The sequence below is a fragment of the Hemiscyllium ocellatum genome, chromosome 33 (genome assembly GCF_020745735.1).
Source record: "Hemiscyllium ocellatum isolate sHemOce1 chromosome 33, sHemOce1.pat.X.cur, whole genome shotgun sequence".
In the NCBI taxonomy this organism is placed as follows: Eukaryota; Metazoa; Chordata; class Chondrichthyes; order Orectolobiformes; family Hemiscylliidae; genus Hemiscyllium; species Hemiscyllium ocellatum.
This window is the reverse complement of record NC_083433.1, coordinates 2,454,029-2,526,117: the sequence shown is the minus strand read 5'-3', so window position 1 is coordinate 2,526,117 and position 72,089 is coordinate 2,454,029. Positions and strand designations below refer to the sequence as shown.

The 72,089-nt window shown below is 45.6% G+C and overlaps 1 protein-coding gene across 1 annotated transcript; it reads left to right on the top strand.

Annotated features, from left to right (window-relative positions):
* The first annotated feature begins 51,784 nt into the window (after positions 1-51,784).
* LOC132831172 (fibroin heavy chain-like) lies at positions 51,785-67,080 on the top strand. The gene is made up of 8 exons (XM_060849183.1): positions 51,785-51,845; positions 58,564-58,989; positions 59,219-59,341; positions 59,415-59,938; positions 62,345-62,680; positions 62,781-62,788; positions 62,871-63,355; positions 66,841-67,080. Exons 1-8 carry the CDS (start codon positions 51,788-51,790, stop codon positions 66,873-66,875), a joined length of 1,995 nt encoding a protein of 664 aa, XP_060705166.1. The 5' UTR covers positions 51,785-51,787; the 3' UTR covers positions 66,876-67,080.
* The last annotated feature ends 5,009 nt before the right edge of the window (positions 67,081-72,089 follow it).

The window sequence follows — 72,089 nt, the reverse complement described above, 5'->3', positions numbered from 1 at the left end:
TGAAAAGAGTGGTTTGACCACCCTGGCCCAATGGTGAGTACAGGAGGGCATGCTGGGAGCAATACAAGCAGACCTAAAAATGAGGTATTAACCTGGTAAAGGTTAACCTGGTAAAGCCGCCAAACAAGATTACCTACATACCAAACAGCACAATCAGCAAGTAACATACAGATCTAAGTGATCCCACAACTAATGGATGAGATCTAAGCTCTGCAGTCCTGCTACGTCCAATCATGAATGATGATGGACAATAAAACAACTCACTGGAGAAGGAGGCTCCACAAATATCCCCACCCTCAATAATGGAAGAGCCCAGCACATCAGGGCAAAAGAGAAGGCTGAAGCTTTCACAGCAATCTGCAGCCAAAGGTGCCGAGTGAATGATCCATCAGTGCCGTGGGGAGGTACGGTGGCTCAGTAGTTAGCACTGCTGCCTCACACCACCAGGGTCCCAGGTTTGATTCCAGCCTTGGGCGACAGTCTGTGTGGAGTTTGGACATTCTCCCCCTGCGTAGGTTTTCTCTGGGTGCTCCAGTTTCCTCCCACATTCCAAAGATATGCTGGTCAGGTGAATTGGCTAGACTAAATTGTCCATAGTTGTGAGTGCATTAGTCGGGTGGTTGGGTTAGTCTTCGGAGGATCAGTGTGGAGTTGTTGGGCCGAACGACCTGTTTCCACATTGTGGGGAATCTAATCTAATCTAATCTCGGCCTCCTGCAGTGGTCCTCAGTGTTACAGATGTCAGTCTTCAGCCAATTCGAATATCTCCAAGTAAATCAAGAAACAGTTGGAGATACTGGATACTGCAAAGGCTATGGGCCCTGACAACATTCTGGCAATAGTACTGGAGACCTGTGCTCCAGAACTTGCCACTCCTCTAGCCAAGCTGTTCCAGGACTGTTACAACACTGGCATTTACACAACAATGTGGAAAATTGCCCAGGTATGTCCTGTACGTAAAAAGCAGGGCAAATTCAATCCAGTCAATTACCACCCATCAGTCTTCTCTCCATCTTCACGGCAGCTCAGTGGTTAGCACTGCTGCCTCACAGCGCCAGAGACCTGGGTTCAATTCCTGACTCAGGTGACTGACTGTGTGGAGTTTGCATGTTCTCCCCGTGTCTGTGTGGGTTTCCTCCGGGTGCTCCGGTTTCCTCCCACAGTCCAAAGATGTGCAGGTCAGGTGAATTGGCCATGCTAAATTATCCGTAGTGTTAGGTAAAGGAGTAAATGTAGGGGTATGGGTGGGTTACGCTTCGGTGGGTCGGTGAGGACTTGTTGGGCCGAAGGGCCTGTTTCCACACTGTAAGTAATCTAATCTAATCTAATCTAAAAAAAAGTGATGGAAGGTGGCATCAACAGTGCTATCAAGAAGCACCTGCTCAGCAATAACGTGCTCAGTGATGCCCAGTTTGGGTTCTGCCAGGACCACTCAGCTCCTGACCTCATTACAGCCTTGGGTCAAACATGGACAAAGAGCTGTATTCCAGAGGGGAGGGGAGAGGGACAGCCTTGACATCAAGGCTGCATTCGACCAAGTGTGGCATCAAAGAGCCTGAGCAAAAACTGGGATCATGGGTATCAGTGGGCAAACTCTCCACTGTTTGGAATAATACCTAACACATAAAAAGATGGTGGTGGCTGTTGGATATCAGTCATCTCAGCTTTAGGTCATCCCTGCAGGAGTTCCTCAGGATAGTGTCCAACCGTCTTCGGTTGCTTCATCAATGAACTTCCCTCCACCATAAGGTCAGAAGTGGGGATGTTTGCTGATGATAATGCACAATGTTCAGCACCATTTGCAACTCTTCAAATACTGAATTAATAAGATCTGGACAATATCCAGGCTTGGGCTGACAAGTGACAAGTAGCATACACTCCACACAAATGCCAGGCAATAACCATCAGCAATAAGAGAGAATCTAACCACTGTCCCTTGACATTCAATGATGTTATCATTGATCAGAAACTCAATTGGACTCACCAGATAAACACAGTGGCTACAAGAGTGGGTCAGAGGCTAGAAATACTGTGGCAAGTAACTCACCTCCTGACACCCCAAAGCCTGTCCACCATCTCTGAGGCACAAGTCAGGAGTGTGAAGGAATACTCCCCACTTTCCCAGATGGGTGCAGCACCAACAACACTGAAGAAGCTTGACACCATCTAGGACATAGCAGCCCACTTGATTGGCACGACATCCACAAACATCCCTCCACCAACAATGCTCAGCAGCAGCAGTGTGTACCATCTAGAAGATACAATGTAGAAATTCACCAACAATGTTTAGACAGGACCTTCCAAACCCATGATCATTTCCTTCTAGAAGGACAAGGGCAGCAGATACAAGGGAACGCCACCCCCTGTAAGTTTCTCTCTGAGCCACTTACCATTTTACTTGAAATATATTGACATTTCTTCACTGTTGCTGGGTCAAAATCCTGGAACTCCCTCCCTAAGGGCATTGTGGGTCTACCTACACCACATAGGCTGCAGTGGTTCAAGAAGGCAGCTCCCAATCACCTTCTCAGGGGACAACTAGGGATGGGCAATAAATACTGGACCCAGCCAGTTATGCCCATGGCCCATGAATGAATTTTTAAAACAATCTGGGGTTGGGGTTTGGGGATTAATCAGGGTCATGGATGGAGATGAAGGGGTAGCTGCTGAAAGCCATGCCCCTGCTCTTGCCTCTGAACTCTCCAAGCCCCCCCCCCTCGCCCCCAAGTCACCAGGCTGCAATCCCCTGCCTTCCTGCTGCCCTGATCCTGGATTGAGCTGTCCTGCCAGTTACCAGCCTCTCCGAAACAGTTGCTTGCCTCCAATTGGCCAGCTGCTTCAGGCAGCCCCAGGGAATGACTGGCTGGGAGTCACATGGGGGCACCACATCTGATTGGCCCTCAGTCTCCTCTCTGGTGGGGTGGGGCAAGTCTTGCTCCTGAAAGAGACCCCCCTCCCCCCAACATTCAAATTGAAAAGGAGAAAATGAGAGCCAAGTCTCAGCAATGATACAACTTTGAGATCCATGCACCATCCCACTTCTAACCTTGTCGGATCTTTCATAGAATTCTAGGAACAGGCCATTTGGCTTAACTAGTCCACGCTGCGTTGAAATTTCACACCAGTCCCTTTCTCACCCTGATTTCTCTCTCATTTACTATGCCTCCTCCCTTTGCTCACTCTCCTACACCAGCTCAGAGGTACATTCTCGAGTCTCAGGAGTGGAACTTGAACCTGTTACCTCTTGTCTTGGAGGTCACAGTGCTACCCACTGAGTCACAACTCCCAGCTGGCTTGCAGACAGAGGCATGGTACTTTTCGTTTGGACAAAACCAGCTGACTACATAATGAGCTGTGCCTTGAGAGATTGAACAGGAATGATCTGTGAGACAGGGCAGTGCGTGCGACTGAACATCAGACAAGTGCCAGCAATCCATGTTAGCACACAGAGGTGTGACTGTGGGCTGTTACTGAGTAGATACCACAGCAGTTTAGAGGGAGTAAGGGGACAGGGTTACACTAGATCACCGTGGGGTGTGTTTCAGATAAATCCAAACACCTTTATAGATGGAAAACATGCCCCAACAGGAATGTCAGGCACTGTGATCAAAGAGAACAGCTCATTCTCTCCAGTCAGCCATCAATGCATCTGGCTAAATTGTGTCAGCAATCATTTCCATTTGATTAAAATAACTTTCCTCTTCCTGCTTTCACCACAGCCACGTGGAATGTCATTTTTGAATGTTTTCTTCCCATGTACGTGTGTGGAGCTGGTGGAGACATTCCTGTGAAATGTTGGAAGTTAATATTCAGAAAATGTCAAGGGAAATGTTCATGTAGGTAAACACCATGGAAGTCCCCCAAAGAGCCTCTGGTATCCTGGGCAAATCCAAGCGGCTCACCAGAGACAGAGCTCCATTGTCCAACATGCACCAACTAATGTTAGACAAGAGCAGCAATTTGACAGCACCTTCCAAAACCCACAACCATTTCCATCTAGAAGAACATGGGCAGCAGATAAATGGGAACACCACCCCCTGCAAGGTTCCCTCCATTATGACTTGGAAATATATCGCTGTTCCTTCAGTGTCGCTGTGTCAAATTCCTGCATTTTCCTCCCTAAAGGCATTGTCGGTCTATTTACAGCAAGTGGACCCAGCCAGTTCAAGAAGGCAGCTCAGCCCCACCTTCTCAAGGGGCAACTAGGGACTAGCAATGTGTTAACTTCTTGCCAGTGTCACTCTCAACCCAAACAATGATTCCTCTCTGACCCCCTCTCTCTCTGGATCAGTCAGTTCCTCAATATTTCAGCTTCCCTGGTGGAAACAGCTTCAAAGATTAAACTAATGCCACATCGCAAATGGGTGATGTCATCATTGTAGATTATCAATTTTTTGCCAGTAGTTTAGCAACATTCTTAAGTGATTTCCATGATGAGGTAATTGTACAAGTGACCCTTGTGGAGGAACAGTCCTAACATCTAACTGCTCTTCACTGAGTAATCTCCTTCTTCTGAGGCAGTCCATCAGGGTCAGGGTTGACTTGTTTCCAGTCCACAGTGTGGGTCCTGAGATGACGGAGCAGTCCAACAATGGATCCACAGACCCTGTGTCAGGTGGTCTATGTGCTGTTTGAGGAGGTGGGCAGGAAGCTCTGGTTTTCATCCTCTCCTTTCAGTATTTGCTGTAGGGCCTGGCCTAGGCCTGTCAGAGATGCTCAAGGCAGTTGGAACTTCTGTAGATGTTCCTTCTGCAGTTAATCATCTTGGGTTAGAGATTTCCACCAATTGGTGGGGTCATTGCATTTTCCACAGACGTTTTAAGGACATCCTTGAAGTATTTTTTCTGGCCTCCTGGTAACCGTTTTATGGTGCCAGAGCTCAGAGTAGAGTGCTTGTTTTGGAAGGTATATAGATGTTGTGGACCAGAAATCCAAGATGGTGGCGACTCAGCAAGTCTGAGTCTATAGTGCTCCTCCCAAGACCTAGACAAAGTGGGCCACTCTCCCCCACCACACTTACCAAATCAACTAAAAATAGTTTTTATTTAATGTAATTAGTGGCTTAGTATTTAATTTATACAGTTCAGTCCCCTGTAAAAATGACTAGGGGGAAAGGAGCCCGCAGCTCTCAGCAGGCAGGAGCCCCTCCCCCACCCTCCCCAGCTGCAGCAGAGGCATCCGCAACCGCCCCGGGGGACTTACCTACGGCGGTGAGCCTCATGGAAATAATCTCCAAACTCGATGCGAAGATGTTGTGGTTCTGTTCACCGAGCTGGGAATCTGTGTTGTGGACATTTCGTTCCCTGTCTAGGTGACATCCTCAGTGCTTGGGAGCCTCCTGTGAAGCGCTTCTGTGATGTTTCCTCCGGCATTTATGGTGTTTTGTCTCTGCCGCTTCCGGTTGTCAGTTCCAGCTGTCCGCTGCAGTGGCCGGTATATTGGGTCCAGGTCGATGTACTTATTGATTGAATCTGTGGATGAGTGCCATGCCTCTAGGAATTCCCTGGCTGTTCTCTGTTTGGCTTGTCCTATAATAGTAGTGTTGTTTTGTATTAATATATTTAATTATTATTTGCTGAGACTGTAATTTTATAGTCATATATGTTCATATATGGTATTAACATTACCAAATATATCCAGGTGTTAGGTGGGGGATAGGGTACTCACTGTTAGTTCTAGTTCAGTAGTATACTTGAATTTTCTTTATCCTATCGTGGGGTGCCTGGGTCAAGGGTGGAGCACTGTTTGGGAGAGGTTATGATGGGTTTTTTGGAAAGGAAGTGATGCCCCCTGGGAATAAGGGGGGAGATCTCCATTTAAATACATTTTATACTTTTTTTCACTATTTAGAAATAGGTTTTTTTTAATTATATTGATCTGAATGTACTAAAGAGCTTTTATTTTTGTGAATTTTATATGCTACATGCTCAAGATGTTTTGGATAAATACGGGTTTTGTTGCGATCTGATGTTAACACATTCCGAGCATGTATATCACTGCTCAATTTATGTGTTATCTGCTGGATTTGTTTTTCTCTTGAATAGTGTAAGAATTTTAATGATACACTCTGGTTAGTTGTAAGTTAGTTAGTTGAGTTTTGTCTTTTTTTCTCTTGGTATTTCTGTTTTCTTGTTTGATAGATTTTGGTTATTATTTATTTAAAATTTAACTGTATATCAATGTTTATACATGGGTCTTTTTTTTAGTTTTCTTTTGTAAACTTGTGGAAAAAAAGATGTTGTGGACCAATCAATGCAGCTGATTGACAGTAGCCAGTGCTTCAGTGCTGAGGATGTTGGCCTGAGACAGGACACTGATATTGAAGATTCTATCCTGCTGATGAATTTGTAGGACTTTGCAGAGACATGGTTGGTGATCTCTCTGTAGAGATATGAGATATCTACTGTGCATTGTCCATGTCTCTGACACAACCAGAAGTGCAGATTGTACTATTGCCTTGTACATCAGGAGTTTTGTGCGAGTGTGAGGTCTCTGTCATCAAGCCTAATGACCAACGGGATAACACGGCGGGGGGGGGGGGCTGGGTGGAATTTCATCATCAATGAGAGCAAGTCCCAACATCTAAGAAGGTGAGGAGGTACTTGCTCTCAGACAGTGTTGGTTCTGAGAGCAGTATGTATACAATCCAAAGATGTGCAAGTTAGGTGAATTGTCCATGCTACATTGCCCATAGTGTTAGGTGCATTAGTCATGGGTAAATATAGGGTCGGGGAATGCGTCAGGATGGGTTATTCTTTGGAGGGTCGGTGTGGACTTGTTGGGCCAAATGGCCTGTTTCCATATTGTAGGGAATCTAATCTAAAACTGAGCTCCATAGCAGGAGCTCTGATTGAAGCTCTCACTGATACATGCACCAGCAGGTAAACTGTTTGCATCTCATGCACAGGAACACATTGATCCTTCTGCACTGCTCTTTTTTGGAGTCTCCCTCCATTTGAATAAAAGTCTGCCTTTTGACTATTTCCACCAAAAGTACATTACCTCACATTTTCATACAATAATTTCCAAAGGCTAAGCTTTTACCCACTCACCCAATCTACATATAGCCCCTGGACAGAAAGCAGGATTAATGTTTCAAGTCCTCAAGATTGGTTCAGCAGCACCATTATGGTCTTATGGGGAAAAGCTGAGCGACATGAGGCTGTTTTCATTACAGAGAAGAAGGTTGAGAATTGACTTAATTAAGACATAAAAGATAACCTTACATTCGATAGGGTGGACAGTGAGAGCCTTTTTGATGGTGATAGCTAACATGAGGGGACATAACTTTAAATTGAAGAGTGATAGGCATAGGATAGATGTCAGAGGTAGGTTCTTTACTCAGACAGTAGTAGGGGCAAGGAACGGCCTGCCTACAACAGTAGTAGACTCGCCAACTTTAAGGGCATTTAAATGGTCAGTGGATAGACGCAGTGATGAGAATGGAATAGTGTAGGTTAGATGGGCTTCAGATTGGTTTCTCAGGTCAGCGCAACATCAAGGACCAAAGGAACTGTACTGCACTGCAATGTTCTATGTTCCAGTGAAGGCTGAGTTTCTTCAGTAGTTTCTGTTTTTGTTTCAGATTTCCAGCATTAATAGTTCTTTGTTTTGTTTATCTATATTTTCTTTCAGATTCTTTATGTCCTCTACAACATGCTGTCCCACCTAGCTTGTATTGTCAGCAAATCTGGATACATTGTACTCTGCCTTAGCTTCCAAGTCATTAACGTAGACAGTAAATAATTATCATAGTTATAGAGATGTACAGCACAGAAACAACCCTTTGGTCTAACCCGTCCATGCTGATAAGATATCCCAACCCAATCTAGTCCCACCCACCAGCATCCGGCCCATATCCCTCAAAACCCTTCCTATTCATATACCATTCAAATGCCTCTTAAATGTTGCAATTGTACTAGCCTCCACCACTTCCTCTGGCAGCTCATTCATACACATACCACCCTCTGAGTGAAAAAGTTGTCCCTTAGGTCTCTTTTATATTTTTCCCCTCTCACCCTAAACCTATACCCTCTAGTTCTAGACTCCCCCACCCCAGGGAAAAAGACTGTCTATTTATCCTGTCCATGCCCCTCATAATTTTGTAAACCTCTATAAGGTCACCCCTCAGCCTCAGATGCTCCAGGGAAAACAGCCCTAGCCTATTCAACCACTCCCTATAACTCAAATTCTCTAACCCTGGCAACATTGTTGTAAATCGTTTCTGAACCCTTTCAAGTTTCACAACATCTTTTTGATAGGAAGGAGACCAGAATTGTACGCAATATTCCAACAGTGGCCTAACCAATGTCCTGTACAGCTGCAACATGACCTCTCAATTCCTGCATTCAATACTCTGACCAATAAAGGAAAGCATACCAAACGCCTTCTTCACTATCCTATCTACCTGCGACTCCACTTTCAAGGAACTATGAACCTGCACCCCAAGGGACCTTTGTTCAGCAACACTCCCTAGGACCTTACCATTAAATGTATATGTCCTGCTAAGATTTGCTTTCTCAAAATGCAGCACCTCACGTTTATCTAAAGTAAACTTCATCTGCCACTTTTCAGCCCATTGGCCCATCTGGTCCAGATCCTGTTGTAAGCTGAGATAAACCTCTTCGCTGTCCAATACACCTCCAATTTTGGTGTCATCTGTATACTTACTAAGTGTACCTCTTATGTTCGCATCCAAATCATTTATGTAAATGACAAAAAGTAGAGGGCCCAGCACCGATCCTTGTGGCACTCCACTGGTCACAGGCCTCCAGACTGAAAAACAACCCTCCACCACCACCCTCTGTCTTCTACCTTTGAGCCAGTTCTGTATCCAAATGGCTAGTTCTCCCTGTATTCCCTGAGATCTAACATTGCTGATCAGTGTCCCATGGGGAACCTTGTCGAACGCCTTACTGAAGTCCATAGAGATCACATCTACTGCTCTGCCCTCATCAATCTTCTTTGTTACTTCTTCAAAAAACTCAATCAAGTTTGTGAGACATGATTTCCCACGCACAAACCCAAGTTGACTATCCCGAATCAGTCCTTGCCTTTCCAAATACATGTACATCCTGTCCCTCAGGATTCCCTCCAACAACTTGCCCACCACTGAGGTCAGGCTCACCGGTCTATAGTTCCCTGGCTTGTCTTTACCGCCCTTCTTAAACAGTGGCACCACGTTTGCCAATCTCCAGTCTTCCAGCACCTCACCTGTGACTATCGATGATACAAATATCTCAGCAAGAGGCCCAGCAATCACTTCTCTCACTTCCCACAGAGTTCTCGGGTACACCTGATCAGGTCCTGGGGATTTATCCACTTTACCTGTTTTAAGACATCCAGCACTTCCTCCTCTGTAATCTGGGCATTTTGCAAGATGTCACCATCTATTTCCCTGCAGTATATATCTTCTATATCCTTTTCCACAGTAAATACTGATGCAAAATATTCATTTAGTATCTCCCCCATTTTCTGTGGCTCCACACAAAGGCTGCCTTGCTGATCTTTGAGGGGCCCTATTCTCTCCCTAGTTACCCTTTTGTCCTTAATATATTTGTAAAACCCCTTTGGATTCTCCTTAATTCTACTTGCCAAAGCTACCTCATGTCCCCGTCTTGTCCTCCTGATTTCCCTGTTAAGTATACTCCTTCTGCCTTTATACTCTTCTAAGGATTCACTCGATCTATCCTGTCTATTCCAGACATATGCTTCCTTCTTTTTCTTTTTCTTCAATTTCTCTAGTCATCCAGCATTCCCTATACGTACCAGCCTTCCCTTTCACCCTGACAGGAATATACTTTCTCTGGTTTCTTGTTATCTCATTTCTGAAGGCTTCCCATTTTCCAGCTGTCCCTTTATCTGCGAACATTTGATCCAATTAGCTTTTGAAAGTTCTTGCCTAATACCGTCAAAATTGGCCTTTCTCCAATTTAGAACTTCAACTTTTTGATCTGGTCTATCCTTTCCATCACTATTTTAAAATGAATAGAATTATGGTCGCTGGCCCCAAAGAGCTCCCCCACTGACACCTCAGTCACCTGCTCTGCCTTATTTCCCAAGAGTAGGTCAAGTTTTGCATCTTCTCTCGTAGGTACATCCACACACTGAATCAGAAAATTGTCTTGAACACATTTAAGAAATTCCTCTCCATTTAAACCCTTAACACTATGGCAGTCCCAGTCTATGTTTGGAAAGTTAAAATCCCCTACCATAACCACCCTATTATTCTTACAAATTGAGATCACCTTACGAATTTGTTTCTCAATTTCCTTCTGACTATTTGGGAGTCTATAATACAGTCCCAATAAGGTGATTGTCCCTTTCTTATTTCTCAGTTCTACCCAAATAACGTCCCTGGATGTATTTCCGGGAATATCTTCCCTCAGCACAGCTGTAATGCTATCCCTTATCAAAAATGCCACTCCCCCTCCTCTCTTGCCTCCCTTTCTATCCTTCCTGTAGCATTTGTATCCTGGAACATTAAGCTGCCAGTCCTGCCCATGTTTCTGTAATTGCTATGATATCCCAGTCCCATGTTCCTGACCATGCCCTGAGTTCATCTGCCTTCCCTGTTAGGCCCCTTGCATTGAAATAAATGCAGTTTAATTTATTAGTCCTACCTTGTCCCTGCCTGCCCTGACTGTTTGACTCACTTTTGTTCTCAGCTGTACCTGTCTCAGATCGATCTCTTTCCTCTCTCCCTGTATTCCTTGAGATCTAACCTTGCTAACCAGTCTCCCATGGAGAATCTTGCTGTACACCTTACTGAAGTCCATATAGATCACATCTACCGCTCTGCCCTCATCAATCCTATTTTTTACTTCTTCAAAATACTCAATCAAGTTTGAGAGACATGATTTCCCATGCATAAAGCCATGTTGACTACTCCTAATCAGTCCTTGCCTTTCAAAATACATGCACATCCTGTCCCTCAGGATTCACTCCAACAACTTGCCCACTACCGACATCAGGCTTCTCAGTCTATAGTTTCCTGTCTTGTCTTTACTGCCCTTCTTAAACAGTGGCACCACGTTTGCCAACCTCCAGTCTTTCGGCACCTCACCTGTGATTATTGATGATACAAATATTTCAGTAAGAGGCCCTGCAATCACCTCCCTAGCTACCCACAGAGTTCCCATGTACACCTGATCAGGTCCTGGGGATTTAGATTAGATTAGATTAGATTACTTACAGTGTGGAAACAGGCCCTTCGGCCCAACATGTCCACACCGACCCGAAGCGCAACCCACCCATGCCCCTATATTTACCCCTTACCTAACACTACGGGTAATTTAGCATGGCCAATTCACCTGACCTGCACATCTTTGGACAGTGGGAGGAAACCGGAGCACCCGGAGGAAACCCATGCAGACACGGGGAGAACGTGCAAACTCCACACAGTCAGTCGCCTGAGACGGGAACTGAACCCGGGTCTCTGGCACTGTGAGGCAGCAGTGCTAACCACTGTGCCACTGTGCCGCCCACTAATTTATCCACCTTTATGCATTTCAAGACATCCAGCACTTCCTCCTCTGTAATATGGATATTTTTCAAGATGTCACCATCTATTTCCATACATTTTATATCTTCTATGTCCTTTTTCACAGTAAGTACTGATGCAAAATACTCGTTTAGTATCTGCCACATCTCCTGCGGCTCCACACAAAGGCCACCTTGCTAATCTTTGAGGGGCCCTATTCTCTCCCTAGTTACCCTTTTGTCCTTAATGTATTTGCGAAAACCCTTTGGAATATCCTTAACCCTATTTGCCAAAGCTATCTTTTGTCCCCTTTTTGCCCTCCTGATTCTTCTCCTATTTTCTTTATACTCTTCTAAGGATTCACTCGATCTATCCTGTCTATACCTGACATATGCTTCCTTCTTTTTCTTAACCAAACACTCAATTTCTTTTGTCATCCAGCATTCTTTATACCTACTAGCCTTTCCTTTCACTCTAACAGGAATATACTTTCTCTGAATTCTCATTGACTCATTTCTGAAGGCTTCACATTTTCCAGCTGTCCCTTTACCACCGAACATCTGTGCCCAATCAGCTTTTGAACGTTCTTGCCTAGTACCGTCAAAATTGGCCTTCTTCCAATTTAGAACTTCAACTTTTAGATCTGGTCTATCCTTTTCCATCACTATTTTAAAACTAATAGAATTATGGTCGCTGGCCCCGAAGTGCTCCCGCACTGACACCTCTGTCACCTGTCCTGCCTTATTTCCCAAGAATACAAGGTTAAAAATCACACAACACCAGGTTATGTCCAACAGGTTTAATTGGAAACATGAGCTTTTGTAGCGCTGCTCCTTCATCAGGTAGTTCTGACAACCACCTGATGAAGGAGCGTCGCTCCGAAAGCTAGTGCTTCCAATTAAACCTGTTGGACTATAACCTGGTGTTGTGTGATTTTTAACTTTGTACACCCCAGTCCAACACCGACATCTCCAAGTCATGATTTCCCAAGAGTAGGTCAAGTTTTGCACCTTCTCCAGTAGGTACATCCACATACTGAATCAGAAAATATTCTTGTACACACTTAACAAATTCCTCTCCATTTAAACCTTAACACTATGGCAGTCCCAGTCTATGTTTGGAAAGTTAAAATCCCTACCATAACCACCCTATTATTCTTACAAATTAAGATCTCCTTATGAATTTGTTTCTCAATTTCCTTCTGACTATTTGGGAGTCTATAATACAATCCCAATAAGGTGATCATCCCTTTCTTATTTCTCAGTTCCACCCAATTAACTTCCTCAAATGTATTTCCAGGATATCCTCCCTAAGTACAGCTGTAATGCTATCCTTTATCAAAAATGTCACTCCCCCTCCTCTCTTACCTCCCATTCTATCCTTCCTGTAGCATTTATATCCTGGATCATTAAGCTGCCAGTCCTGTCCATGCCTGAGCTACGTTTCTGTAATTGTTATGATATCCTGGTCCCATGTTCCTAACCATGCCCTGAGTTCATCTGCCTTCCCTGTTAGGCCCCTTGCATTGAAATAAATGCAGTTTATCAGGCCCACCTTGTTCTCTGCGTTGTCCCTGCCTGTTTAACTCGCCTTTGTTCCCAGCTGTACCAGTCTCAGATTGAAATCTTTCCTCAGTATCTCCCAGGGTCCCCCACCCCCACCTTACTAATTTAAATGCCCCGAGCAGCTCTAACAAATCTCCCTGCCAGTATATTAGTCCCCTTCCAATTTATACAAATCACTTCTACCCCAAAACAGCTTCCAATGATCCAAAAATGTGAATCCTTATCCCGTACACCAGCTCCTCAGCCATGCATTCATCTGCTCTATCCTCCTATTCCTGCCCTCACTAGCTCATAGCACCGGGAATAATCCAGATATTACTACTCTCAAGGACTTCCTTTTTAAATTCCTGCCTAACTCTGTAATCTCCCTTCAGAATCTCAACCTTTTCCCATCCTATGTCATTGGTTCCAATGTGGACAATGGCCTCCAGCTGGTCCCTCTCCTCCTTGAGAACATTCTGCACCCTCTCTGAAACATCCTTGGTCCTGGCACCAAGGAAGCAACACACTACTCTGATTTTTCGCTGCTGGCTGCAGTACTCGGACTAGAGAGTCTCCTAACACAATTGATTGCTTGGAACCTGACGTACCTCTCTTTACATTAGAGTCTCAATACCAGAAACTTGGCTGTTCGTGCTACATACCCCTGAGTGTCCATCACACCTGACACTTTCCAAAACAGATAGCCACAGGAGACACCTGCACTACCTATCTACCTCTCTTGCCTTTCCTGGAGTTAACCCATCTATGTGACTATATCTGAGACTTCCCCCCTTCCTATAACTGCCACTTACCACATCCCCTTGCACTTGTAAATTCCACATTGCCTCTACCTGCCTCTTCAACCAATCCTATCGATCTGATAGGATTTGCAGCAGATATAATCCGCAGTAACATGTCAACTCTCCCTAAACTCCCACATCCGACAAGAAGAGTATATCACTCTCCTAAAGGCCATTTTTGTTTCTTTCAATCTACAGACCCAGAAAATAGCATTGTCTTATTCCTCTACAAAATACTGTTCCAGGTTAAATTAATACTTATGGCTTATATTTTAAGTTTAATCAAGAGACAGTTCAATAAAACATATAATCAAGAAAGAGCCCATTTTACTCACTACTGCAGATTTATTTTAAGGCCGTGCTTAAAATCCACTAATCTGCTTCTGTGCTGTGACCTTTCCCAAACACGTTCCAAAACATTACCCCTCTGAGCACCTATCTTGTTCAATAATCTTTTATGTGACACTTTAATGAATGCCTTCTGAAAATCTACATATGCTACATCCATCAGTTCCCCTTTATCAACTCAGCATGCTCAGCTTCAAAGAGCTCTAGAAAATTTGTCAAACATGATTTCCAGCATTTGTTGCCCATATGTAATTGTCCTGGAACTAAGTGACTTGCTATGCCATTTCAGAGTCATTACTGTCAATCAGTATGTAAGGTCAAAAGTCAGATGACACCAGGTTATGGTCCAACAGGTTTATTTGAAATCACAAACTTTCAGAGTGCTGCTCCTTCTTCAGGTGAAGTCAACTGGTGTCGTGTGACTTCTGACTTTGTCCGCCCGAGTCCAACTGCGGCACCTACACATCATGGCTATAATCAGCTTTAAGGTGGTGAAGACAGTAAATTTCCTTTTCCTAAAGCGAAGGGTGGGATTTTGACAGGCAATCAAAGACACCGTGTGATCACCATCGCTAAAACTGGAATCGCATTTCCATGGATGCTGTGGTGGGATTTGAAGATATACCTCCAGAAGTTTTGTCTATGTTACTGAGTTCCTGACCTAATGGTCTTACCACGAGTCCACCAATTCCAGGTATGCTATGCCTGAGTACCACACTTGGATTAAGGGTTTCAGCTGTGTGTTCATGGATTTTCTAAGGGGCTCATGGATGTTTCCCACAAATTAGGACATTATTTCCCCATCAACACTTTCCTGGGAACATGTCCACTGATCCTGGGTCAGTCTGCAATAATCACTTTGGGAGAAAAAGCAGTCTTACTTTTGGTATCAGCTTATTGGAACCAAGAGCCAAAGCTAAGCCAACTAGTTATGATTTCCTTCTGGTTCATTTAACGATTTCTATTCCTTCCATTTCCAAAAATCTCCTGGATATCAGTTTAATTCAACACAGGTGTATGTGAGAATCAGGCCTGTATAGCTGCCCTGTGTCAATGAGAGGCCTCCATTAGAGATTTCAGAAAGAAACTCAAAGTCGCAGGGAGTTTTCGACTGATTTTAACACCTGACCAATTGTGTGGTTTATCACATAAATATATTTGGGAATTGTCTGCTTTGTCCCATTAAAAGTTATTTTAATGATACAGTCAGACTGGCCACCTGTGTTTGCTCAGTAATGCTTCACTGAAGCTACGTTCATGGTGAGTCACACATTATCCTCGCTGTGGCACTTGTCTGCAACACTTTGTCTCCACTGTGGCATTATACTTCAGTGGAAATCTGATAAAAGTCTTCAAAATCACCAGCGGTCTGGATAGAGTAAGAATAACAGTCAGACTCATAGTTTGATGTACTCATTTGACGTAGAAACTACATATGGATTGTACCTTCTCAAGAAGGCAGCTCATCCCCATCTTTTCAAGGGCAACTAGGGAAAGGCAATACAACAAATTACACTCTTGTCTATCTGTTCAACGTAGGCAAAAGGAATTTCTCTACACCTTGCACTTTTTTCACTGGGTTAAGTAGGGTCATGCCTTACCCACCTGTTGCCTTCAAGGATCTGTGGACACATACATTACGTTACCTCTGATCTTCTGCACTTCCTAGGGTCTCACCATTTGTCATGTATTCCCTTGTCTTGTTATCCTCCATGATGTGGAGGTACTGGTGTTGGACTGAGGTGGATAAAGTCATAAGTCACATGATACCAGTTTCTAGTCCAACAGGTTTATTTGAAATCACAAATGCTTGGAGTGCTGCTCCTTCATCAGGTGAAGTCAGGTCAATAACCTGGTGTCATTTGACTTCTGGCTTGTAAAAGACCACTCCCTCCGTGACTCCCTCGTCAGGTCCACACCCCCCACCAACCCAACCTCCACCCCCGGCACCTTCCCCTGCAACCGCAAGAAATGCAAAACTTGAGCCCACACCTCCTCCCTTACTTCTCTCCAAGGCCCCAAGGGATCCTTCCATATCTGCCACAAATTCACCTGCACCTCCACACACATCATCTATTGCATCTGCTGCAGCTGATGTGGCCTCCTCTATATTGGGGAGACGGGCCGCCTACTTGTGGAACGCTTCAGGGAACACCTCTGGGACACCGGACCAACCAACCCAACCACCCCGTGGCTCAACACTTCAACTACCCCTCCCATTCCACCAAGGACATGCAGGTCCTTGGACTCCTCCATCGCCAGACCATAACAACACGACGGGTGGAGGAAGAGTGCCTCATTTTCCGCCTGGGAACCCTCCAACCACAAGGGATGAACTCAGATTTCTCCAGTTTCCTCATTTCCCCTCCCCCCACCTTGTCTCAGTCGATTCCCTCAAACTCAGCACCGCCCTCCTAACCTGCAATCTTCTTCCTGACCTCTCCGCCCCCCCACCCCACTCCGGCCTATCACCCTCACCTTGACCTCCTTCCACCTATCAAATCTCCATCGCCCCTCCCCCAAGTCCCTCCTCCCTTTTATCTTAGCCTGCTGGACACACTTTCCTCATTCCTGATGAAGGCTTATGCCCGAAACGTTGAATTTCCTATACCTTGGATGCTGCCTGACCTGCTGCGCTTTTCCAGCAACACATTTTCAGCTCATTACCTCACACTTCTCAGGATTAAATTTCATTTCCCACTATTCAGCACAACTGACCAGCTCATCTAAATAATTTTGTAGTCTAAGGCTTTCCTCTTTGCTATTTAGCACACCACCAATTTTTGTGTCATCTGCAAACCTACTAATTAAACCTCCTCTAGATAACACACACTATGAACAGTAAAGGACCCAGTCCCAAGTCTTGCAGAACACCAATGCACATAGGCTTCTAGTCACAAAAACAACCTTCAACTATCACATCAAAAGAGGAAATGCTGGAAAATTCATGTAGAACTCTGAGCTCAAAAACTGCATGAATTTATGTAAAACTCTGTTATCTCATTTTTTAGATTAGAATCAATCTAAACATCAGATCACAGACAGAGAACACAGGGGCTAACACCTTCAACATATTGTCTAGCTATCACATTTGTTAACAGCTAACCCGAGAATGCAACTTTTAAAAAAAGGGTTTTGTGATTTACACATGAAAGAAGTGAAACTATCACTGTATTCTAACAGATGAAAGGCTTAACAGACAATCAATTTTTCAATGTGTAATTTCAGTTACATCACACTGCAAATTTTTGCTATAAATTCTGTGTTACGATCGATCCCTCCACTATCACCTGATGAAGGAGCGTCGCTCTGAAAGCTAGTGTGCTTCCAATTAAACCTGTTGGACTATAACCTGGTGTTGTGTGACTTTTAACTTTGTACACCCCAGTCCAACACCGGCATCTCCAAATCATGGAAAATCTCAGCAGGTCTGACAGCATCTGTAAGGAGAGAAGAAACTATCACACCCTTCCTGCTGTTGCTAAGTCAATTTTGGATCCAATTTGCCAAACTGTCCTGGATCCCATGGACTCTTGTTTTATTGACCAGTCTCCTATGCAAGGCCATGGCAAAAACCTTACCAAAGTCCATGTAGACTACACCTCCTACACTATCCTCATGCACACATCTAGTAGCCCCACAAAATACTAAATCAATCTATCAGACATGATTTACCGCTAAACAAAGTTATGCTTAATTAATTCATGCCTCTCCAAGTCAAGATTAATTCTGTCCCTCAGAAATTGTTTTCCCAAGAATTTCCCCACCACTTATGTTAGACTCACTGCCTATAGATCCACATCACCCTTCTTGAACAAGCTATTCCCCAATTCTCTGGCACCACTCTGTCCAGTAAGGATTTGAAAATTAATGTCATAGCCCCTGCAACTTCCTCCCTTTCTTCACATAGCAGTGGGGAATACATCTCAGTTGGACCTGGGGCGTCTGCTAAACCGCTAATAGCTCCTTCCTCCCAAATGTAATTTGGTCAAGTACATCACAGCCTTTTCCATGACTTTGAAACATACATAGTTCTCCTTTATTGTGACCATAGAGGCAAAGAACTCATTTAAATCTTCACCAACATCTTCTATCACCACACACAGGTTGTCACTTTGGTCCCTAATGCCCACCCAACCCCGCCCCCGTCACCCTCTCACCCCTAATATATTTACAAAATGCATTTAGATTTTCCTTTAGTTAACCTGCCTGTGTTTTCCATGGTCCACCCTCTATCATTTACTTTCCTAATTCCGTTTACAGTAATTCTCTGCTCCTCCTCCACACCTCTGGGATGTCCAACATTTTAAGTCCTTATTATTTACCATTAACTTCCCTTATAGTCTTTATCCAATCCTACACATTGATCAATATTCAGGATTCTCTAGATTTCATCTTTACAGGAATACATTGATCCTGAAATCTCACCGTTTCTTTTTTTTGAAAGATGTTCACTGCTCCAGTATAGATTTTCTACAAGGAGCTGCTGCCATTCCATTTTGGCCAGATGCTCTCTTTTCATCTTAAAATGGGCCTCCGTCCGGGTCAGTACCTTTATTTCTGGTCCATCTTTGTCCTTTTCTATTTTAAGTCTCACTGAATGATGCTCACTAGTACTGAAATGCTCTCCCACTGATCCTTCTCCAGCTTCGTTCCCTAATATTATGTCAAGCACCAGCCCCTCTCTTGCGAGACAAGATGCTGGCTTTAGAAGCTTTCCTGGGTGGATTTTAAGAAATTTACACTGCCCAAGACATTTACACTTTGTGTATCCCACTTAATATTGGGAAATTTGAAATCATCGACTATGATTGCCCTATAACTTTCACACTTCTCTGAGATGTGTCAACATATCAATCTCTCCCTGACTGCTTGAGGGATTTTAACACAACAATGTGATGGTTTCCTCATTGGGTAACTTGTTGTAGCGTTGTGGCATCTGCTCTGAGGGTCTTAGTGTGTAATCTGTGGTTGTGATTAAACACACATCAGTTGGAATACAACTCTCGTTTCTCCTCTGGAGCTGGATACAGCTGTCATTTGCTCTTTGGTCTCTCAGTGACAGGGGGTGGTGAGGAAAAGACAGTACCTGCTGTAACACTGAGCCAGACAAGCTGCCTGAACCTGGCTCTGTGAGCTCCGATTGTAGACGTGGAGATTAGGAGTTGGAAGTGATTGCTTCTTTTGCCAGGAAGCTGCTGATGTCTGTGAAAAGCTCAGCACGTTCAAGACAGAAGTGAAATATGTTCAGTTACACCATGACCCCACTCTGCAGCCTGCACCCTCCCTGCACTGCGCTTCTTTGATGGTGAATGGAGAATCTACCTTTCCGATACATGTGTTCCTGTTTATTTCCAGATGAAGCAGTTATTATATCGGGAACATGCTGGCAATTCATGTGGTCACTTTACATATAAAGTTAGCAGAATATTTCCCAGCCCATTAAATGGCTTGCACCCTCCCGACCATCAACCTGTTTTCATTTGGGGAAGAATCGTGTCAAAGTCTCCAGTCACTGTTGGACTTTGGAACTGAGTTAGTTGCCAAAACCTGTCCGTGTTGGCACTGTGCAGCCTGCTGCTTTGGTACAGAGCAACACTATACTGTGGAGATTGAAATGGCCTGTTCACTCAGTGCAGTATTCAGCATGAAATCTTAACCAGAGACAGAAAGGGAGAGTAAGAGTTAGCAGGACATGGTGCCAAACAGAGATGGTACAAGGATTAGGTCAGTCAGATCTAGTCCTTGCTGAAGATAGTGTCACAGAGTCTTGGTTTTTACAGCATGGTGACAGGCCCTTCAGCCCATCATTTATTGACCAGTAATTAAGCATCCATCCATTCTAATCCCATTTTCCAAAACATTGACCCATAGCCTTGTATGCAATGACAATTTGAGTGCTCATCTGAATAATACCTCTTCAATGTTCCTGTTTTAATCGCCCTCTCAGGCAGCAAGTTCCAAATACTCACCACTCTCTGAGTGAAAAAAAATCTTCCCTCAAATTCTCTATAAACCTCTTGGTGCTTCACTTCAAACTGCACCCCCTGCTTATTGACCCCTTGACTGAAGGAAAAGGTTTCTCCCTGTTTACACCATCCATACCTCTTGTAGTTTTACACCTCTGTCAGTTTCCCCCACCTTGGTCTTCTTTGATAAAATAACCCCAGCCCATTGAGTGTGTCTCCCTCGCAGAATGGTTCCAGCCGAGGCACCATCTCAGTGATGGAGATAACAACCACTTGTACTTTGAGAAATCAGAGCCTGGGCTGTGCACACATTGAATACAACAGCCCATTATGTTCAGGACACTTAAGAAATCAAAGAATGCAGGGAGAGGCTAAGAGAACTGGAGTTATTACAGTGTGATGGCCAGGCCAGGTTTGAGGGCCTGAATGGTCCACTCTAACTCTTGCCCCTTATATCATCATGTGTGCAAGCCACAGTCAAACACAGTGAAACCTTTACTATCCCAGCAGCTTCCAGGCCTGTCCGGTAAATCATTTAAAAACACTGCAAATAAAACATGGTGTTAGGGTGGATTAATGTGTAGAGACAGACATTGATCATCTCAACTTCTTCATCTGAACAGGAGGAGGCTATTCCGCCCCTAGAGTCTGCTCTGCTGTTCATTGAGATCTTGGCTGATCTATGGCCTAACTCCATGTATTTGCCTGTGGCCCATATTGTCGAATCATAGAATCCCTATAGTGCAGAAAGAGACCATTCAGCCCATCGAGTCTGCACTGTTCCTCATATCCCTTAATATCTTTGCTGAACAAAAACTTATCAATAGATTCTGATTGATTTAAGACAGATGTCAGAGGCAGGTTCTTTACTCAGAGAGTAGTAAGGGCGTGGAATGCCCTGCCTCCCAATATAGTTAATTCAGCCACATTAAACAATCCTTGGATAAGGACATGGATGATGATAGGATACGTGGTGGGGGGGGGGGCTTAGATTAGTTCACAGATCGGAGCAACATTGAGGGCGAAAGGGCCTGTTTTGTCCTACAATGTTCTATGTTCTATCAATCTCAGATTTAAAACGACCATTTGTGGAATGGTCCAGCATCCAATGCCATTTGTGGAAGAGAGTTCCAAATCTCTCGCACCTTTGTGTGGAGAGCTTAGAATTTTTGTGACTAAAAATAGAAAATGCTGGAGATACTCAGCATTCAGTCAGTCTGCAGGGAGAGAAATCAGGTCATTGTTTCAGAATGACGGATAGTCACCAGAATGGGAACATTTCTCTGAAGAAATGATCTACAACAAGTAAAGCCTTCCTCATTCTGTTGCAGAGGTTTCCCAAACTGATGAATCTTTTAACAATTTTATATTTTCCTTTCAGAATTCTGGCATTCACATAACTTTGAGCCTTAGATTTCTTTGATAGTAAGAAGCCAACAACAAATTGTCTGAATTTGAAAAGACAAGGAGAATTTGAGATAAATCAAGGCAAGTGAGAGAAAGAGAATTTAGGATCAGGGTGGACTTTAGTGTGTTTACATCTAATGAACTAAGTTTTAAAGCCACTGTTAGCAGTGAAGAAATTTGGCAGTCATTCCACACCCAGCAAGATCCCACAAACATCAGGAGATAATGAGCAGAGAAGGTTTTTTATGAGTGATGTTGATTGAAAGATATTGTCCAGACACGGGAATACCACCCCTCTGCAAGTTCTCCTCCAGGTCCCTCACTCTCCTGACTTGGAAATATATCGCCATTAAGTACAGCATTCTCTCAGCACTGACCCTCTGACACTCCCTCAGTACTGCTCTGGGAGTTGAGCCTGTCCTTCGAGTTGATGTTGAAGATAAGTACTGAACAGATTTGAAATTGAAATGATTGGAGCAGCTGTGCTGGAAATGTTTGTTGCAATTTATGAGCAAAGCACAGACAGAATAAAGAGTTGCAGAATCCCAGCGACCCACACCACAGAAAAAGGCCCTTTGGCCCTTCCAGTCTGTGCTGGTAAAAACAGCCATCAAAGGATTCTAATCCCAGTTTCCAGCACTGGTGTTGATAGCCTTGTATAACTTAGCACATTGAAATGCTTCTGTGTTTTGTGGCTTTTTACCTCTCCCATCTTCAGTCAGTGACTTCCAGATTCCCACCACACCTTTTCCTCAAATTTTCTGTAAACCTCCTGCCCTTTACCTTAAATTCATGGCACCCTGTCACTGATCCTTCCACCAAGGTGAGAAACATTCTTTGCTGTCTCCCACATCTCTGCGCCTGATACCTTTACACATATCAAACATGCCTTCTCTCAGTGTCCTCTATCCCACAGAAAACAGCCCAGACCCTTGGGCAGCTCAGTGGTTAGCAATGTTACCTCACAGCGCGAGGGACCTGGGTTTGATTCCATCCTCCAGTTACTGTCTGTGCAGAGTTTGCGCATTCTCTTGGTGTCTGTATGGGTTTCCCCCAGGTGCTCCCATCACACAGTCCAAAAATGTGCAGGTCAGGGTGGATTGGCCATGGGAAATTGCCCATAGCGTCTGGGGCTGTGCAGGCTAGATGGATATAACTATGGAGGGTGAGGTGATGTGTCCGGATGGGTTGATGTTTGGAGGCTTGGTGTAGACCTGATGGGCAACGGGACCTTCATCTGCACTGTGGAGATTCTATGATTCAGTCCATCTAATCTCTCTTCATAATGGAAAATCTCCAGCCCAGGAAACATCCTGTTAAATTTTGTCTGCATCCTCTCCAAATCTATCACATCCCTTAATCATTGCTGATATTATTCCCCTGAAGTACTGCTGAATATTGGGATTTCCCAAAAATTAGGGGTGACGTTAGGAGGTCTTATGAAGTTAGGAAAGAATTCTGCTAACAATTATGGGAAAGTGCTGTGGTTAGTCTGCACTGTTCAGTGAAGGCAGAAGGCCAGAAATATAAAGAATTAAAGGAAGCTTTGAAAAAAAAGCTCACAAATATCTCTGGAACTTCTCTGCCAAAACAACAACAGGAATTTCTGGAAAAACTCAGCAGGACTGGCAGCATCTGTAGACAGAAAGCAGAGTGAACGTTTCTATTCCTGTGACCCTTCTTCAGAACAGGACTTGAAATGTTCACTGTTTCTCTACAGATACTGCCAGACCTGCTGAGATTCTCCAGAAATTCCTGTTTCTGTTTCATATTTCCAGCAGGTGCAGTTCTTGGACAGATTCTCAGCCATTAAGACTAACTGTAGCCGATCCAGGAATGATTATTTGTTATCAGTGGTGACTGGGTTCAGTTAGTGACCAACTGCAGAATGTGTGGATGACAGCTTATTGAAATCACTGACAGATGGCAATGCATACCATTTCAGGAAAACATCAAAGTGCGGGGACAAGGCACACGTGCTCGAGTGTGAGGACCAGGGGGAATGTAGAAATAAGGAGGGTTCTGAGTGCTCAGATTAAGATCTTTGATAACTCCCTTTGAAAGCATCAGAAACTGTCAACACTGATACACTATAAACCCACACTGTCACCAAACTGAACAGTTTATACACTGAATGGAATCCTTACTACAGGTAAAAAGATCTTTCTATTATTTTATTCAGCGGATTTTAATTTCATTCAGATGGAGTGTGTTAGTACTTGGAAATGTGTCTGGGACAATTGCAGCATGGGGTTAGATACAGAGTAAAGCTTCCTCTACACTGACTCCATCAAACACTCCCAGGACTGGGACAGCACGGGGTTAGATACAGAGTAAGGCTCCCTCTACACTGTCTCCATCAAAACACCAAGGAATGGGACAGCATGGGGTTAGATACAGAATAAAACTCCCTCTACAATGTCTCCATCAAACACTCCCAGGACAGGGACAGCACGGGGTTAGATACAGAATAAAACTCCCTCTACACTGTCTCCATCAAACACTCCCAGGACAGAGATAGCACAGGGTTAGATATAGAGCTAGGCTGCCTCTATACTATGGGGGTAAGTGATGATCTAGTGGTATTATCGCTGGACTATTAATTCAGAGACTCAGAAAGTGTCCTGGGACCTGGATTTGAATCCTATCTTGGCAGTTGGTGTCATGTGAATGCAATGCAAATCTAGAATCAAGGATCTAATGATGAATCCATTGTTGATTGTCGGACAAACCCATCCAGTTCACTAATGCCCTTTAGGGAAAGCAATCTGCCATCAAACATAGAATCCCTCCAGTGTGGAAACAGGCAGTTTGGCCCAGCAAGTCCACACTGACCCTCCGAAGAGTATCCCACCCAGACCCATTCCCCTATTATTTTACATTTACCCCTGACTAATACACTTTACCTACACATCCCTGAACACTATGGGCAATTTATCATGGCCAATTCACCTAACCTGCATATCTCTGGACTGTGGGAGGAAACTGGAGGATCCGGAGGAAACCCATGCAGACACGGGGAGAATGTGCAAACTCCACACAGACAGTCGCCTGAGGGTGGAATTGAACCCAGCTCCCTGGCGCTGTGAGGTGGCAATGCTAACCACTGAGCCACCATGCCATCCTTACCTGGTCTGGCCTACATGTGATTCCAGACCCACAGGTTGACTCTAACTGCCCTCTGGGCAATAAATGGTCTAGCCAGTGACACCTGCATCTCACGCATGAATAAAGGAAAACAAACCTATCCACATCAAACACTCCCAGAACAGGGATAGTATGGAGTTAGAAACAGAGTAAAGTTCCCGCCACATTCTCCTGTTTGGGGAAGTGTAGTATTGATTTGGGCAGAGTGGTACAGTTGAGGTACACAGCTGTAAAATGTGTGAGGAAGGGGTGATGGACACAGCTTTGTCTGTGAGTCATGGTCAGATCTGGCTGAGCTGAAATTGCTGTCAGGCTGTTTTCTGGATCAGTAGCTCACACAGTACCTGCTTTTATTAACCTGAGCTATGGAACAATTAAAACCTTACACCTCACTTTCAGGCTTTGTTCTCGCATAAACTTTGAAACTTGAGTAATGAGCTTTGGCTCCAGGGTTCTGTTTGCAACACAACTTTAATGTTTCCAGAAGATGCTTCTGCCAAAAAACAATTTTCCGACATTACCCCTGGCCCTTCCATCAGTCCACCTTGATCAGGAAGTCCCTCCCTCTGCCCACCCTGAGGGTGTTCCTGACATAATGAGCTCAGACAGGGCAATAAAATGCTGCTATGGTTGTCCCCAGCTCTGACCTGTCTGTCTCACACTCTGAGCTCTTAACAAAGGTGCACTCGGATCAAGGACTGCATCGAGATGAGGACTCTGATTCTGCTCAGTCTTTGTGCACTGGCTGCTGTCTGTATGGGAGGTAGGGAGTTTACACCTTGTTACATTATCCTCTGCATCTCTACTTCATTCCTCACGGTGACGTTCCACTCTCCTCTTCCTTTTCTGTGCTCCAGGTGTCAAACTCACACTGTGAGACAGGTTCTGTCTGTGAAAGCTTCACCGGGAATATTGACCCCCGATTCATTATCTTGACAAGTCGAAAGTAAAACCCAATTTTTGCCTCTGCCTACTGGCTGGGGAGCAACACAATATTTGAGAATTTTGAGCATAAATAGCAAAGCGATAGCGCCTTAGGGAAGGGTATACCCTTTGGGAGTCAAACAGGATAGTGATAGCTTCCTGGATTTAATGCAGAAACAGGAACCTGCATTTATATAGCACATTTCATGTCCTCTGGATGCCTGGAAGTGCCTTGCAGCCAATGGATTTTAGTCCCCAATGCCAGCCACTGTCGCAATGTTGCACATTCATCAAGGAAATCTGTACAAAGCAACATCCCGAAAACAGCAATAAGATAAAGGATGAGGTAATCTGCGCATGTGTGAGATTGCTGAGCAATATCTGATCAGTGCTTCATGGAATAATAACACAAGCTGTTTTGTAATTGTTCCTTGATTTAATGTCTGATTTAATGCCATCCTTTGATAATTCAGCGCTCCCTTGATACTGAATCAGTCCAGATTCTATGTTCAATTGGCTTTCACAGCAGATCATCTGATTCAGAAACCACAATACTAGCCCCTGAGCCATGCACTGCCCACACTGACGGTTAAAGACTGGCAATTAGCTCAGAATTGCTAGTGCTTTAAGACCCCTTACTACAGAGTACATCAATCACTGAAGGAAACTAAAGGGAAACCTTATTAGACCAGAAGGTTGGAAGGAGCTAATATAATGTGGAAACATTAATATCTAGTTTATAGTGTACCAACGCCCCAAGCTTCCTAGCACCATTAACAACCGTCCTGCCATTTAAAAAGGTTTCTGTATTGAATCCAGTTACTATCTTATCATTTAGTGTATATTTGTTCTTTGTTCCTCCTTTAAACGATAGCATTCCAGCACCAAGTGGATCTTATTCCTAATGTACTGCCCAGTCTGTGTTCTTCTGCAGATAGTTACAATCCCTATTCTCACTGTCTCTGTAGAAGCTGTAAATGTTGGTATTCTGCCCTTTATGTCTCAGGACAATATGAAGTCTGATGCTAAACCACTAGGACACTGGGAGAGCAGTGGGAAGCCTGAGCCAGAATTTCTCACTTTCATTTCAGACCTGCTGAGATCAGACTCCCTTTTCTTGATTCTCTTCAGCGGTCTTTGCCAACCTGTCCCTGCTGGATCTGTCTTGTCAATTCTTTATCTCTTCTCCTGCTCTGGTTTTATTGACACCTCCCAGACGTCACTGATGTAATTGTCTTTTGGCTAACCATCACCTGTGCTCACTCTGACCGGTCAATGATAGCTAGAGAAGTTCATGCCAATGTTTCTCTGGCCACCCTCGCCTGACAAACTCCAAAATTTCCTCCAGAGATTTATCACTTGGCTTTCTTTCTGTGCCTTAGCAGCATCGCCTGAAAATATATCCTGAGGTTTCCCACTCCGTTAATTTCAACGTTTTATAAAGCTTGCCCCCATCTTTCTCTTCAACCCTCTCCAGTCCCACAAGCCATGCACATGTTCCAATTCTGACCAATTCCAATTCCTCAATCTCTCATTGGGAGCTATCCCTTCAGCTGCCAAACCCTTTCTTGTGGAATTCCTTCCCTAACCCTCTACATCTCTTTACCTCTCCCTTCTGGTTGTTACGAAAGCAAAAGAAACAACCTTTTAGAACCAATCCTCTCCCTCTCTCTGTTGAAGTGTCTATTACCAACAGGGTTGTGTTTGCTGGTTCCACACGCATTCCCCAACCTGTCAATCTCTTACCACTTTGTTGTTTTCTCTTTCAGCTCCCAAAGAATTCATCGGACCTGCTGAGAAGGAAGGTCAGTATTTCAGTCGGGAAAGTGAGGGACAGCAGGGAAACTAAGAGGGGAGAATGAGAGGCAGTGAGTTGGCTGAGAAGGAGAGAGAGAGTGAGGAGCGAAGGCTGGGATAGAGACAGTTCGATATTCTCTCATCTCTGCAGGGGTTGAGGGGCAAGGGATGGCGGGGGTGTAGGTGTTAGTGTTGGGAGGGAACTGCTTCGGGTGAGAAACCAGGACTTAGTGAAAGCTCTGGCTCCTTCTGATGTGTGAACCTGAGAAAATAATCGAGGGATAAGCAATGCTGCAATTTCCAGCCCGGATGTAATCAACAGAAAGTATTCAAATTCAATGCTTAAAACCCAGTTGATGTCATCCCAAAGCCACAGTGACCACTGCCCTATAATAATGCTAATGAGCCTTTCTTCCCTAGATTATATCTTCTCTGGTTTTGATAATCCCATATTGTGCTTGCTAACTGCGATGTAATCCTGTAATTACTTGCAGCACACAATGATGGTCAGTATTATTCTGGATCGGCTAACAGTCACTGCCAACTGTTTTTTTTATCTGAAATGTGCTTGTTGACATCATGCTGCACGTTTTATAGGAGGAGTTGATGGGTTAATAAACAGTAATTTAATGATAGAAACCCAATCAGAGTCAAAACAACATCTCAGAGCCTCAGTTAAACTATTTATTCTCCAATTCCAACTCAGCCAAACTTAGCTGCAAGAATTCAGAGAACCTGTACACAGAGAGGCCATTCAGTCCACTGGGTTGTTGACAGCTGTTTGAAAGAGCCGTCCAATTATTTTCTCTCCAACCCTCTCTTCCACCATAGCTTTGAAAATGGATTCAGATCTTCTAATCCACTCTCTCCCCTCACATTGCTGACTCTCACTGAGGTAGAGTCCCACACACACTGACTCTCACCGAGGTGTACACACACACACACACACACACACCCTCTCACTGGAGTCCAGTCCCACACACACATACTGACTCTCATTACGGTACGGTCCACACACATGGGCTCTCACTGATGTACAGTCCCACACACACACTGACTCTCACTGACGTACAGTCCCACATGCACACACTGACTCTCATGAGGTACAGTCCCGCACACATACACTGACTCTCATTAGGGTACAATCCACACACACTAACTCTCACTGGTTTCAGTCCCACACACTGTCATTCACTGGGGTATTGCTGCCTGACCTTTCATGTTTTGCTTCATCTTGTCAAATTCCTCGTTAATTGAATTTTTATAATCTCTTTAGAAACCTTTATGGACAAACAATCTGCAAACAACTTTGTGAGGAGAAAGAGACACACGTATGGTTACTACCATCATTACCCATCGTACGAAAGGTGAGCTGTCTACTGCAGAGGCAGGAGCACCTCTGGGTTAAATTCCTTGCCCCAGAATTTAAACGTTTCATCCACAGCCCAGGGGGAAGGGTATACATCTCCCTGACAGGAAGGCTACTGCATAGAACTCGCAAATTTGGAGCAGAAGGACACCATTCGGCCCCTCAAGCGTGTTCTTCCAGTCGATTCACTCACTGACTCCTGCTATGGGGGTGAATGAGGGAAGATTGAACAGGCTTGGCCTGTACTCCGTGGAGGTTGGAAGGATGAGAGGTGATCTTATTGATCTTACAGTTTAGGACGAAGGGACTCCCCTTTTAAGGAGATTGCTTCTTTCCCAGAGGATCTGAGGTATTTTCCTCTCCAGAGTGGGGCAAAAAGGGTCACAATGCAGGAAGGGTCAGTGTGGGTCAGAATTCAGAGATGGTCAGGGTGCAAAGAGGGTCATAGTATAGGAAGGGTCAGGGTGATTCATAGTTTAAGCAGGGTAAGGGGTCAAGATGGGTCAGGGTTCAGGATGGGTCAGGGTTCAGGCGTGGTCTGTTGAGTATTTTTGAGAACATGATGGACACATGCTTGATGAACAAAGGAGTCAGATAATATTGGGGGTAGATAGGAAAGTGGAGCTGAAGCCACAGTTAGACCAGCCACGATCGTATAGAACAGTGGAGGATTCTTGAGGGGCTGAATGGCCTGCTTTTAATGGTGTTCTATTCTGTTCCATGTCAGTACCTGTGTCTGTGATTCCTCCCCACGCTAATGGGTGATGGTGGGCTAATGTGATAATGTCAAAGCTCTAGATTCAAATCCTTCCACAATCACTGACAGAATTCAATGAAGTTTATAAAGTCTGGATGTGAAAGATCCGTCTCAGTATAACGGCAACTGCGAATGTCAGAGGAACCCATGTGATATGCTCATGACCTTGAGGGAAGGACATCAGTCCTTAGTTAGTTGTGAATAAATCCTAATGGTGCTTTGAAATGGCAGGCTATCAGATCAGCTGTGATCCAACTGAATGTTGGAGCAGATTCCAAGGGGCTGAATGGCCTATTTCTGCTCTGGATTTATATGTCGATATTTTATAGAATAAAATCCCTCAGAAGTCCCTTGAAATGCTCTACCGCATTAACGGCACTACTTAAATGTAGGTTGTCATTGTAAAGCTAACTTTCCTGTGTTGTATTGTTTCAGTGTCCGGGAGATCTACAAGAGTCCTGTTGAAGTTAACAGGGAATACTGTGACGGAGATGAAAACTGTGGAAAGGGTTACCCCTACGCAGTCTACGGGAAAGGATACGGCTATGGCTATGGTTACCATGGATATTACCGACCATATTATCACAGCGCCAAGTACTGAACAAATGCACATCAGATCTCCCCTCCCCTCCCCCCTTGTCAACAGGAGCCAGAGGTTAGAATGGAACAGTTACTGGAAATATGAACATAACTTTTAATTCAAATAAAACCAGGGAAGAGAAAACACAAGAGATTTGCCAAGTAGGTCCCTATTTAAAAGAAGGCAATTTACTCCCCAAAACCGCCCATTCTCAATGAACAGGTTGTTAAAATACAAATTATGATGGGGATGTGGAAGTCCCATCTCCCCATGAAATTCCTGCTGGGCTTTCGCTGTCAAACCAGAGACCAACTTGGTAATTGGACATCAGTGGTGGATTGTGAAGGTTACAAAGGGTAAAGTCTACAGTACAATATGGTGACAGACAGGCAGCCAGGCTATCACTGCATGGTTGTAAATCTTCTTGGTCTGATCGCCTTCACATGCTGTTCACTACAGAGTCACAAATTTAGCTGAGATCAAAAATCGAAGCCGACTGTGTCCCTAAAGCAATGCAACAATTCACTGTGACTTGAAATTTACATTGGGGAATGAATTTCCAATGAGAAAGTCAGTTATATGGGAACTTTGAGTCTTCCTGCCTTGCAGAAGTGTGACGGTATTCTGTGACGGTGCAAACAATGCAGTTACATGTTGGGTCAGACAGACAGAGTAACACCAATAGCTACTAAATAGAACAGCAGGCCTTGTTAGAAATGAAGGCAACTGGGGAATAATTGCTGGACAAAGCTATTTTTTGAGAATCTAGATTAACAGGACACACAGCCTTGGGTCTTGGGGCACCCTGGTGAGCTTTAACAGAGAGCAAGAGCAAATTGCATCTTGCCCACGCTAACAGCAAACATTAACAAACCACCAACAAGCAGAGATCTGCTCATTATTACCAGTAACAGTACTGTTCTAACCTGTGAAGCTCAGGAGTGTGAAGGAATATTTAACTGTCAGCCATTCTGAAAGACATGACTGATGGAAACAGAAATGTGTACATTATCATGATGTTAGGACACAGACAGATTAGTTTCTGATTGATTATTAATAATATGCATGTCTCCAAAATACTGTTCCATTTATTACTTCTTTCACAATCACTGCCTTGTCTCTTTAATGTTGTTCTCAGTGTTAAGCTCCCTTGCTGTAAGTAGTGAGATATCACTCCAATATGCATGTACTGCTGCCAATCTGTGAAGATAGCAAAAATATAAATAAAATGCATTCTCCCTCCTGTCTGATTTCTCCCAGCGTTGGTTACTGACTTGAACTGGTAAGTTCGAGGGGACAGATTGGTGAATATCAGGAATGATTAGGGTCAGCTAAGCAGGTTTTCACTGTGAGAGAATAAATTGACAGTGAGATTGTCTCATTTTGTAGAATTTTAAAGGGACTGGTTAATGGGGACAGTGACAATTTGCTTCACCTTCTCCAAAGGACAAGACCTGGAATTGAAAAGAGTAAATTCAAAAACTGATCTAATATTTCACTGGGATCTGCAATCTATGAAACTGATTTCTTTGGGAGCTGGTAATTAGCAAACAGCAGCAAGAATTATTTTGGGATAATGTAGATTGGGGATTTGAGACAGGATGTGTAACGAGGGATGCTCAGGAGGAATAGATGGGTTTAGCCTGATGGATCCCAAAGCTTTCCTTCAATGGAATGGTGGGGGGTGGGGGGGGGTGTGCTGTTGATGGGGTGATTTGTTGGGGGGACAGTTGGTGACAGTTGGCGGGACATGTGAAGGATGGTGACATCTTGAAAAATGTCCATATCACAGAGGAGGAGGTACTGGATGTCTTAAAATGCATTAAGGTGAATAAATCTCCAGGACCTGATCAGGTGTACCCTAGAACTCTGTGGGGAGCTAGGCAAGTGATTGCTGGGCCCCTTGCTGAGATATTTGTATCATCGATAGTCACAGGTGAGGTGCTGGAAGACTGGAAGTTGGCTAACGTGGTGCCACTAATTAAGAAAAGTCAGGGAACTATAGACCGGTGAGCCTGACATCAGTGTGGGCAAGTTGTTGGAGGGAATCCTTAGGGACAGGATTTACATGTATTTGGAAAGGCAAGGACTGATTAAGGATAGTCAACATGGGTTTGTGTATAGGCATCGGTAGCAAACCTGAGAACACTACTCAAAACGTCCTGCTCTTCAGCTTCCAACCTAACCCTCTGTAGTCACTTCTCAGATCCTCAATCCATTTCCTGGCTATATCATTGGTGCCAATATGTACCATGATTTCTGGCTGCTCACCCTCCCCCTTCAGAATCTTGTAAACCTGATCGGTGATGTCCTGGACCCTGCCACTGGGGAGGCAATGTACCTTCTGGTAGTCCAGTTCCTAATCACAAACTCTCCTGTCAATCCATCTAATGATTGAGTCCCCTACCACCAGCACTTCTCTACTTTCCTCCCTTCCCTTCTGAGCCACAGTGCCAGGCTCCGCGCCAGAGACCTGACAACTATGGCTTTCCCCGGTAGGCTGTCCCCAGCAGCAGTATCCAAAACGATACTCTTATTGCTTAGGGGAATGGCCAGATGGAATCCCTGCCCTATCTGTTGGTTCCCTTTCCTCCCACTGACTGTAACCCAGTTGTCCTTATCCTGTGTCTGAGGAGGACCACCTCCCTGTATATCCTCTTTATTCCCCCCTCAGCCTCCCGGATGATCCACAGTTCATTCTGGCTCCAGCTCCAGTTCCCTAACTTAGTTTCGAGGAGCTGCAGTTGGGTGCACTTCCTGCAGATGTGGCCAGTGGAGACATGTGTTGTGTCTCTCACCAGTCAAATTCTGCAGCAGGTATTCTGCAGCCATACCCCGTGAATATCTTGGGTTTAGATCTCACCCACTTAAAAAACAATCACTTACCTTTCCCGGCAGCCCTCGCTTCTCTCTGCCCTCTCTCCTCGCCGTTCTGTAAAAAATGGAGACCCGACTCTCAAGGTAAGTCCCTTTTTAAGTGGGAAAACGTACCCTTCTCGGCAGCTCTCGTTTCTCTTCGCCAGGGGAAGGCATGGATTGGGTAAATAGACAAGGTCTTGTCCTTGGGGTAGGGGAGTCCAGAACTAGAAGGCATAGGTTTAGGGTGAGAGAGGAAAAATTTTAAAGGGATCTAAGGGGCAATTTTTCACACAGATGGTGGTGTGTGTATGGAATGAGCTGCCACAGGAAGTGGTGGAGGCTGGTACAATTGCAACATTTAAAAGGCATCTGGATGGGTATATGAACAGGAAGGGTTTGGAGGGATATGGGCCAAGTGCTGGCAAATGGGACTAGATTATGTTAGGATATTTGATCGACATGGATGAGGTGGACTAAAGGCTCTGTGCTGTATATTTCTGTGAACCTAAGACAGGGTTCCCCACATCATGTCTGGGTCTTTTGTAGATACATTGGCTGATCACTGAACATTCAATAGCCCCAGGGTCAAGTGACCCGGCTAATGGGAGAAGGTGAGATACGTTAATTGTCTTCTGTTCTTGTCTGTGGATCCCTATGTTCTTACATTTCTGAATGATGGTTACATGCTCGGAACTAGGGACAGCTCAAATCAAAACAAAAGACAGTGGACGCTGGAAATCTGAAATGAAAACAAAGTGCTGGAGAACCTTTCCATGTCTGGCAGCATCTGTGGAGAGAGACAGAGTTAACATTTCGAGTCTGATATGACCCTTTTGCAGAAATGGAAAGAGATTGGAAAATGGTGCTTTCGAAGCTGTAGACACAAGGGGACACCTTCATTTCCACTTTGTGTACATCCTTTATCATTCCCCCACCACCATTAGGAAGCCCTCTGTTTTTTTGCAACTTTACAATCTGCTACATTATAGTTGGTTAGCTCAGTTGGCTGTACAGCCAGTTTGTGATACCAACAGCATGGGCTCAATTCCTGCACTGGCTGAGATTAACATGTTGGTCCCACCTTCACAACCTCTCTGCTTGCCTCTGACATGGTGACCCTCAGGTTAAAGCTCCATTAGTCATCTTGCTCTAATGAGACAGTGAAACAATAATGACTTTACCTTTGCAATCAGTTCCATTTACTCCTCAACATAAAGAACTCTGTTTCCAATCGCTTTCTGTTCTGAAGTATGGTCATATCACACAAAATGTTGACTTTGTTTTCTCTCCACAGATGCTTTTAGACCTGTTGAGTTTTTCCAGTGTTCGGTTTTTATTTTAAGGACGTGTCTATCCTCCTCAGCTGAGATTTCACCACTAAATGACCTGCTGCCTATGAAGATCTAACCAGTCAATTAAAATTCAAACTCCTCCCCACAACTACTACAGTGAGGGGGACATGCATTTGAGGAGGAGACTAGAAAGGCAGACAGGCTGAAGCCAGGATAATAATCTCTTCAATAATCCACCTTTGAGGCTACCTTTACTAAAATATACCTTTGGGAGAGACAATGTGGATTGAAAGAGCATCTTTCCACAAATCTCAGCCCTTCATTTTGTTTTAATAACTCTCTGACACATTTGACAGCTGTTGCCTATTCCTTGAGAAGGTCTCAGCAAATAATGTAGCCATTTATACACAGCAAATTCTGACAGACTGTAATGCAGTGAATGATTTGTTGAGGAACTTGATAGGGATAGGACCCTGAAATACCCGTGGAACTGGGGAAGGAGGCATGATGTTATTGTCTCACCCAGTCCTGAATCATCCTCATTATTTCACCAGAGAGTCCGCCTTTGGTCTGTCATAAGGTTTGATCCCATAGTCTCCCAGGTCTGTGACTCAGAGAGGAAGGTGGTTATTGGCCTGTATGTGGTGAGCATTCACCTCAGTCCCAGCAATAACACTAACCGAGGTCAGACATCCCTAATCTGGAGGCTCCCCCAGTAATCCACCACTTCAACACTAATAATATCCTCAGTGTCGGCGACATGTTGGGTTAGCTAATTGTGTGTGCGCGCGTGTGTGTACATCTGTCTGTGTGCGTGTGTGTGCGCGTCTTTGTATGTGTATTTATATGTGTCTAGTTGTCTGTGTGTGTGTGTGAGTGTGCGCGTGTGTTTGGGGGGGGTGACTCTGTATATGTGTGACTAACTATCTGTGTATGCATGTCTGCATGTGTATGTTTGTCTGTGGGAGTGGGAGTCTGTGTGTGTGTGACTAACTGTCTAAGTGTATGTGTGTGTCTCTATGTGTGTGTCTGTGCGACTGGGCATGTTGGTGAATCAAGTCAGGCAGTTGAGGCTCGCTTGCTTGCATTCTGTCCTAACGGGACCAGAACAGGAGTATTGCCAATGTCAGAGAAGGAGACCATGATAGTGAGAGTATGTTCTGACAGGAGGTTTTACACTAAATTCCTTGTACCCCTTTAACCTTGTCTATGAAGGAACATTTTCCACAGTAGCAATAGACCTTGTTGTCTGTAGCAGCTTCTCACCCAATCACCACCTTCTCACAGCAATGAGAGGTGAGTAATAAAGAGCAGTTTTCTCAGTGACGCTCATTTCCCAGAGTGCATTTTTCAAAAATTCCCCATGCACTTTGATGAATCTTACAGCTATGACTGAAATCAGTTTGTGAACACAATCCACACATAGGGATTGAAGTTCATTTATTTTATGACTGGCAGCCTTCAGACACCAACCATTCAGTTTATTTATATACTGATTTGATGCAATATTTGCATGTTACACCTACACTTCCAGGGACTTTGCCAGCTCAGGTATAACACTACAGTCCTGGGCACATTGAATTAACTCGAGCTGGTATCAGGGCAGGTAGGATCAATCCAGCTGGAAATGTCAGTAGACACAGGGCCATACTCTCCAGACTGCACTCACCCAACACCAGAAAGCTTAGACACCATTATTCCAGACACAGGAATCTGGGGAATGTCCACAACCTCATTTCAATAAACGTTTACATTTATGTTGAATATTTTTTCCTGAAACATCCTTAATATTTACTATTGAAAGAATGTCACCTGCATATTAATGTACTGTGGAACAGGAACTATCTGACTCTTGATTAGTGGTGCTGGAAGAGCACAGCAGTTCAGGCAGCATCCGAGGAGTACCACTAATCCAGAAGATTTTACTGTTCCTCAGATGCTGCCTGAACTGCTGTGCTCTTCCAGCACCACTAATCCAGAATCTGGTTTCCAGCATCTGCAGTCATTGTTTTTATCTAACTATCTGACTCTTGTCAGGTACCACTCTTGGCTAATGCGCCAAGTCAAGAAAGAAGGATACTTGAATTTATATAGCGCTACATAACTCCTCATGCAACTGCAGAGAGGTTGGGCAAAGGACTGGATAACAAACGTGAACTCATCTGGCCTCAGGGACAGTCACAGGTCAGAGCCGGGTGATGCCAGAGGGGCTTTTCCAAAATGGCCATTGTATAGATCCTCCCTGAAGATTTGGGAAAGTGTCTGTGGAGATAGGATATCCCAGGATTAATTTGTCCCAATCGCTATAGGCAGAAAATTAAAATGTTAAACCACTGGACTCCTGACAACAAAACCCCAATCACAACAATAGTTTTAGTCTATGGCATTGCAACTTCACAGTAAAAAAAACAGGTATAACACTCACAGTCGGATAGATACAACGCTCACAGTCAGACAGATTCAACACTCACAGTGAGACAGATACAACACTCACAGTGAGACAGACACAATGCTCACAATTAGATAGATACAACACTCACAGTCAGACAGATACAACGCTCACAGTCAGACAGATACAACGCTCAGTGAGACAGACACAATGCTCACAATTAGATAGATACAACACTCACCGTCAGGTAGATACAACACTCAGTCAGGCAGATACAATGCTCACAGTCAAACAGATACAAAACTCACAGGGCCAGGCTGAGGGGGGTGAAAAGCTGAACAAGAGTCTCCACTTTCAGAAAATGAAAAGTGCTTTTAAAAAAGGATTGGTTCAGAAAGGTTTACAGAATATGAGATTTCAACCTTAAATCTCACAGGTTTGAAGAAAGTAGCTATCCATTGCTTGTCTGGGATCTTATTGTGCAGTTGGTGGAATCATACCAATCTCCACAAGACATGACACATGATATCAGTGATTATTTTAAATTGTTTTCTTGCCTTATAAATAGCACCTACAGCCAAAGGGACAAATGCCTTTCTAAGAAAGGGCTCTGACCAAAAGGATGTGGAATATTAGATCATACCATTGTCTCCTTACACGTGATGTCATGTAGACTTCTTTGAACAGAGAGTGACACAATCTCTCAAGATAAATCCAGTGATCATGTGTATCTCTACAAACTTGGTTTTGGGAAAGTGTTTTTAGAAAAACTGCTGGTGGAGCCAGAGACAGTTTCTCTCTTGCACTTCATAGTTCTAGAAGGTTTAGCTAGTGTGTGGTCCCTGCCTAATCTAATGTCAGAAGTTTGGTCCCATTCCAGCCCTGGATCCTGTCCCTCTGCATCCAGGGCCCAGTTGAACCATAGCACCTGTTGGCTGGGTGGATAATGCACGTTTTGTGACCACTCACTGGAAGCAGATTCACTTGAAAATCCTCAATTTCCTCTCTCTCTGTTGTTGCCCTGTGTGCCAGTCAGGAAAGGAACCACAGCAATGGGTAGTGACAATTGTGTTCAGTCCTATTCTCCCTGGGTTCCCAGTGAGTGTAACAACTTCCCAGGACAATGGGTATCAGTGCAACTGGCTAGCAAATTACAGTTTGGCTGAATGCCAATAAAACATGGAAATGAAAATGGGAATACCTGGGAGCTTAGGTTGTAAGTTTGCTCACTGAGCTGGAAGGTTTGTTTTCAGACATTTTGTCATCAAAGACACCAAAATAGAATAGGATGAAATAATGATCTCCTGTGACTTAACTGTCATAATCACATCAATTAACATCAGCCTGGCCAAAGAAACACTGACCGCACTACTAAATGAATCAAGGACACAAACACCAAAAGACAGCACCAATTTCATCAGCAAGGACAGCATGCTGAAGCTAGTAGACCTGTACCTCACTATCCGCACCACCTTCAATGACAAGACCTTCAAACAGATCAACAGGACACCCGTGGGATCACCAGTATCAGGACTCTTAGCAGAAGCAGTAATGCAGAGACTTGAACCAACAGTTCTCTCCATGATCCAACCCAAACTCTGGGTCAGCTACGTGGATGAAACCTTTGTCGTCACAAAACAGAACAAATTAGAGGAAACCCACAATATCATCAACAACATCCTTACTGGCATAAAATTCACAAAAGAGGAGGAGAACAACAAAAGACTCCTCTTCTTAGATGTCAAAGTAGAACGAACAGTTAATGGAGAACTGCAGACCAGCATCTACAGGAAAGCAACACACACAGACCAGATACTCAACTACAGGATACTCAACATCCACAAATGGAGCTGCATCAGGGCATTATTTAAACAGGCCACAACACAATGCATCACTCAGGAACTAGGTGCAGCAGAAGAAAAATACTTATACAGCGTATTCAAGAACAACAGGCACCAATAAACACAATCCACTAATTCTTAAACAACAACCCAAACAATCCGCCCAGAAACCCTACCTACAGTACAATACATCGAAGGCATCTCGTAGATGATTTCCGGATTACTCTGACCCCTTGACATCATGGTAGCCCATAAACCTACCAACACACTTAAATAACAGCTGATGAACCTGAAGGACCCTATACAAACAATCAGCAAAGCATATGTCATTTACAAAATACCTTGCAAAGACTGTAACAGACACTACATTGATTAGACAGGCAGAAAACTAGCCACCAGGACACATGAACACCAATTAGCCACCAAAAGACATGATCCACTCACGCAAGTATCCTTACATACAAACAAAGAAGGACACCATTTCACCTGGTACAACACATCCATCTTAGGACAGGCTAAACAGAGACATGCACAGGAATTCCTAGAGGCCTGGCATTCAAACCAGAAGGCCATTAATAAACACATCGATTTGGATTCTATTTACCAGCCTCTGAGAAAAAGAACTGGAAATGATACCACTCACCTTAAAAGACTAAGACACATAAATACAAAGCAGGACAGAACACCAGCACTTCACCAGCGGCTCACTGATGATGTTACCTAGTATGGTGATGAAATTTCTGAAAACAAACCTTCCAGCTCAGCGAGCAAACATACAACCTGAACCTCAACCTGAGCTACAAATTTTATCAAAAATCACAACCTGGCAGTTTCCATGGAATGACTTTGTGTTATATTAGAGGGTGGACTGTACAAAGAGTGTATGATGCAATTTTACACAAGGAATGCATAAAATGTGATTTATATACACAAATATAATATTGCTTTGAGCATGGATTTTAAACTGGTGGCATATGGGGATTGAAATAACTGCACAGAGGCCTATATCCCATCACCAAATTACCCTTTATTTACATGTGTACAGTATTCCAATTGTGGCCAGCCAGCTGGGAGACAGGAGACTTTCTGACTCTCTTGTTTATCTCTGTTACCCTGGGCTTCCTGTTGAAAAACCCCAATCTAGGATCTCACAGTCAATGAGATCCTCCTGATTCCAGTCATGTAGGTTTGAACTAATTTTGAGAAGCAATTTCAACATTACTAGGTTAGTTTTTCTCCAATCATGATTTTAAACCAGTGTTTGTCTCCATGAGGGTTAGTAGGAGCTCGTTCATATTGTGGGGGTTTATGATGGGAACGATAAAATATTGAAAGACATTAACTTACTTCTGGTTTTAAAATAAAGTAAAATTAATTTTTGTTTAGAGAAACCCAGAGATGGGAAAGGTTTGCATTTCAAAGGATAACTGACTGGGTTCAAAGTTTGTGAGAAGATTTGTAACGCGGGTGCTTGTTGTTGTGGTTCTGTTCGCCGAGCTGGGAATTTGTGTTGCAAACGTTTCGTCCCCTGTCTAGGTGACATCCTCAGTGCTTGGGAGCCTCCTGTGAAGCGCTTCTGTGATGTTTCCTCTGGCATGTGACTGGGGTCACATGTGAGAAAGAAGGAGTCTTTAGGAAATTAAGTTACCTCTGATGAAGAATTTAGTTTATGAAAGTTCCAGAGCAGCACAGCTAGTTAGAATCCCGGAGATTATTAAAAGACTGAGAAAGTTTACATTGAGTGCAGACTTGATTACAAAGACTTCCACAGCTCATGGAATCAAAATCCAAAAGAAACAAGTTTCCAGATTGGTCAAGAAAAGAAGACTTTCTTTGGATTAACTGCAGTGTGATAGGTGAAAGGAGTAATAAAGATTTTGCCTTGCTGCATGTTTTAAAATCTTTCAAACAGCATAATATTCAGGAACATTGGTTTATTTTATTCGATTTTTATCTCTTTTGTGTAATAAGCTTCAGTTTGATTGCTAAAACAAAATCTGCAGCCTTTTGCGCTTATTCTGCAGTGAAAGATCGCCTCACCAAGCCAGACTTCATTCTGGGATCTGACTTGTCTCATGGTAACATCAGATGGGAATTTGCATGTACCGTTTCACTGAAGGGGATGGACGGACATGGGATTAGATTCTTGTAAGGCGAGAGAGTGAAAAGTTATCAGGGCAAAGTGGGAATATACAATAATCTGATTAAATGTATCTTACTGAATGATGGAGCAGGCTGAAGTGGCCATCAATGCCTGAATCATTTACTCTAATTCCAACATTCCCCATAAAGGGAAGAGTAATAGACAAGAGCAGTGTCGGGTAAATCAGGTCACATTGAGGTATGTCTTTACCTGCACCTCCATGGAAGGAAAGACTGAATGTGTTTATTGAACAAACAGGACCATGAGTAGATGGGAAAGCTATGACTGATCACTGATCCCAAACAGCGCTGTGGCTAAACCCTCGTCCTGCGACTACAACAATGAAACCTCAATGCACTCGGACAGCAGGAGACATTGAAGTGCATCAATCATCTGTCAGAGATGTGTAAATAATCTGCCTGATACCACCCAGCACAGTTCAGGTTTTCTGCATATCTCGATGAGGTTTATGAACCACAGAACTTTTGGAATGTAGTCACTGTTGTAACAAGGAAGCAGAGGGGACCTTGATTCAAGAACTCATGTGAATGCAGCATTCCCTCAGCTCTGACCCTATGACAGCGCGGCACTCCCTCAGCACTGACCCTATGACAGTGCGGCACTCCCTCAGCACTGACCCTATGACAGTGCGGCACTCCCTCAGCACTGACCCTACGACAGTGCGGCATGCCCTCAGCACCGACCCTCCAACAGTGCGGGGCTCCCCCAGCACTGACCTTCCGACAGTGCGGCACTCCCCCAGCACTGACCCTCCGACAGTGCAGCAGTCCCCCAGCACTGACCCTCCAACAGTGTGGCACTCCTCCAGCATTGACCCTCCAACAGTGCGACACTCCCCCAGCACTGACCCTCCGACAGTGCGGCACTCCCTCAGCACTGACCCTACGACAGTGCGGCACTCCCTCAGCATTGACCCTCCGACAGTGCGGCACTCCCCCAGCACTGACCCTCCGACAGTGCGGCACTCCCTCAGCACTGACCCTATGACAGTGCGGCACTCCCTCAGCATTGACCCTCCGACAGTGCGGCACTCCCCCAGCACTAACCCTCCGACAGTGCGGCACTCCCTCAGCACTGACCCTCCGACAGTGCGGCACTCCCTCAGCACTGACCCTACGACAGTGCGGCACTCCCTCAGCATTGACCCTCCGACAGTGCGGCACTCCCCCAGCACTGACCCTCCGACAGTGCGGCACTCCCTCAGCACTGACCCTATGACAGTGCGGCACTCCCTCAGCATTGACCCTCCGACAGTGCGGCACTCCCCCAGCACTGACCCTCCGACAGTGCGGCACTCCCTCAGCACTGACCCTATGACAGTGCGGCACTCCCTCAGCACTGACCCTACGACAGTGCGGCACTCCCTCAGCACCGACCCTCCAACAGTGCGGGGCTCCCCCAGCACTGACCTTCCGACAGTGCGACACTCCCCCAGCACTGACCCTCCGACAGTGCGGCACTCCCCCAGCATTGACCCTCCGACAGTGCGGCACTCCCTCAGCACTGACCCTCCGACAGTGCGACACTCCCTCAGCACCGACCCTCCAACAGTGCGGGGCTCCCCCAGCACTGACCCTCCGACAGTGCCGCACTCCCCCAGCACTGACCCTCTGACAGTGCGGCACTCCCTCAGCACTGACCCTCCGACAGTGCGGCACTCCCTCAGCACTGACCCTCCGACAGTGCGGCACTCCCTCAGCACCGACTCTCCAACAGTGCGGGGCTCTCCCAGCACTGACCCTCGACAGTGCGGCACTCCCTCAGCACTGACCCTCCGACAGTGCGGCACTCCCCCAGCATTGACCTTCTGACTGTGCAGCACTCCCGCAGTACTGACCCTCTGACAGTGCAGCACTCCCTCAGCACTGACCCTCTGACAGTGCAGCACTAACTCCTCCGACAATGCTCCACTCCATCAGCACTGACTCTCCAACAGTGTGGCACTCCCTTAGTATGGCATTGTGAGTGTTTACCTGGGTCCTGTGCTAACTCTGTGTACTCTTCAATGTGGCAGCTCTTACATTGACACATTGTGAAATGTGGGTCGGTCATCCTGTTTCACGTTCCTGCACAGAGCTGGGCCTCCCGTAAGTATATCCAGCTGGACAGAATTCCAAGCTGCACGGGGCAGTTTCCCCTCAGCCTGGGACCTTGAGAGATATAAGTTGCTGCAAAGAGTGTAAAGTGGCAGAGAGCACAGCAGCAGGAATGTGTTCACCCAGTACCCAGTACCAACATCTGCCTTACCTACAGACATCCTGTAAACAGTCTTGCATCAGCCTGTGATGATGGGGCATGGTGTTTAACACCTCTGAAATGGTGCCTGAACCCAAACCTTCAAGCCCCGAGATACTGTTACTGGCACTGCAGCACTGGAGTTCTTATGGCAGATGGCATCTAACTGCAACTCACACTGTGTTCCCAAGTAAAATGCAGGCAGGGTTGTTATCACCAGCCCAGAATATGTCCTTGCAGTAGGAAATGTCACAAATACTCTGCCAGTGTCAAATGTGCCCCATTGTCAAAAACTAACAGCAGTAGCCAGTTAAAAAGAGTTAAAACTCTCTGTGCAGTTTGTAGAAGAAGAGGCAGATTGATTAAAATTCAGCTAGTGGTAAATCTCAGGCCCTATAAATGGACGATTTTGAACTGCAATTAGTGCAGCCCCTGGGGTGAGTTTCAGATTTGGGTGGGTGGGGGCTGGTAGGAGGCAGTGAGTAGTGCCCCTGCCTCTGAACCAGAAGCTTCAGGGAACTCAAGCAGAGAATTAGAAGAGCAAGAAGGGGGTCATGAAATAACATTGGCATGTAGGGTTCAAGAGAATGCCAAGGCGTTTTATACACACATTAAAAAGAGGATTACTAGGGAGAGGGTAGGATCACTCAAAGATAAAGAAGAGTACTTGTGCTTAGAGGCACACAATGAAATTCTAAATGAATACTTTGCTTCGGTATTCACCCAGGAAAAGGTTATGGAGGGTCATGAGATTGGTGTGGACCCTGCTAATATGCTAGTGCATTTTGAAATCAAGAAAGAAGTGGTGCTGGGTCTCTTGAAGAGCATTAAGGTAGATAAATCCCCAGAGCCTGATGGGATTCAGCCCAGGTTTTTGAAAGGGGCAAGAGAGGAGATTATTGGGGCCTTAACCAAGATCTTTGTATCCTTGCTAGCCACTGGAGCGGTCCCAGATGACTAGCAAATAGCAAATGCTGTTCTTCTGTTCAAGAGGGAAACAGAGACAATCCAGGAAATTATAGACAGTGAGTCTTTCATCAGTGGTTAGGAACTTACTGGAGAGAATTCTTAGGGATAGGATTTATGTGCATTTGGAAAAGCGTGGCCCAATAGGGACAGTGAGCATGGCTTTGTGCAGGGCAGATCATGTCTTACTAACTTGAACAAATTTTTCAAAGAGATGATGAAGCTGCTCAATGTTGTCTACATGGAGTTTAGTAAGGCTTTCAATAAGGTTCCTCATGGTAGACTCATCCAGAAGATTAGGATGCATGGGTTCCATAGTGATTTGGTCATTTGGATTCAGAATTGGCTTGCCCATAGAAGGTAGAGGGTGGTGATGGAAGAGTGTTTTTCAGGCTGGAGGTCCGTGACTAGTGGTGTCCCACAGGGATCAATACTGGAGCATTTGCTTTGTGTGAGTATACAAATGACTTGGGTGAAAATGTAGATGGGTGGGATAGTAAGTTTGTAAATGATACAAACATCAGTGGAGTTATGGATCGTGTAGAAGGTTGTCAAGGGATACAGATCAGTTGCAGATATGGGTGAAGAAATAGCAAATGAAGTTTATCCGGATAAGTGTTAAGGAAAGGTATACAGTAAATAGCAGGACCCTGAACAGCATTGATGCACAGAGGGATCTTGGGGGTTCAAGTCCATAGCTCCCTGAAAGTAGCAAATAGTTTGGGTGGTAAAGGTGTATGGCATGCTTGCCTTTATTGGTCAGGGAATTGAGTACAAGGGTCAGGATATCATGCAGCCTCTTTATAAGACTGATTAGGCCAAACTTGGAGTAATGTGTTGCCACATTACAGCAAGGATGTGGAGGCTTTAGAGATGGTGTAGAAGAGGTTTACTAGGATGCTTCCTGGATTAGAGGGTATGAGCTATAAGGCTAGAAAAATTTGGCTTGTTTTCTTTGGAGCAGTGAAGGCTGAGGGGAGACTTGATAAAAATCTATAAAATTATGAGATGCATAGATAGGGTTGATGGTCAGAATCTGTTTCATAGAGATGAAGTGTCTAACACTAGGGTGCATGTATTTAAGGGGAGAGGGGGAAAGTTCAAAGGAGCTGTGAGGGACAAGTTTTTACACAGAGAATCGTAGGAGTCTGGAACACACAGCCAGGGGTGGTGGAGGCAGATACGATAGGGATTTTTACGAGACTTTTAGATAAGCACATGAATAGACAAGAAATGGAGGGATATAAACCAAGGGCAGACTGAAGGGATGAGTTTAATTTGGCGTCATGTTCGGTACAGCATTATGGGCCGGATGGCCTATCCCTATGCTGTACTGTTCTATGTTCGATGAATCCCACTTCAGACAAGAAAGGTGTGTTCATAATGTGGTCAATTTATAAATCCTTCTAATGTTCGCCAATGGCAGGCATTGAGAATGGTCCCTGGTTAGCTGCTTGATGAAGAGGAATTTGCGGTCTCTGCCACCACTAGCTATAAATCCAGAATACAACATACAGGTAAGTCAGCAACTCAGAGCCTGGGGGGAGATACTGGATAATTCAAGGTGGCAGCGCATTGAATTTGATTCTTGCTCTGGTCCAGGGGATTCCAGGTTGGCCTCTTTGACCTACCCCTCCTGGAAGCTGGAGGCCTGAGCAGTCTTTGGGCAGATGCTGAGGAAGAGGATGGTGTTGAGAATCAATTGCAGAATGAGCTGGGTAAGATCTGCCCCTTCCCCCTTTATCCAGTCACCGCCAACATCAACCACCAGCCTCTGCCTCTGTTAGTGCTTCCCAAATGGCCCATCGCTGCCATTACAGCTCCTCTGTGGATTTAAGTCTTTATCGCCCCTCAACCTCCAGCCATCCTCTCAGGGAGCATCTGACTCTGTAGAAAGGCCTCCACCCTGGGAAGGTGCTCCTATCTGGCTGGAGCTGGGGGAGCTGGGGTCTCTCACTGAGGTTACTCTGCCATTCCACTGTCAATGGATTTCATACAGACCTATGCACAGAGGCTGAGAGTCACTGGGTCATAAATGTCAGTCAATGAGGTTGATTTTAAGATCCATCTTAAAAAAGAAGAAGAGAGAGAAAGGAAGAAGGAGAGGTTTACAGAGAAGGGAGGAGAAGTTTAGAGAGACAGAGAGAGAGAAGGGAGGAGAGGTTTTCAGAGGGAATCCCAGGGCTCAGGCAACTGCTTGCAAAGGCGCAAATGAAATTCATTGTGATACGCGAGGCCAGCCTGAAGAGGTGCAGAGATAACGGAGGGCTGAGATTCCGGGGATGAAGTCACAAAGAGATTTGATAATAACGATGCGAATTGTATAACTGAAGCATTGCTGGGTAACTCTGCAGCTCAGAAGGAATTAATAAAAGGTGCATCTGACCATCCTGACTTGGAAATATAACGCCGCTTCTTCAGTGTTGCTGGGTCAAAATCCTGGAACTCCTTCCTAATGGCATTGTGGGTCAGCCCACAACAATAGACTGCAGCCGTTCTCGAAAGCAGCTCACCCTCACCTTCTAAGGGGCAATGAGAGACAGGCAATAGATGCTGACCCAGTCTGGAACACCCACATCCCATGACTAGCAAAAATTGAGAACATTTAAAGAGATCTGAAGACGTTACATATCGTGCTTCTGGGTGGGATACTCACAAACCATCTGACCCCCTCTTGTTCTCTGACAGCACTCACTCCAGTCAGCTCTGCTACACAGTTACTGACTGAGGCAGCTCAGTATTTATAACTCTCTCCTCACACAGGCAGCTGCAGACACGGTCATTTCGTAGCCAAACTAACTCCAGCGTCTGCCTCTCTCTCTCTCTCTCTCTCCCCAGCAGGGCCCCCATGGAAAACACAATGTCTGAACTGAGTACATCATTGCAGGTTGGCAAACTCCTCAGGAAGAAAAAAGGCCTTGCAGTTTGTGGAAATAAATTACAGATGAGGAAACAACAACAAACTAAGTTATAATTGTTCCTGTGACAAATATTCCTTCAGCAGGAGGGCAGATACTCAAGAATAAGGTATCACTGAACCCTTCCAAATCCACTTGCTCACTCACTCATCAAAATAGGTCTCATTCTAATGGACTCTGTTACCGAACAACAATTCTGGTTCCCCTGCTATAGGAAAAAGCCTTAAAACTTGAAAATTTTCAGAAAGGATTTAGCACGATGTTGCCAGCTTTGGACAGTTTGAGCTATATGGAGAGCCTGAATAGGCTGGGACTGTTTTCTCTAGAGGCTGAGGGGTGACCTTTATAGAGGTTTACAACATCATGAGGGCCATGGATAGAGTAAATAGACAAGGTATTTTCTCCGAGGTGAGGGAATCCAAAACCAGAGGGTGTAGGTTTGAGAGGGGCAAGATTTAAAAGGGACCTAAGGGGCAACTTTTTCACGCAGAGAGTGGTGTGTGTATGGAATGACTTGCATGGTGGTTGGTACAATTACAACATTTAAAAGGCATGTGGATGAATAGGAAGGGTGAAGAGGGAGAAGGACCATTTGCTGGCAAATGGGATTAGATTAATTTGGGATATCAGGTTGGCATGGACAATTTGGACTGAAGGATCTGTTTCCATGTTGTACATCTCTATGACTGTATGACTCTAATAATAATTGTTCCGAGATGCCCATATTAATGGGATCCCAAGACTATTGTCACCAGAACAGGAAGGTGAGAACTGAACTGTTCATGGCCAGCTAGTGGGAAAAAAGACCTTGAGTCCCAAGGCACTTTAGAGTCATTTGAGCACTGACAGTTACAGATATGGGAAGCACAAGGATTAAGGTGTAGACAACAAGATCCCACAAACAGGGGCCAGGCAATAATCAGAAATTCGGTTTTACTGCTGTGTATTATGAAAATATAATGGCCCCAAGGTTACAGGAGAACTCCACTGACCCTCCGACAGTACAGCAGTCCCTCAGCGCTGACCCTTCGGCAGTGCGGCACTTCCTCAGCACTGACCCTCCCATAGTGCAACTCTCCCTCAGCATTGACCCTCCGACAGTGCAGTGCTCCCTTAGTACTGACCCTCTGACAGTGTGGCACTCCTTCAGCACTGACCCTCTGACAGTGTAGCACTCCTTCAGCACTGACCCTCCGAAGGTACGGCACTCACTCAACACTGACCCTCCAACAGTGCAGCATTCCCTCAGCACTGACCCTCTGACAGTGCGGCATTACCTCAGGACTGACCCTCTGACAGTGCAGCAGTCCCTTAGCACTGACCCTCCAACAGTGCGGCACTTCCTCAGCACTGACCCTCTGACAATGCGGCACTCCCTCTGCACTGCCCCTATGACAGTGCGGCACTCCCTTAATGTATAGACTCCGTGATTGCCATCCCTTGTGCTGTCACTATTCCTAACTTCAGACTTAAGCTGCTCATCCAACTGCACATAGACTTTCCAGAAACTGTCCATTCAGCCCTACTAGTCCATGCTAGCTCTTGCGAATCTCCTCCTGTTCCCTCCACATTTCATCCCATAATTATACTTTTCTATTCCTCTTTCAGCACCGTGGGCGGCACGGTGGCACAGTGGTTAGCACTGCTGCCTCACAGCGCCTGGAGACCCGGGTTCAGTTCCCGACTCAGGCGACTGACTGTGTGGAGTTTGCACGTTCTCCCCGTGTCTGCGTGGGTTTCCTCCGGGTGCTCCGGTTTCCTCCCACAGTCCAAAGATGTGCGGGTCAGGTGAATTGGCCATTCTAAATTGCCCATAGTGGTAAGGGGTAAGGGGTAAATGTAGGGGTATGGGTGGGTTGCGCTTCGGCGGGTCGGTGTGGACTTGTTGGGCCGAAGGGCCTGTTTCCACACTGTAAGTAATCTAATCTTCACATGTCTTTAACCAGCTTCCCCCTTGGCAATGTGTCTACCCTCCTCCAGCGTCTGTTTCAGCTCCCTCCAATCTGGTACAGTTAAAAAAGGGGATCAGGTGAATATATCAGAGACAGCTTCAGTCTCATTCATTCCCATATTGCTCTACTCAATGTCTGCATTGTACTTGCCCAAGTCCAGTCCCTCTCTATTACAGAAATATAAATCCATCCACAATCATTCCTGCACGTGGAGAGAGGACACTTCTTTTTTTCTTGAAATGATTGTCAGGTTTGATTCCAGCTCTTCATGCTCAGTGAAGGAATCACTTCAGTGTGAGAGTGTGGAGAAAGTGTTAACCTACCGGCAGCTCTGAGTGTTTCTCACAGCCAGAGTAACTGCGGTTTCCGAAATGCTGCAGTTATAATTTGACTGTAACTAAACACAGAGTCCCAGCTAACCTCAGGAAGTCACCACTCTGTCATTTTCAGCATACTCAACCTTCTAATCAGCTCAAAAACTCAAAGCCTCTCATTTAAAACAAAAAAATAAGAATTAGTCTCTGGAATATGATTACACAGATTGTGCAGTGACTCTGTGCTGGGTGTAAGATCCACCTGCAGAGGCCAATATTTCAGGTTCAATTCCTGCTCGGAGAGAACTGACACAGCTCAGCTTTCCCAAACTCAGCCAGGCACAGTGGAGATTGAAGCAAACCAGACAGGCTCTTGCTCTGGACCAGCATCCACTGACGACTGCCCACTGACCATCACCCAGTGACCCTCTGATAATTGCCCAGTGACCCAAAGACCAATACCCAGTGACCTATTGACCAACACCCAGTGACCCACTGACCAACACCCAATGACCTACTGACCATTATCTGGTGATCCCCTGACCAACACCCAGTGACCCACTGACCAACACCCAGTGACCTACTGACCAATATCTAGTGACCCCCTGACCATCGCCCAGTGGCCCCGTGACCATTTCCCAGTGACCACCTGGCCAACGTAGTGTTACACTGATCAGCATCCCATGACTCCCTGACTATCAGGCAGTGACTCCTGACCATTGTCCAGTCATAGCCCTGCTACCGTCCAATGGAGGAACATAAATTAAAGTATTGCAATGTTCTGAAGTGGGACTTGAAACTGAATGGTGTGACACTAGTTGTTACTTGGGTCCTGAGGGACTGCTGCACTGTTGGAGGGTCAGTGCTGAGGGAGTTCTGTACTGTCGGAGGGTCAGTGCTGAGGAAGTGCTGCACTGAGGGAGGGTCGGTGCTGACGGAGTGCTGCACTGTGGGAGGGTTGATACTGAGGGAGTGCTGCACTGTCAGAGAGTCAGTGCTAAGGGAGTGCTGCACTGTGAGAGGGTCAGTGCTGAGTGAGTGCCATACTGTCGGATGGTCAGTGCTGAGGACTGCACTATTGGAGGGTCAGTACTGAGAGGGTGCTGCACTGTTGGAGGGTCAGTGCTGAAGGAGTGCTACACTGTTGTAGGGTAGGTACTGAGGGAGTACTGCACTGTTGGAGGGTCAGTGTTGAGGAAGTGCCACAATGACACAGAGCCAGTGCAGAGGGAGTGCCGCACTGTCAAAGGGTCAGTGCTGAGCGACTGCTGCACTATTGGAGGGTCAGTGCTGAGGGAGTGCCGCACTGTTGGAGAGTCAGTGTTGAGGGAGTGCTGCACTATTGGAGAGTCAGTGCTGAGGGAATGCTGTACTGTACGAGGGTCAGTGCCGAGAGAGTGCCGCACTGTTGGAAGGTCAGTGCTGAGGGACTGCCGCACTGTTGGAGGGTCAGTGCTGAGGGAGCGCTGCACTGTCAGAGGGCCAGTGCTATGGGAGTGCAGCACTGTCGGAGGGTCAGTGCTGAGGGAGTGCCGCACTGTCGGAGGGTCAGCGCTGAAGGAGTGCTGCACTGTCAATGGGTCAGCGCTGAGACAGTGCTGCACTGTTGGAAGCTCATTACTAAGGGAGGGCTGCACTATTGAAGGGTCAGTAATGAGGGAGTGCCACACTGTATGAAGGTCAGTGCTGAGGGAATGCCGCACTGTTGGAGAGCCAGTGCTGAGGGAGTGCCACACTGTTGGAGGGCCAGTGCTGAGGGAGTGCCGCACTATTGGAGGGTCAGTGCTGAGGGAGCGCTGCACTGTTGGAGGGTCAGTGCTGAAGGAGTGCTGCACAGTCGGACGGTCTGCGCTGAGACAGTGCTGCACTGTTGGAAGCTCATTACTAAGGGAGGGCTGCACTATTGGAGAGTCAGTAATGAGGGAGTGCCACACCGTATGAGGGTCAGTGCTGAGGGAGCACCGCACTGTCACAGGGTCAGCACTGTGGGAGTGTATCACTTTTGAAGATCTGTGCTGAGGGACATACCTAAATCTCACAGGGTTAGTAATGAAAGTACAACACTGTTGCAGGATAAGTACTGACAAAGTTCTGCACTGTAGGAAGATCAGTACTGAGGGACTGCCGCTCTGTCAGATGGTCAGTGCTGAAGAAGTGCCGCACTGTCACATGGTCAGTGCTGAATGAGTACTGCAGTGTCAGAAGGCCAATACTGACTGAGTTCCACACTGTCAGACAATCAGTACCTAGGGATTGTCACATTGTTGGAGGGTCAGTACTGAGGGGCTCTGCATGGAATATGAGGTAACAGGTATTTAACCCGATCAGGTGTTTCAGGCTGTTTCGATGAAATGATGTGCCTGAAATTTAAACAATGGAAATTCACAGACTCTTAAAACAACACAATGAGTGTGTTGGTTGACTGTCCTCGTTAATTTCAGCCTGGCCACTTGTTTCTCCCTGGGAGCTGGTGATCAGACTGATTCTCGCAAGCCTATCATTACCAGCTAGCATTTGGGATTTTTTGGAATGCCTGTTGCTGTGGCAAACCACAGTCCTTCCGCCTCCGGGATTCTCTAGCCACAAGTGGCACGTGACCCACCCTGTGTCAATGAGCATCTGTGAACTGGTAGAGTATAAATGGCGAGACGTCTGCCCTGAACCCTCAGAACTCTGAACACTGCCCATCTCTGATTGAGCAAGAAGACCAGAGAGAAAGAGACAGAGACAATGAAGACGTTACTCTTCCTTGCCCTGCTTGGTCTGTTCGCTGTGTGTCAATGTCGACGTGAGTACCCTCATTTCCAATTGATTTCTCTCCCCACCCAGAAGCTGTATCTGAGTGATTGGCACATCGCCCAATTGTGGGTTACCCACCGTGGCCCTAGCGGGGTGCGGTTGTCCAGGATGTTGGGAAACTGCCTTGATTGACCACTGTCAATGCAAAGGTGCACCTTGTGAGTTGCATGTGCATTTACAAACCCATGGGAGAGACAGGTTGGAAATTGCCCCTTTACGAGTTGTAGCTTTGCGAAGACTATTTACAGAGTTAGCCGTGGAAAACTGGCAATGTTTGTACAAGATTGTTAGACGTTTACCCAGACATGAATCAGATTAACAGCAGGAAGAGTTTGGAGGCAAAGTCCTGAATGGCTTGGCATCTCATGCCTTGGTGTAGGAGTTATTGAGCGAATCTGAGAGTGAGGAAGTTGACTTTGTCCCTTGGAAAATCTCCAATCTAAAATAATTGAATGGTCCCAAATGGTGACGGACAAATGTCATGTGGGAGTAAGAGTTTGATTTGGAGTCTGTAATGAGTGTTTGACATGCAATCCGATCACTTTCTATTGGCACTGCCTGAGAAATTATCATTCAGTAACATCACAGAGGCATAGCTCTGGGTGCTCACCTCAATCCCTTTGATCGCAAACATTTAATTCAATACTTTCCAGGCACATGCAATTCACTCCCCGAGTTTTGTTCAATTCAGAACGTATTGGTTCTAAATGGGACGCCAAGGCCATGGAGACTGACAGGGATGGTGCCTAGTGACTCTCCCTGGGTCAAAGTGCAGGCTGTGGCCATTAGCGGGCTATTGAACCACACAGAGCATCGCAACTAATCTACATCATCCAAGCTCAGCATCTGAAACTCACAAGCAGATTGTTGGAGAGCAACCAAGACAGGAATAGTTAGAGATCAGGAGAGAGGGAACGGATGGAGGTCAGGAGAAAGGGAATGTATAGAAAGCAGGAGAAGGGAATGGATAGAGATTAGGAGAGAGAGGGAATGGATGGAGGTCAAAAAAATGAATATAGAGGAAAGAGAAGCTTAGTGATTGCTCCCCCTCCTGCCCTGTTGCTCCATTCTGTCTGGCTCAATAAAGCATTGCAACCTTATGGTCTTCTCATTATCATGAGGGCTGTTGAGGCTAGGTCATTAAGAATATCCGAGGCTAAGGTGGACAGAGTTTTAATCAGGAAAGGAATTGAGGATCATGGGGAAAAGGCAGGACAGTGAAGTTGAGGATTATTGGATCGGCCATGATCTCATTGCTTAGTGGAGTAGATTTGATGGGCTGAATAGCCTACTTCTGCCCCTATGTCTTATGGTCTCACTAATTCAGACAGCAATAGGAAGATAAGCCCTTGGTACCATTACTGGGTTTTAAAAAAAATCATTCATGGGCTTTGCTGACTGGGCCCACCGTTTATTGCCTGTCCCTTGTTGCCCCCTTGAGAAGGTGGTGGTGAGCAGACTTCTCGAATCTTTGCAGTCCATATGCTGTAGGGCCACCCAGAATGCTGTTAGGGAGGGTTAAAGAATATTGATCCAGCGTCACTGATTAACTAGTAAGGAGAGCTTGTATAATATTTGAGTGTTGTAGGTTTCTGGCGACCTGGCAGAGTTGTGGAACCTTCTGAATTCTCCATGACTGTGCTCCACCTCTGAATGCCACCTCACCCCATGCTGAGCAGCAACTGCAGAATTCCTCCCTCCACATCTCCTCTCCCATTGATGATGCTCCACATAAACACTGCCATGACCAGAAGTTTGGTCGTCTCTCCTAAAGTCTGTTTTGGGGATTTTGGGCTAATTCTTAAAAATCCGATTACACTCAGTGAAGAGAATAGAGACATTTACAACCCAGGACCAAGAGGAGGCCACTCAGGCCTTTCAAACCTGCTGCCCCATCTGATTTTAACCTCAACTCTACATTCCTGCATATCCCTGATAACCTTCCTCCCCATTGCCATCAAGTATCTATCTCCCTTGCCCACCAAAATGTTTAGAGATTCTGCAGTCACTGCCTTTTGAAGAAGGGAATTCCAAAGTTTCTCAACCCTCTGAGAGAACATTTCCTATTTCCTCCTCTCTGTTTTGAATAGGTGCTCCCTTAGTTTTAAACAGAGACCCCTACATCACACAATCCTTACTCTGTGGAAGCAGGCCATTCTACCCATCAAGTCCAAACAGACCCTCTGAAGAGAATCCCTTCCCTATCCCTGTAATCCTGCATTCCCCCATGGCTAACCCACATAGCCTGCACATCTCTGAACACTATGAGCACTTCAGCATGGCTAATTCACTGAACCTGCGCATCTTTGGACCATGGGAGGAATCCAGAGCACTCAGAAGAAACCCACACAGACATGGGGAGAATAAATAAATTCTACACAGTCACCTGAGGGTGGAATTGAACTTGGGTCCCAGGTGCTGTGAGGCAGCAATGCTAATCACTGAGCCACCGTGACACTCACAAGAGTCTCCATAGATTGTCCCAGAAGAGGAAACATCCTTTCCACCCGGTGAACTCCCCTCAGGATCTTGGATGTTTCATTTAAGTCACCTGACTCTTCTAAACTCCCGAGGATACAGGGCCCATCCTGATTTGCCTTTCCTCATCAGGTAATCCGCTCATTTCAGGAATTAGTCTGACGGTATCACTCAGTTAAAGGCCCTAAATAAATATATGGATTCATTGAGGAGAAAACTGGCCCATTAGAGGGCCCTGATCTGCTGTCATCTGCCCCACTTCAACATCACATATCAGCAACTTCAAACCGTCCAGCCGGGGACTGACCACACTCCCCTTTAACCTCCAGTGGAAGTCTCCAGATTCACCAGCTCCCAGGAGACTGTCACTCAGCTGTTCATCAGACTGGAGCTGCCTAAACTATCTCCCACAAAGTTAATGCATTCGAGTAACAGTCCACAGACCACAGACAAAATTCAGAAATTACACTCCTGAGACATTGCAGAGGGAGCGCCACGTTTTTGGAGGGTCAGTGCTGAGTGATCACCGCAGTCAGAGGGTCAGTGCTGAGAGAGCACTGCACTGTTGGAGGGTCAGTACTGAGCAAGGGCCGCACTGTCGGAGGATCAGCACCAAGGATGTGCCGCGCTGACAGATGGTCAGTGCTGAGGGAGTACTGCACTGTCAGAGGGTCAATGCGAAGGGAGTGCAGCACTGTCAGTGGGTTAGGGCTGAGGGAGTGCTGCATTGACAGGGGGTCAGTGCTGAGGGAATGTGGCACTGTCAGTGGGTCAGTGTGGTGGGAGAGCCGCACTGTTGAAGAATCAGTGCTGAGGGAGTGCCGCACTGTCGGAGGGTCAGTGCTGAGGGAGTGCCGCACTGTCAAAGGGTCAGTGCTGAGGGAGTGCCGCACTGTCGAAGGGTCAGTGCTGAGGGAGTGCCGCACTGTCGGAGGGTCAGTGCTGAGGGAGTGCCGCACTGTCGAAGGGTCAGTGCTGAGGGAGTGCCGCACTGTCGGAGGGTCAGTGCTGAGGGAGTGCCGCACCGTCGGCGGGAGGGGTCGGTGCTGAGGGAGTGCCGCACTATCAGAGGGTATCTGAGGAAAGTTTTCAATTGGTTGAGCAATCTTTCTGGTGTGTACCACTCGCACTAGATCATTGTCCCAGGGATCATGGTCTCCCCAGGACCCTGGTTAACCTCTGGAACCACATCGGTCCATACAGCCAGTCCCATCACAGAATGGTAACAGCACTGAAACTGGCCAATCTGCCATCTATGTCTGTGCCAAACACAAAATAAGCCAGATGGAAGTGGATATTGCAGATGCTGGATATCAGAGTCAAGATTAGAGTGGTGCTGGAGACGCACAGCAGGTCAGGCAGCATCTGAGGAGCTGGAAAAATCGATGTTTCGGCCAAAACGTCAATGTTTCCTGCTCCTTGGATTCTGCCTGACCTGCTGTGCTTCTCCAGCACCACTCTAACCTTGACACAAAGTGAGCCAGCCATGCCTGATCCCACAGTGCAGCCTTTGATCAGTACCACTGAAGTAAGTATTTCTTTATTCATTCATGCATAATCCCTATCCAGTTCATGAGGATCCCACATACACTCTGTTCCTCTCATTGCCATGCCTCACAGTTGGCTTTCTAACCTGTTCTTAGTTGTTTCAGTCTCCTTTAGAGGTATCACAGCTTCAGAAACTTGAGGGAGGAAAGATTTCTTTCTGTTTTCTGCCTCAAACCTCCCTTAATGTTCCACTGGAATCTTCTCACCCAACACTCTTCAATCTGCAAAAAATCTGGTGGTTTTCCTTACATTGCCACATCTCTTCAGAATCTGAAACACTTCTGCCACATCCATCCCCCTGCTCCTACCACACAATCTGCTTCCAACAGCCCCCAACCTTTCCTTTTGTCCATTGCCCTCCCAGACCCCCTCCATCTCTAACACAACATCCATCACCCAGTATGGAGTCACATACTGACCACAGAACTCCAACTGTGGATCCACTGAGGTTTAAACCACCCTAATGTACACAAACACTCACAAATACAGACAAAGACACATACAAATACAGACATACACCCACACACAAATAAACATACTTAAACAAACACACACATACGGCTTGAGTGAATCAGTTGTCCGCATCACATTGTCGAATCAAAACATTTTGATTGAAAACAAATTAAAAGTCTGAGAGCATGATCCAGAGATGGGGAGTGGGTCTGAAAGTGATGACGGTAGAGAGTTTGAAATGTTGCCTATGTCTACCATAAAGGGAACCATCAAGACAGCAAAAACAAAAAAAAATCCTCAAAGTTTGTGAGAAGATATGTAGCTCGGGTGCTCGTTGTTGTGGTTCTGTTCGCCGAGCCGAGTTTTTGCAACAAAAACTCCCAGCTCGGCGAACAGAACCACAACAAAAAGAATCCTTACAGTGTGAATACAGGCCATTCAGCCTATCATGTCCACACCAACACTCCAAGGACCATCCACCCACAGACCCTACATTTCCAACAGCCAATCCACCTTAATCTGCATATCTCTGGACTGTGGAAGGAAACCCATGCAGACACAGGGAGAACATGCAAGCTCCACAAAGACAGTCAGCTGAGGCTGGAATTGAACCTGGGTCCATGGCTTGTTAGCCATCATACTGCACAGAATCATTGCAGTAGGATCTTAACATTAGAAGAGAAGAAGACCATTCAACCCACACAGCCTGTTTCGCCCCTTTCACCATTTTCAAGGTGAGCAAAACCCACATTCCTGAGGATCTGTCAGGGTAGAAGCTAAAAGCAGGAGTCTAGGACCAGAGGGCAACAGAGTAAGTGGTTACCCAGTTAAAACAGAGATGAGGAGGAATTTTTTCTCTCAGATGGGAGTGATTCTGTGGAATTCTTTAACCGCAGAGGGCTATCAAGGTTGAGTCAAGGCTGAGAGAGAGATTTTTAACCAGGATGGGAATCGAGGGTTATGGGGAAAAGGAAGCAGAGTGGAGTTAAAGATGATCAGATCAGCCATGGTGTCATTGAACATTGATGCAGACTCAATGGGCTGAATGGCCTATATCTGCTTCTGTATCTTAAGTCATTATAGTGTTAGAACACCATTATCCATTATCCCAAGGATATCTGTGCGTGTGTGTAATCATGCTGAGTTAGAGTTAGACAAGACTTTCCTGTATCTCAATTTCACTTTCCTTTGTTCAATTATCCTCTATACCCAAGTCAGTCATAGATCTACTGATTCTGGGATTGTAGGCTTCATCTCTCTCTCTCTCTCCACAATCAGTTGCTTGTTATTTTTGGAGGAGCAGGGATCAGATTCTCAAATACCACTCTGTGGGAAGCACTTCCTGATTTCACGACTAAATACTTGCCTCTCACCCTAATGTGATGATCCTCTTCCTTTGGAGTCCTTTCTCTGAGAAAAGGATTTTTCGCTATTAGTCCTATTTAGTTCTTTGATAATTTTCAAAACCTCACTCAGATCAAAACCTCAATTATCTAAAACTCCAGGATGATATTGATGTGATTACACACACGCACAGATTTCCTTGGGATAATGGATAATGGTGTTCTAACACTATAATGACTTAAGATACAGAAGCAGATATAGGCCATTCAGCCCATTGAATCTGCGTCAATGTTCAATGACACCATGGCTGATCTGATCATCTTTAACTCCACTCTGCTTCCTTTTCCCCATAACCCTCGATTCCCATCCTGGTTAAAAATCTCTCTCTCAGCCTTGACTCAACCTTGATAGCCCTCTGCGGTTAAAGAATTCCACAGAATCACTCCCATCTGAGAGAAAAAATTCCTCCTCATCTCTGTTTTAACTGGGTAACCACTTACTCTGTTGCCCTCTGGTCCTAGACTCCTGCTTTTAGCTTCTACCCTGACAGATCCTCAGGAATCTTGTATGTTTCAATAAGATCACCTCGCATCCTTCTAAACTCCAGTGAGTATAGACCCAACCAACTCAGAAGACAGTCTCTCTGTATCCAGGTTCAGTCAAATGAACCTTTCTCTGGACATGGCTAGTAACAGCCCAGACTATGGTAGCCAGCAATAATCAGAAACAGGTTGTGGATTGTGCTGCTCATTAATTGAGATTGCAGTTAAGTAGTAACACTGGAATGTGACTGGCTCAACTGGCTCTGATGGGGCCACAAGGTTGCGGAAAGCTAATTGTAGCTGTTAGAGCCACACCTCTGACGTTCCTCTGTTTGGTTTCAGACCTTGGACATGCTGTGGTTCGGCGCAGTGCCGAGAGCAGCAGCCGCGAATGGGGCAGAAATGGTGGCAACAGTGACGACAGCGATGAGTATGGCAAAGCATACGGTAATGGGTACAATGGGTACGGCTATGGGTATGGCAACGGCTATGACAACGGCTACGACAGTGGCTATGATAATGGATACGGCAATGGACATGACAATGGCTATGACAGTGGCTATGATAATGGATACGGCAATGGACATGACAATGGCTACGACAGTGGCTATGATAATGGATACGGTAATGGACATGACAATGGCTATGACGGCGGTTATAACACATATGATAATGGTTATGACAACGGTTACGGCAATGGTGATGAGAATGGTTATGAGAATGGACACGAAGATGAAAGCAGCGACAGTGATGACAGTGACAGCAATGGTGAGTGCACACAAATAATTTTCTCAAAGTTTCTTTAGAATCTGTTATTAGGATATGACTCGCTGTATTGGGCATGTCAACAGGACCTTAATGTAGTGCTGACTGCTTCTGAGTTTTCACGCAATGGCAGAACCATGCATACCAAATACATGCCATAAATTTACAAAATACTGTGCTGCTGGTGTTTAAATAACCTTCAATTCCAAAATGATGTCCTCTTCTATTTCAGAGGCCAACGGAAATGGTGATTGGAATGGAAATGACCATGGGGCTGGGAACGGGCACAAAAATGAAGTTGGATATGAGAATGGATACGGATACGGAAATGGGAAAGGACATGGGAATGGAGGTGGTAACGGATATGGGAATGGGCACAGAAATGGAGACAGGAATGGATACGGGAACGGCAATGGTAATGGATTCAGAAATGGAAATGGGAATGGAGGCAGGAATGGCAATGGGAATGGACATGGTGTTGGAAATGGGAATGGATACGGGAATGGAAATGGGAATGGAGACAAAAATGGAAATGGACACAGGAATGGAAATGGGAATGGGCACTGGAATGGAAATGGAGATAAGAATGGAAATGGGAATGGGCACTGGAATGGAAATGGAAATGGAGACAAGAATGGAAATGGGAATGGAAATGGGAATGGAGACAAGAATGGAAATGGGAATGGGCACGGGAATGGAAATGGGAATGGAGGCAAGAATGGAAATGGGAATGGAAATGGGAATGGAGACAAGAATGGAAATGGGAATGGGCACGGGAATGGAAATGGGAATGGAGGCAAGAATGGAAATGGAAACGGACACGGGAATGGAAACGGTAATGGAGATGGAAACGGAAATGGGAAAAGAAATGGGAATGGACTCAGCATCGGAGATGCCAAGGGATACCAGAATGGTCATGGGAAAGGAGCTGGAAATGGCAATGGGAATGGAGGTATGTGTTTTTCATTTCCTTTCCTATTCTTTTCACAAGAGTCAGGTTAAATCCTTACTGATTGTAATAGAAAAGTAATAATTCTCAAAACACTCACAGAAATGTTGTTCGAAATGGAGATGTCTCTTGGCCAGTCAGCCCATGGCAATAGTTGAGTGTTGGAATTCAGTGACTGCTAAGAGAGAGGACAGACACCTAAGAACATAGAGCTTCAGCAGAATGAGCCAGAGGAGGAGTCACTGATGAGGTTCAGGGGTAATTCCATAAAGTGAGAAGCTTGTCCCTGCCAGTAATCCCAGGAAACATTGAGGAATATTCAGGACAGACCATTGTGGGCCTAATGTGGGGACATCTCCAAGGGTGAGGGTGAGGGTGGGGGGAGACATTTGGCTCCACTGGAGTTGATCTACAGAAGCAAAGCATCTGGTCCAGCTGAATTTGGAAGATCCTGTAAATGCCCAATTGAAGGGAAAGAAAGACATCTCATCATTGAAACTTCACTTCTGTTTAGCATTCAGCTTTGATGCCATTGTCTACAACCTTCTCCCAACTCTCTCAAACAACATGATGCTCTGAAATACCCAAACCCCACTCTTGATCATGCATTGACATTTATGTGCACCAGCATTCACTGCTGCATCCTGGAACATCAGACTCCCCAATGAGAAAGAATGTGCAATTTTATAACAAGTGAGGCAGGAGATGAGTGATTGTTGTTTTATACAGCAAGCTAGAATCATAGAATCCCTACAGTATGGAAGCAGGCCATTTGGCCCATCAAGTCCACACTGACTGTCTGACGAGCATCCCACCCAGGCCCACCCCATCCCTGTAACCCTGCATTTCCCATGCCTAACCCACCTAGCCTGCACATCACTGAATACTATGGGACAAGTTCCCATGGCCAATCCATCTAACCTGCACATCTTTGGACTGTGGGAGAAAACTGGTGCACCCAGAGGAAACCCATAGGGTGAATGTTCACACAAACAGTCACATGAGGGTGGAATCAAACCCTGGCGATGTGAGGCAGCAGTGCTAACCATCGTGCAAATCGAAATGGAGCTAGACTCCAAAATACAGACTGAACTATATTTCACCAGCTGCATTTGAGCAGTAGGTCTGTAAGAATAAAATAGAAATATAATCTGATAACAGCAAGAAGCTGGAAGCCCTCTCTGTCTCTTACCATGTCTTCCTCCCCTTCGATATCAAACCTGGGTCCCTGGCACTGTGAGGCAGCAGTGCTAAGCACTGAGCCACTGTGCCAACCTGCAAGAGTTGTTGAGATCTGGAATATGCTGCCTGAAAGGAGAGTGAAGCAGATTCAATAAAGATTTAGAAATGGGAATTGGGGAAGGATTGCAAAGGGAGCTGTAGAGAAAGTGTAGAGTGTGTGGGACTGTTGGAATCCCATTTTAGAGAGTTGGCACAAGCAGAGTGGGCCAAAAGGCCTCCTGTTCTGTTTGTGGCAGCGTACTTTATATTTAGATTGAAGGAAATTCAAAGTCAACGCAAGCCAATCTTCCTTTACCTAGTGCTGCCTCATTGGGGGCTGGGGGGGAGGGGGGCTACCATTTACGAATGGGTTTGTCCTTCAAAGAGATGTCAGTTGATTGGTTAGAGTGAAGGAAGGGAGAATGGCAGGGGGTGAACTATCCAGTGACATCAGGGAGATGAAAGTTGAGGGGTCTTGTTGGGTTGGGGGGGGAATGGTGAAGGAATTTCGAGGAGACATGGGGAGGGCACAGCATCACAGTAATGTCCCTGGGCCAGTCATCCAAAGCCCCCAGGGCTAATGTTCTGGGCTACAAGGGATCAAATCCTGCGGCAGGTGGTGAATTTTGTATTCATTTTTTTAAAAAAGGTTCTGAAATCAAGTAAAAAGCTAACTTAATAACTTGTTGTTAAAAAAAAGGGAGACCAAAGGGACCTTCCTAAGGTGGGCTGGGGGAATTCCAGAGCCCAGGGTTCCAGGCAGCTGAAAGCATGGCTGTTAACATGCAAGAAAAAGGCTGGTGCTGTCAGTCTGTGAGCATGCAGCTTTTCTGGGTGTGACAGCCAGATGTTGCCATGGATATTGAGGACTCAGAGGCCTCAGGTTCCAGACCTCAGGCTCCAAAATCCCGTAGAGGTCAGGGACTCCCTGAGCTCCCGTGAGGCTGGGTGTCCTGTTCCTGAGGCAGGAATTGAGCTCTCCATGTGAAGGTTGAAGAAATGGACAGACCTCGATGTCTGAGTGGGCTGAGGAGTTGATTCTTTCTTTGTTTAATCCAACTCTGCTGTTGGGCTGACTTTTAAACCGTATAGGTCGGTCTCCAAAACGCAAGGAACGTACATCTATTTTGACTAATTACCACCTTGAAATATATTATCATCTAAAATTTGCTTGCTGTCGTTCTGTAGGTGCTGGAGCTGATGATTCCAGTGACTCCAGTGATTCCAGTAGTTCTAGCGAATCCAGTGACTCCAGCGACAGCAGTGATTCCAGTAGTTCTAGTGATAGTAGTGACTCCAGCAACTCAAGTGATAGCAGTGACAGTGATGACTCCAGTGACTCTGATGATTCCAGTGACTCCAGTGATTCTAGTGACTCCAGTGACTCTGATGATTCCAGTGACTCCAGTGATTCTAGTGACTCCAGTGACTCTGATGACTCCAGTGATTCCAGTGATTCTGATGATTCCAGTGATTCTAGTGACTCTGATGATTCCAGTGACTCCAGTGACTCTGATGATTCCAGTGACTCTGATGATTCCAGTGATTCTAGTGACTCTGATGATTCCAGTGACTCCAGTGACTCTGATGATTCCAGTGATTCTGATGATTCCAGTGACTCCAGCGATTCCAGTGACTCTGATGATTCCAGTGACTCCAGCGATTCCAGTGACTCTGATGATTCCAGTGACTCTAGCGACTCTGATGATTCCAGTGACTCCAGCGATTCCAGTGACTCTGATGACTCCAGTGACTCTGATGACTCCAGTGATTCCAGTGACTCTGATGACTCCAGTGAGTCTGATGATTCCAGTGATTCCAGTGACTCTGATGACTCCAGTGACTCTGATGACTCCAGTGATTCCAGCGACTCTGATGACTCCAGTGATTCCAGTGACTCCAGCGACTCTGATGACTCCAGTGATTCTGATGACTCCAGTGATTCCAGTGACTCAGATGATTCAAGTGACTCCGATGATTCCAGTGACTCCGATGATTCCGACAGCTCCGATGACTCTAGTGACTCCAAAGATTCCAGTGACTCAGGTGATTCCAGTGATTCAGATGACTCCAGTGATTCCAGTGACTCAGATGACTCCAGTGACTCAGATGACTCCAGTGATTCCAGTGACTCAGATGACTCCAGTGATTCCAGTGACTCCAGTGATTCCAGCGACTCCAACGGAAACAGTAATTCTGGTTGAGTACATTCTTTCATTTCATTAGATAGCTTATACAATCATACATAATGGGAAACTTACATCATGTTATTTAAAAGCAAACATATAATGATATAGCCATTAACATTTATTGCTGAGGTCATTGAAATTGCAGTTTCTCACTGGGATACAGTTCCTGAAGGGGCTGATTGTCACTGGGATACAGTTCCTGAAGGGGCTGATTCTCACTGGGATACAGTTCCTGAAGGTGCTGACTCTCACTAGAATACAGTAAAGTTACAGAGATAGAGAAAGGTGAAGGGGCTCAGGGAGAGATGGAGAGAGACAGAGAGGGCAGTAGCACCTCTAGCCTCATGGCGGGTTCCTCCAATTGCTCTCCACATGAATGAGCCACTCAAGGGAATCATTCCCTTATCAGGGTCTTGGGGAGCCCTCTCTGCCCCAAGGGGTAAAAGGTAATGTCAGGAGGGATGAGAAGGGGGAGGGATGTGGGTCGAAAGGGGCAGGGAGTGTGGGTGGTGGAGAGGGGCAGGGGAGTAAGAGGGTTGGGAGGCAGGGAGTGGGATTTATTCATTCTTTTATTTATTCGTTGAATGAAAGAAAGGATTGAGCTTTACTGTGATGCCTAGAATAGGTGAATTGCCTGCAGAATGGTATATCCAATCTTCAACAACTGAGAGTGAGCAATTGGCAGAATAGAGGACATTTTAGAAACTCATTTTCAGATTAAGGTGGAGACAGGGACATTTCCCGATCTCAGGGTAAAAGGGTTAGACCAAAGAACATTCACTAATGTTGTTGTCTAATCCAGAAATTCACCTCATCTTCATCACTCCTAAGAACATAATAACTAGGAGCAGGAATAGGCCATTTGGCCCTTTGAGCTTGTTCCACCATTCAATAAGATCATGGCTGATCTCTTCATGGACATAGATCCATTTACATGCCCACTCATCGTATTCATTAATTTATTTACTGTTCAAAAATTTATCTTTTACTTTAAAAAAATTCAATGAGGCAGCTTCAACTGCTTCACTGAGCAGGGAATTCCACAGAATCTCAACCCATTGGGAGAAGACGTTCCTCCTCAACTCAGTCCTAAACCTGCTCCCTCTTCTTTGAGCCAGTGGAAACAGGCTCTCTGTTTGGATCTTATCTATTTCTTTCACAATTTTATGTTTCTATAAGATTCCCCCCTTATTCTTCTAAATTCCAATGAGAATAGTCCCAGTCTACTCATTGTCTCCTATAAGTTGACCTTCTCAACTCCATGATCAACCTAGTGAACATCCTCTGCAGACCCTCCAGTGCCAGTAATCCTTTCTCAAGTAAGGAGACCAAAACTGGACACAGTACTCCAATTGTCGCCTTGTTCTCACCCTATACAGCTACAGCATAACCTCCCTGTTTTTATACTCCATCCCTTTGCATTGAAGGACAATATTCCATTTGCCTTCTTAATTACCTGCTGCACCTGCAAACCAACTTTTTGTGATTCATCCACAAGGACACCAAGCTTCCTCTGTACTCCCTCTACCTCAGTTTTCCCACACAATCTCTCAACAATCTCACAATCTCCATAGCCAGCAATGTTAAAGAAAACGACTGGATCCTCCCTGATCCCCTCAGACAATTTGGTTCCAGCCTGACCTCAGAGATAGCATTGGGCAATTGGTTTACTGATTCTCTCCCAACCACCAATCCTGGGCTCTCTCTCTCCAGCTCTTGGAACTTTTCATTCAGGAATGAGTTTGAACTTCCCATTGTCCCCCAAAAGTCCAAAAGACAATTCTGCTCCTGCAACGTTCTAAAAATACTGTAAAATATTTTCTACAGTAGATTGTTCCAGTTTCCAGTCACCATCATGAGGTTTTGTAATCTGACTTGGAAAAGGTTGAGATTATTCCCAGGGCAGATCTGGGAATGGCCAGAGAACTGCTCCATCATTCATACAATTGAGGAAGACCAGAAGACAATTGCACAGGTGTAAGCCACTTGGCCCCTCCAGCCTGCTTCACCAGGATAGGATAGGATCCTGCCTGATCCAAATTTCCTCATCCACTTTCCTATCCTCCCCCTATAACCCTTGATTCCCTGACTGCCTGAGAATCTAACTTTCTTAGCCTTAATATACACATAGACTCTGCCCCCACAGCTCTCTGTGACAAGGAGTTCCAAAGATTCACAATCCTCTGAGAGAAGAAATTCCTCCTCATCTCAGCCTTAAATTGCTGCCCCCTTATCCTGAGGCTGTGCCCTCTGGTTCTAGACTCTCCCATGAGGGGAAACATCCTCTCAGTATTGGCCCTTCAGAATCTGATATGTTTCAATGAGATCATCTCTCATTCTTCTAAACTCCACCGAGTGCAGTGTCAACCTGTTTAGCCTTTGGTAATATGACAATCTCTCCATACCAAGGTTTATCTGAATGAACCTTCTTTGAACTGCAGGTCGCTGAGAACCTACAGCAAATAATTGATGAATGCTGAACAGGAAGGAGCAGGAAGGAAAGAAGGAGGAGAAGAAAGAGGTGGTGAGAGAGGATAGGATGAGGGAGAGAGTGTGAAAGATTTGGACAAAGAGAGATCAGGGTGGAAAGAGGCAGTGGGAGATAGTGGGATGGGGGAGACAAGATGGAAGAGAGGGGCGTGAGAGAGATGAGGGGAAAAGTGGAGAGGAGGTGAAAGAAAAGGGAAGAGAGAAATAGAGAGAAGGTGAGGGTGTGTATATGAGAGAGAAAGCAAGGGAGAGTTGAAGGGAGAGAGTCAGGCCAGAAGTGTAGGGGCAGGGAGTGTAGGGACATGAGATCCCTCTTTGCAAAGTCAGCTCCTCGATTGAACAATTTGGTGAAAGTGAAAGTTAGTTGTAACTAACTTTACTGAAGCTGCCCCTCCTGCTGGGGTACTCCGTTTGCTCACTGTTCCAGTGCCCGCTCCAAATGGAAAAGTTCCGGTTTTGCTAACTGATGAAGAATTGAAACCACAGCAACGGTTTATGAAATCTAGGAGTCTCCTCTCCAACAAGCCAGGGTCCTGGGGAGGGAATACTCTGGGGATGTGAAACTCAGATTGTACGGTTACTGTGGGGTGAGAGGAACAGCCCAATACTGAATACAGATTTCCACTTTACAACAATAGCAACTGGCTATGTTGAGACACAATAAAAGATGCTAAAGCAATGCAGTTTACTTCTTTTTTTGAATGGTGAGTTCAGGTGAGTGTGACTGAATGCTCTCCTTTAATTTGCCTTTTTATACCTGAGCAGAGTAACATGTCTATAGAAAGGAGTAATGAGACTGAGATTCGGTGCCTTTTCCAACAGACGATTTGAGCTGGATTTGAACATGAGAATGTGTGAAGTTTCTTCCCAACTTTAAACAACACAGGAAATCTTTCTGCTCCTTGTCTTGACCCCAATCCCTCTGCTATCTCCTCAACTCCCCTCTGTGACCTTTTCCTGCTTTTCTGAAATGTCACTGTAATTGCTACTGTTCTTTTCTTGCAGGTAAATCAGCAAAGAAATCAAACAAGAAGAATTAAGCAAACGGTGAGGAGCTGGTGAGAAGGCAGCTCTCTGTCTGTGCCTGACCTCTCACCCCCTTGCGTGCTGTTGTTAATAGTTTTGTGGTCGTCGTGTGAATCCCAGGTTCCCCTTGATCTGCTTCATCCTGAATGTCAATCCCTCCTGGGAATGTGTGCAATCCCTGTCTATGTTATGGTCCTTCTGCCTGTGTACAATGCAATAAAGCGATGTTTGTGTGAACCAGACCCTCTGCTCTCTCTTGTAGATGCTCCCATCCCCAAGAGTTCATCTTTACCACCACATCCCCCACCAATCCATTTGCCCATAGACTGGGGGAGGCAAACAGCTCACCACAAACACAGAGTGAGGCAATGGGGAAGTAAGGGAAGGTGGAATGCGTGAGGATTTGGGGGAGGGGGGAATGGGGAATGGGATTGGGGAAAATGGGGGGGGGATGAGGAGTGAGTGGGGAAGAGGAAAGTCAGTGCCTTTGAAGATTCTCTTTCTCTGGATGGTCTCAGTGAGGTTGTGAGGAAACGTCTGTTTGTGGTGGGTGGATGTGGGGAGAGTGGGGGTTGGGGTTGGGGTTCAGATGTGGAATTTGGGGAGGGAGGGGATGTGAGTGAGAGAGTGGGAGTAATGGAGGGAATTCAGAATCAGTGAGGGGTTAGGGGGACGGAGTGCGGAGAACAAGTCCTGAATGATGAGGGAAATAGTCAAGGCTCCAATTGTTTAGGCATTTGGAGGATTTGAGGGACTAGAGATTATGCCCATGTTTATAAAAGGTGTATGTGGGGGGTGGGAGGTGACCGGAAGACAATCAGTCTAGCTTTGAGGATGAATTCTCCCAAAGATGGCTGGTTATCCAATAGGAATTGGTGAATTCCCTGGATAGCTGAAAATGTGTTGCTGGTTAAAGCACAGCAGGTTAGGCAGCATCCAAGGAACAGGAAATTCGACGTTTCGGGCATAAGCCCTTCATCAGGAATCTTTCCTGATGAAGGGCTCTGGCCCGAAACATCGAATTTCCTGTTCCTTGGATGCTGCCTAACCTGCTGTGCTTTAACCAGCAACACATTTTCAGCTGGGATCTCCAGCATCTGCAGACCTCATTTTTTACCCGAAGATTTTAACTACTGCGAATCCTCTTGCAAGGATGCCTTCCTTGAAGAAGCTCTATTCCTGATGAAGGGCTTATGCCCGAAACGTCGAATTTCCTGTTCCTTGGATGCTGCCTAACCTGCTGTGCTTTAACCAGCAACACATTTTCAGCTGTGATCTCCAGCATCTGCAGACCTCATTTTTTACCCGAAATCCCTGGATAACCTCACTGAGTTGGACAGGACCTGGCCCTGGGGTTACAGGGGATCAGTTTGGAAATGGCACCATAGCTCAGAAACACAATAAAAGGTGAGCAAGACGGGAAAAGTCTTTAGGAATTCATAAGCAGAACATTTATGTGGCAGATGAGGCTCCATACAGAGATTTGTGAATTGACATTTATTGATTAGAAGAATGAGAGAGGTAGTATAAACTGGACATTATGATTTTAAAGTGGGAAACAGACGTAGAGAGACCTAAGAGTACATGAGCATTCATCATTGAAGTTGGCAGAACCTGTACAGAATTCTGCTTAAAAAACATTGTCCTCAGCCCAAACATCATCAGCGACCTTCCTTCCATCATAAGGTCAGAAGCGGGGATGATTGCCAATGATTGCATAATGTTCAGCACCATTCGCAACTCCTCAGACACTAAAGCAGTACATGTTCAAATGAAACAAGGTGTGTAGAATATCCAGGCTTGGGTTGAAAAATGGCAAGTAACATGCATGCCACACAAATGCCAGACTATGACCATCTCCAATAAGCGAGAATCTAACTACCGCCTCTTGACATTCAATGGTGTTAGCATCACTGAATCCCCCACTATCAACATCCTAGGGGCTACCACTGACCAAAGACTCAAACGAATGCGTCTTTTAAATACAGTGGCTACAAGAACAGGTCAGAAATGAGGAATGCAATGAGTAACTCACTTTCTGACTCCCTAAAGCCTGGAGAAGGGCTCATGCCCGAAACGTCGATTCTCCTGCTCCTTGGATGCTGCCTGACCTGCTGCGCTTTTCCAGCAATACATTTTAAGCTCTGATCCCCAGCATCTGCAGTCCTCACTTTCTCCCTAAAGCCTGTCCACCATCTACAAGGCACAATCAGGAATATGATGGAATACTCCCCACTTGCCTGGATGAGAACAGACCCAATAACACGCAAGAAGCTTGACACCATCCAGGACAAAGCAATTGATTGGCACCACATTCACAAACATCCACTCCCTCTACCACTGACACTCAACAGCAGCAGTGTGAATTATCTACAAGATGCACTGCAGAAATTCACCAAAGATCCTCAGACAGCACCTTCCAAACCCATGACCACTTCCATCTCGAAGGAAAAGGGCAGCAGATAAATGGGAACACCACTCCCTGAAAGTTCTTCTCTGAGCCACTCACCATCCTGACTTGGAAATATATCTTTATTTCTTCACGGCCACAAGGTCAAATTCCTGGAATTTCCTCCCCAAGGGCATTATGGGTTTACCTGCAGCACATGGACTGCAGCGATTCAAGAAAGCAGCTCACCCCCACCTTCTCAAGGGGCAACTAAGGATGGGCAATAAATGCTGACCCAGTCACACCCTGTGAAGGAATCAGAAAAAATAGCAAACCCCTTCGACGCACCCCTCTCCTCCTCCCACCTCCAGGAGTTCACCGACTGGAATCATTTTGGAGATTGGTGTGGGGTAGTTTTGGAGACTTGTGTTCAGAGCTGAGCCATTTCTTGTTGCTGTGGCGATGTTGGTGTGTTGCTGACCTCTGGTGGTGCTCTTAATGCTGAGCAGCCTGAGGCATAGATCACTCAAATGTTCAAAGTCTAGCCGTGTGCAGCCTGTGACTCTCTCTTGTTGCTCTGTCACATGTCCATTCTTAATCGCTTGTTTCAGTTCAAAGCTGTCTTGCTCCACAGTTTTATGTCATTGTTTGTCCCAAACAATAACTTTATAATCAGTCTTCCTGGTCTGAAGGATTCCATACTTATCAACTCACAAGTACCAACCTCCTCCCTCTAACTCCCTTCCCTTCATGACCTCGGAGATCTTGCAGTGCATTCCTGACGACCGTGACCTTACCCCTCGGACCCTGAATACTCTTCCCAACCTCCTCAGATTCAGATCCACCTCAGCAGGTGAGAGTACAGCAATAGCACTAAGCTCCTCCTCTTCCATCACCACCTCTGCAGCTACATCTCTCAGCAGGACTCCTCCTCCATTTAATATATCTCTTTATCTGTCTCCAACATTCACCCCTCATCTTCACCCCTCCCTCTGGCCTCTGACCCTCCCTGACTAGGTCATTGAGAATCAGCCCCTTTATGCTGCTCTCACCCTCTCTCTCTGTCTCTGTCTGATTTTGTCCCGGCTGTGTTTTCAGGTCCAGCCCTAACATTGTCATCACATTTTCCAATAAGACTGACACCACCATTGTTCAGCAAACTGACCTCCAGCACAGACAGATCTCTGGTAGCACAGTGGTAGTATCCCTACATCTGAGCCAGGGGCCCCAGGTTCAGGTCCCACCTGCCCCAAAAATGTGTGTTAACATCCCAGAAGAGGTTGTTTAAAAATCAGCAGAGGCTGAGCACTAACTCCATCACACCTTCCTTTGGGCTGTCAGCCCATTACCAAATATTAAGCACAAAGTATTGAGAATTATCACTGACCAGAACTTCCTATGCCAATCCCTCTATCATCCAACAGCTCACTTTCAGTCCTTCCAAAGATACAGAAACCAACTGGAGACATTGTCCCAGACCATGTCCTGCCTCACTGAAGCTTGTTTCTCCCAATGTTCCCTTCAATGTTTCTAAAGGAAGATGAGATTGAAGCTTCTCTCCTGAGAACTGGGAAGCAAGATACAGACTTCAACAAAAAGATATTGTTTTTGTAAAGCATGACTCTATTTCTCAAGTCTGGATCTGGCCTCTATGTTCTGATGTAAGACAGAGAATTTCCTTTTGGAAAAGTTGTGAACTTCTTTCCCTCTCTTTGTTCTTTTCCCAGTTTGCCTGCAGCTCTGTCAGTGCCCTCTTCCGTCACTTACAGAATCATAGAGATGTACATCATGGAAACAGACCCTTTGGTCCAACCCGTCCATGCCGACCAGATATCCCAACCCAATCTAGTCCCACCTGCCAGCACCCAGCCCATATCCCTCCAAACCCTTCCTATTCATATACCCATCCAATGCCTCTTAAATGTTGTAATTGTACCAGCCTCCACCACATCCTCTGGCAGCTCATTCCATACACGTACCACCCTCTGCGTGACAAAGTTGCCCCTTAGGTCTCTTTTATATCTTTTCCCTCTCACCCTAAACCTATGCCCTCTAGTTCTGGACTCCCTGACCCCAATGAAAAGACTTTGCCTATTTACCCTATCCATTCCCCTCATAATTTTATAAACCTCTACAAGGTCACCCCTCAGCCTCCGACGGTCCAAGGAAAACAGCCCCAGCCTGTTCAGCGTCTCCCTATAACTCAAATCTTCCAACCCTGGCAACATCCTTGTAAATCTTTTCTGAACCATTTCAAGTTTCACAACATCTTTCCGATAGGAAGTAGACCAGAATTGTACGCAATATTCCAACAGTGGCGTAACCAATGTCCTGTACAGCCGCAACATGTCCTCCCAACTCCTGTACTCAATACTCTGACCAATAAAGGAAAGCATACCAAACGCCTTCTTCACTATCCTATCTACCTGTGACTCCACTTTCAAGGAGCTATGAACCTGCACCCCAAGGTCTCTTTGTTCAGCAACACTCTTTAGGACCTTACCATAAAGTATATAAGTCCTGCTAAGATTTGCTTTCCCAAAATGCAGCACCTCGTATTTATCTGAATTAAACTCCATCTGCCACTTCTCAGCCCATTGGCCCATCTGGTCCAGATCCTGTTGTAACCTGAGATAAACCTCTTCACTGTCCACTACACCTCCAATTTTGCATCTGCAAACTTAATAACTGTACCGCTTATGCTCACATCCAAAATCATTTACATAAATGACAAAAAGTAGAGGACCCAGCACCGATCCTTGTGGCACTCCACTGGTCACAGGCCTCCAGTCTGAAAAACAACCCTTCATCACCACCCTCTGTCTTCTGCCTTTGAGCC

What these genes read in the sequence shown, in the direction of transcription:
- LOC132831172 (XM_060849183.1), top strand. Translation starts at nt 51,788, where the DNA reads ATGAAGACGTTACTCTTCCTTGCCCTGCTTGGTCTGTTCGCTGTGTGT. An exon ending in TGATGACAGTGACAGCAATG is followed by an intron (nt 58,990 to 59,218) that starts GTGAGTGCACAC and finishes CTTCTATTTCAG; the next exon opens with AGGCCAACGGAAATGGTGAT. An exon ending in AAATGGCAATGGGAATGGAG is followed by an intron (nt 59,939 to 62,344) that starts GTATGTGTTTTT and finishes GTCGTTCTGTAG; the next exon opens with GTGCTGGAGCTGATGATTCC.